The following is a 60,948-nucleotide window of genomic DNA, read 5'->3' as shown; positions in this document are numbered from 1 at the left end:
CTTTGAGGCTTTCACCACCGTTTTGATGAGCCTGCTCCACCTCATGGCATTCTTCAATGACATTTAGCACATGCATTGCGGATGTGCCGTTGTCATCTAGCCTCCCTCACAGCCTCATCTGCTCTCACTTTCTCCTCCTATGGCTACCTAAAGAACTGAAGGATGGTCAAATGGAGGATGTAGGAGGGGCTAGATGACGAGGATGCAAGCATGGTACTTGAGCTTAGTGCCGTCTATGAGTGACGAGAGGTGGAAAAAGAGACAAGATGTCACGTGCTGCTCGCTGAGCGGTGGGTTAGCCTAAAAAAGACTAGGGAGGTGGAGCAGCAAATGGGTCTACGTGCAACCATGAGTACTTAGACCATTATGACGGGAAATGTTGTCCAAACGTCCTATAATATCACATTTTATAGTTTATGGTTTACTAGTCAACCGTTGATATGTTAAGGGGTTACCTAGATTTTTAAATATATCACTTTAGTGAATCCACCTTCACAGCCGCATCAAGAGGTTATTTAGACGGTTTTGAATATTTTAAGGTGCAAAATACTTGCATGTTCGTTTGAACTTATCAGCTCGGCTTATCAGCCATAGTACAATATTTTTCTTTTACAATAAAACAACATCAGCCGACTTATCAGCCACAAAAACTATCAAGTACACAGTTGAGCGGGTTAAGTAGACTCTTTTCATTCTTTTGATTTGAGAAATATTCCCTCCCTCCAGCTTATTTCACGAGAAGTCAAGCATTTATAGCTTCGACTAAACATATATATAAAAATATTAGTATTTATGATGCATATTTAGTATTATTAGATGAATCATAAAAAATATTTTGATAATAAATTTATTTAAAGATATAAATATTCCTAATATATTTTACCGATCTAGTTAAACTAAAAAAACAACACTCTAGACGGAGGAGCAGTAACTCGTCGTGCACGTGAGAAGGGAGCAGCAAAGGCCAAGGTGAACAGAGCAGTGAACGCGTTGGAATGGACGCCCTGAAAGGCCGAAGCTCACAACAAAGCTGCAGTCCCTGACCTGCGGGTCCACTCAGCGAAAAGATGTGGGCCTACATGTCTGTGTCCCGGTAGTGTCATGGAAACGGCCGGTTTCTTTGTTCGCCTTGGGTCCAGTTTAGTTTGCAAAAAATTTTGTAAAATTTTTCATATTCTCCGTCACATCGAATCTTTGGACGCATGCATGAAGCATTAAATATAAATAAAAAATAAAACTAATTACACAGTTTAGACGAAATCCACGAGACGAATCTTTTAAGCCTAATTAGATTATGATTGGACACTATTTGCCAAATAACAACGAAATCGCTACAGTAGCCATTTTGCAAATTTTTTTGCATCTAAACAAGGCCTTGATCGTCTTCCGGCCACTTTCCCCACCCCTGCTTCGGAGCCCTCCCCCGGCTCACCGCCACGGCGCCACTCCACTCCACAAGCTCTCCTCGCTGCTGATTCCTCAAAGATCAACGCCCAAGGTTGGCGCTGGTCGGGAGTCAGCCGCTGCGGCGCTGCGGCAGCTGCCGAGGTGAGGCCCTATCTTTGATTAACAAGCGTGCGTTGGCAACAGTGCACGGCGTCGTCTTCGCGAGGCCCCTCGCTTAGGGGAGGGCGGCGGGCGGAGCGGCGCGCCGGTGTGCTTGCCGCCGGCTGCGGGCGGCGGCGGGGGCGGACGGGCATAGGGTTAGGTTTTGAGTTTTGGGGAAATCTTCAGTGTCCTCGGGCCCTAGGGGGGTAGCCGGGGGACGGTGGCCGGCCTAGCGGCGGTGGCTGTGAGGCGAGGTGGCCACGCATCATAGCCTCCTCTTCCTCCTGTTGGTTTGCACCCCCTCGCAGCTGCTAATCGATTCTTGTTCCAGCATATTCGACGCCGTTCACCTGCTCGACAGAATGCATCCTGGGGAAAGCAGCAAGAGAGCGGCGCCTCCAGCTCTCAGCAGCGGAGGCAGCATTGACGCTCTGCCTGACGGCGTCCTGGAGCACATCGTCGGCTTCGTGCCTGCGCCGGAGGCCGTGCAGACGTGCGTGCTCGCCCGCCGCTGGCGCTACCTCTGGAGGTCCGCCCCAGGCCTGCGCGTTGGGTGGCTGGGTGATGGCCCAGGCCTGCACCTTGGTTGGCCGGGTGATGAAGAGCAGGCCTCGCCGCCGGTGAAGGAGCACCGGGAGTTGGTGGACCGCCTGCTCCTCCTCCGCGGAGGTTCACCGCTTGACACGTGCGACATCAGGTTGGGCGAGTTCCAGGACGATGACGTGCCACGCGTCAACTTCTGGGTCTGGCACGCTATATCGTGCAAAGTCAGGCAGTTCACGCTCAGTATCCATTGGCATAGCTATCTTAAGCTAGACGATCTGCCTCTCGTCTCCCAGCACCTCACCAGGCTAGAGCTGCGTGGAGTATGGGTCGACAGTAGTTTTCTTGACTTCTCCAGCTGCCCGGCCTTGGAATATCTGGATTTGCTTCACTGTGATCTCTCGACGGTCAAGAACATCTCATCTTACTCCCTGAAGCATCTAAGCATCACACAGTCCCGTTTCCCTGATGACTTTGATCAATTCATGTTCACTGGTGTTCTAGAGACTCGCAATCGCACTTGCATTTATGCGCCAAATCTGGTCTCACTGCGCCTAGATGGCCTTGAGAACTTGACTCCCAGGCTTGTCAGCATGCCATCACTGGTGGAGGCATCTGTCCGAATAACAGATGACTGTGGGGACTACTGCGTTATGCTATCTGAACCAGACATCACAGATTGTCTTTGTGAGTTGTGTGACAGTTCTCGTGGTGGCACGGGCTATAGTTGTGTGCTTTTTCAGAGTTTATCAAAAGCTAAGAGTTTGCTGTTGACTTGTAATACATCCGACACGGTATGCTTACACTCCTCCTTAATTATATTGATTTGAGAGCTTCACGAGTCGAGTATAACCTTATTTCCAAAGCATTATCTACAACATTAATTGCTGGGAGTTGATAGATGCCAGTTAGACGGGATTTGGCTTTTGCATGCGGTGCCACCAACTATGCTTATTAAACTCAAACCATAAGCTCAGAATGAAGATCATTCTATCGTCTTTGCATGCAGTTGCCCCAGATTCTTTTCAAATGGGATTTAAGATGGTGCCCTGTGTTCAGCATGTTAAAGACCTTGGTGCTCAATGAATATTGGTGTGTTCCTGATGATGCCAATCTATTACTTCGTATTCTTGAGCACACACCGGTTCTTGAGGAGCTCACTCTTGAACTTTTTTCTGAGGTACATACCATATAAACATGAAATTGTTTTATATTATAGACTTCATATTGATCTTGGAAATTTGTTTTTGTCCACTACAGGGGCCTAACTATGAAGTGGAGATGAAAGGAAGCATCAATCAGATGGACCGATCAGCTAAGATTTCAGAATACCTTAACATAGTCAAAATCAAGTGTCAGATTCTTGATGAAAGTGTTCTCAATGTTTTGGAGCTCCTACGCACCTTTGGCATATGTAAGTTAACTTGCAACTTTCCGCTTCTTAAATGTTCACTTAGAATTATTGACAAAGGAGCACCCTGCCCTGCATAGAAATTTAGTTGGCTGATAAAATCAGAAATTTATACATGGAGTTATCGAAGTTGAACTCTATTGCATAGACATTGGGATATATTAAGTAGACTTCTATAATAGTTCGGACTGTATGAGCTGTTAATTAGTTTTGACAAAAGATGACCTAACTGGTTTGTTGGGACCATATATTTGGCTTGCTTTTTAGTACTGAATAATAACACAGATATCAACATTTAATTTTTCTAAGCAATCACAAACTGTATTGACATATTATCCTGCAGCCTCCCCATTTTCTTGAATGCTCCCTAGGTATGATCGGTTATACACCTTTGTGATTGAGCAGCTCTAACTCAATTCTTTACACAATCTCATTCATGCATTTGATTATCCATGAAACTATTGCTTCTCCATACTTTTGTAGTTTTGTTGATTAAGCATACATTTACTCACCTCCTACATGTATCAACTTATTCATATGTGTCTCAATCATTGCTTATATATCTTTATGTTGGTGCCTCATTATTCAATCTCTGTTTATTTGTGGAAGTATGCTCATAGTGTATATATCACTAATAGTGTTCTCTGATAATATAGTAATGTGTCAGATCTATTTTTCCTATTTAAGTTTTATTTCAGTTTCCTTCGGCACTTGATTTACCATCCTTCAAGAGGGTAGAAACATGTATCCCCACATGTTTTCTGTTTTGATTTGTCTTTGTACTTTCCAAGGATTGCAGTTTACACAGATATTAGAATAACACATGTCCTCTTTTTTTATTCTCTTTAGCCGTCATATTTCTTGGACCTAAAAAACAAGCATAAAAATATTCTCTCTTTTGAACTTCAATCTTTCAGTGTTTAGAAAACACGTGTGCTCTGCATTTCTTCATAAAGGGTAGTTTACCTAGGTGTATTATAGTTCAAAGTTGAAATTGTTGTAGTTCATCATGGTTAGAAAACTATGTTTTAAACAATTAGTCATTGTTTTGATCCATTGTAAGTTAATTGAGCATGTCAATCAGATTGGGCAGAATGTTGGTCAAGTGAATTTCCTATTCAGGGAAATGTGTTCCTGTAGTTTGATGATTCTGTCTAGTAACTGAATTTCTGTTTTTATAGACAACAATCTAACAGTGGGGGCCTCCCCTGTTGTATTTCCGGTAAAAAAAAGAACTCTGAATTCAATTTGCCTTCCATTTTTGTACAGGTTTTGGTTTCTGAAATGAGCCTCTAGGAACATTTGAGGTATCAAGAAATCTACTATCTTACATTGTTAGGAAGTGCAATGCTAAAGTTCTCAGCAAAAAAGTTGCCACCTCTGGTACAGAGGCAATTGGGCGTGTTATGTTCAGTCATAGACTTCTAGTTACATGAATGTGCAAAAAATGGCAGCACAAATTGTTTGGAACTTTAAATATCTAGTTGTATCCAGCATATCATGCCACTGTTATTTCGTCACTGAGATCATGAGGGTTTGTTTGACAGTCTGGACCAATTAATGTCCCATTAGCATATGTACTTTGGTTTAGTGTTGTGCTACTAAGGTGACCTCTCTTAGCATAATCTGTTCATCTCTCTATGTTGTTGCATGCAATTATTCGATGGGACATCTGGTAGCAAGATTGGAAAAGAAAAGGTGACACGTCTAATTTGTCATTTGCCAAATTTATTTCCTGAAAGCTTTGCACATTATGCAACGAGTAATTCTTTTCTATCGCATGTTAATTGCATCAAAATTTAAAGAAACCAGAGCGGTAAATAGTGGTGGTCTATGGACTACTATGGTAGGCTGGTAGCAGCCTCCTGGCAGAGTTGAAAACACAATGGCTATAGAAGATCTTGGGCTGGCTCAGGTTTGTGAAAATCGAAGCCAACGATGGCGCACACACTGCATTAGAGGACAGCATTATGAAAACAGAGCAGAAGAATTTTCCAGGAATGCTTCAAAAAAAAAAGATTTGGAATATGTAGAAAAAGATGTATTTCTAGCTCCAGCCCCTGAGGCACGGTTTGGTAGCATGATTTTTATCAAATTACTTGGCAGGCGATACAACACATCTTGTAGTGGCATGTATTGGCAGGAATTCCAAAACAATTCCGATCCCAACTCGCACCTGGAAGTGCATATATTTTAGACATACAGAAAAAGTTGAAAGAATGGGGAAGAAAAATCTGTACATAGATCAAGAACCAGCGCAAGAAATGTTCCAGCAAACTGGAAATAGATCAAAAGGTAGGTGAAACAACTATAGTGCCTGAAGCAATCCTGTATGTATGGCTGGCTGTATCTGTAATTCTGTATCTGCCGCCGTTCGTTCTGTTCTCCAAGCCGTGGAATGCCGATCGAGAGGAGCTGAGCTACCTGAATCCTTTTTCTTCTCGAAACTCTAAAAAATCAGAAAGGAGGAGAGCTCGGATCCACCTAATGTTGCACGATTGATCCGTCGATTCATGCCCTGAACGAATTGTTGGAGCTGTCCATGGAGTTGAGATCCTTGTACATCCCCGCTCGTCTCCGCTTCCTCCTCTTCCGAATCTGGTACCCGATGCAAGCTCCGGCCATGGCCAGGCCGACCAGGACCAGCGACAGCGCCGCCGTCGCTGCGGCGACGCCCGGCGACATGCCCGTCGACGATGCCGGCGTCGGCTTCCTGACCTTGAAGTAGCCCACCTTCCGGTCGTCGGCCTCGTACACCAGCGTCTCCACGGGGAAGTCGATGAGGTAGCAGTACCCGCTCGCGCCGCTGTGCACCGCGCCCCAGCAGCTGCAGTTGCCCGCGCACGCCGCCTCGCACTCCTCCGCCGTCCTGTTCGTCTCGAACGGCAGCTCCTCCTTGTACGCCACGGACACCCGCTTCCGCCCCACCACGTCGAATCCCAGCTGCTGCCCGCTGCCGGCGCACAGGTCGGCGGTCTCCTCGGCGTGGCACGACTGGGCGTCGGCGGCGGCGGGGGCGCTCGTGCTGTTGTCGTCGAGGCACTGGCACTGGGCCTTCCCGGGGACGCACAGGCCGTACGCGCCGCACGGCGTCGGCAGCTCGCACCGCTCCGAGATGGCCCTGTAGTCCGACGTCCACGCCTTGGAGCCGCTGGCCCAGTAGTACGCGCGGAGGTTGCCGTCGTCGTCCAGCGTCATCCGCCGGAAGGCTCCGGTGAGGTTCTGCACGAACGTGTCGAACGACAGCACGTCCACCCTCTGGTCGCCGCCGCCGCCCTCGAGGTACAGGCCGAAGAACCCGCGGGCGTCGAGGCGGCCGTAGACCGGCGGCTCCGTGCCGTCCACCGGCTGCGCCTCGAGCGCCGTGTGCCGCCAGTACGTCGGCGTCGTCCGGCCGCCGTAGAACTCCATGTGCAGCGCCATGTACGTCTTCCCGAGCCGCAGCGAGAAGCGGCGGTTGGCGGAGACGAGCGGCGGCGAGGAACGCGTGAAGTTCTGGCCCAGGACGAGCGTGTCGGACGGGTGGCGCAAGCTCTCCCACTCCGGCACCGTCTTCTCGTGCCGCCACACGACGAGGTTGGAGGAGTCGAGCAGCACGACGACGTCGCCGACGGTGTCGACCGTCTGCCACAGCACGCCGTCGTCGTGGCCGGTGAGGACCAGGCTGCCGTCGTCGAACGTGAGCGTGGCCGGGCGCGACCAGTCCCCGAGGTGGGCCGGCGTGGCGCGCCAGACGGGGAAGGAGGATGGGAGGTGGACCACGGCGAGGTCGAGCGACGCCGCGCCCACGCGGAGGAAGCCCAACGCGAAGGCGCTGCTGGGCGCGTACAGCACCGGCTCGAACGGCACCGCCGCGCCCGCTGCGTGCGCCGCGGTGAAGCCGTTCGACAGCTGCGTTGTCAGCTCTTCTCTCTCGGCGGCACCGTTGGCCAGGAGCACTGCCGATGCGACGCAGAGCACGGCGATGGCAACGGCGGCGGCGATCGCCGGATCGTCGCCCTTGCCTCGCCTCATTGAAGTGCAGACAAAGGACGCGATGGAGGTCAAATGTTTGGGATCGGAGAGAGAGAGTATTGCGCATTGCATATTTGCATACTAGGAGTAGTACAAGTCTCGACACCGCGTCGTCGTCGCCGTGCTTCTGCCGCTTGAGTCCGGCGACCGCGTCGCCGGAGGCGGGGACGCCTCCGAACCCACCACCCGCGTTACGGTACGCTTCGCCGGAGTCGTGAGGCACATTATTAGCTTCGACTGCGGCTACGGTGTAGCCGCGGCGGCCGTTGGGCAAAAATGTGGTTACGGTGCGGGTGTGGCTGCCGCCGTTGGGCAAAAATGATGAGAGCCAATATTCTTCACCTGGACCTTGGCCAATCGAACGACATATCGAAGTCGACGGGGGTAGCACAATAACGTGTGCCTTCCACGTACGTCTGATTTGATGTTCGGATCGATTTTGCATACATGTATGCAGCAGTCTGATTTGATGTTCGGATAGATTTTGCAGACATGTATGCAGCAATTTATAGGCCTGGCCTGGCCTCTTATTAATTAATTAATTTGGGTGGAAGTTCGGGTTAGATTCGGCTTCGGGGCGGACTCCGTTTCAGAAGGCTTTGTCGCCCCGTTCGCCCAGTATCCGAATGTCAATCACTTCTTACGTATTCACTCGGAGACCGAGTCCATACCAAACGCCCAGAATTTTGTAGATTTCTATTAGGAGTAGTCGGGGATGAGAATGAGAGAACAGAGTTGAGAAGGATAAAATCGCCCTCGGCTAGGAGCCTCTCAACGGCTAAGTCTTGCTACTCTCTTGTTGCTTATTTCTCATTTCATTCTCTCTAGTATACATATCTATGGCCTCTCTGTGGGAGAAAGTCCTCCACATAAAAATTTCAATAAGTGTGGTCATCCTCAAGGATGGTGCACACAAAAGAAACTAGAAAAATGTTTATGAAGATAGGGCAACGCCGAAGCTAGGGGACGCCACGAGATTGACAGAGTCATCCTATGCGGTGTGCTCTGGCCTGTCTGTTTGAAGCGACATGGGTTCATCGGTGCTCGGCAGTCGTCCGATGTGCTCTGGATTGTCTGTTCGGAGAGGCATGGGTTCAACAGCGCCTGGCAACCTTTCCGTTCATCTCCCAAAGGCATAGCTCATCAGCTATCTTCGGCATTCTCTGGCGGCTATTCGACCCTACTTGGGTGCTAGAAGAATGCTTCTGATATGATTATCTTATAATGTGTTTGTACACTTCGAATATAACATTAAGCTAGACGAAAATAGGTTTTTGTTATCATATATTTAAGTTTAGTGTCTTTATTATCGTATATGTAATTTTATTTCAAGGTTTCTGTTATTTTACGTTGTATTTCGGTAACCGACACACACACACACACACACACACATATATATATATATATATATATATATATATATATATATATATATATATATATATATATATATATATGTGTGTGTGTGTGTGTGTGTGTGCATATATATATATATATATTTGTCACTTCAAATCGCAATGCATGTATGGACATTTTACATATATATGGTGCCCTAATAATTAATTATCTAGCATTTTTTGGGTGGATGACGGTGTTTTTATACCCATATGAAATTATGCAATTGATACAAAATTTTTGACATTATTTTGAGCATTAAATAAAGATCATATGATTAATATTTTTTTGTAAGTAATGACCTTTATTATAGAATGCATGTTATTGCTGCATGCATGCATGCATGGAAGTATGTGGTGTCAGCCACATCACTGTCGGTTTTCATACAAAACCGACAGTGCAGTCACATCACTGTCGGTTTTATTACAAAACTGGTAGTGATGTACACCATTAGTGTCGGTTTTATTTTAAAACCGGTAGTGATGTGTCTGCCCCCTATAAAAAGGAATCAACAGGAATATACATACGCACGCACCCTCACTTCACTCTCATTTCTCAGTTTCACGTGCTCTCACTTCTCACTCTTTTCACTCTACGTGATTTGGTCATGGCTCCTGGATATTTCATTGCAGGTATATGTATGTTCTCCTGTCTCACATTGTAGCTATGCATATATGCATCATCGATCTATATTTATTTAGTTTGCGACATTTTACTTGGCATATTTTATATAATGCAATATATATTTCTATTCATATTTCTTGAATTTTATTAGGTACAATGCAGTATATATATTCTCCTCTTCCATATTCTAGTTATGCATATATATGCATCGATCTATATTTATTTAGTTTGCTACATTTTGCTTGGCACATGCCCCGGGTGAAGGAACCACTAAGTTTGAGATTTTTCTGAGATGGTTTGGTACTTTCTGCTGTTTAATTGAATTTCCGCGCGACGTCACCGATTAATTAGAGATTGAACTGCGCCTACCCCGAAATGATCCGGAATGATGTCAAACTTTTCCACAGGGTATCATGTGCCCTAGGGACCAATTTTTGGTCAAGGTAGATGCAAAATGCTAGTGTGTACAACATGTAATTGGGCCTCTTGTGTCCCGTTTAGCACAAAGAAAAATATAATAATAAAGAAAATGATCAGAAAAACCTAAGATCTTATGTGAAGCCATAATTTTGGTGTACATGCTTGCAAAAAAATTTTCAAGCTATTTGGACATAGGCGGTATATACCAGCCTCACAAACCTACAAAAGTTGTCTCATGTTACAATGACTAAACACCAAGGTTCTCAAGGTTTCTGTGGTTCATATGCATTCTGGTGTCATATTGGTCTCAAGCTTTTTCTCAGGATTGCACGTGCTATAGGTGAATGAACCACCAAGTTTGGGATTTTTCTGAGATGGTTTGGTACTTTATGCTGTTTAATTGAATTTCTACGCAACGTCACCGATTAATTAGAGGTTGAACTAAGCCTACCTCCGAAATGATCTGGAATGATGACAAACTTTTCCACAGGGTATCATTTGCCCTAGGGACCATTTTTTGGTCGAGGTGGATGCAAAATTCTAGTGTGTCCAACATGTAATTGGGCCTGTTTTGTCCCGTCTAGCATAAAGAAAAATATAATAATAAAGAAAATGATAAAAAAACCTAAGATCTTGTGTGGGGCCATAATTTGGATGTACATGCCTGCAAAAAAAATTTCAAGCCATTTGGATATAGGTGCAATAGAATATAAATGCGTGAATTTATTCAATTTAAAAAAGAAAAAATATAATCATCATTGTCGGTTTAAAAAACCCGGCAATGATGGGCAGAAACCGATAGTGATGACAACCATTGCCGGTTTTATTTTGAAAACCGATAGTGATAGATATATTTAAAAAAAATTGGCCTGCCCGGGGTTAAAACACAGGTCTCGGGCTCCAAAGTGTATAGACTTAACCGCTACGCTAGGATAGTTATTGCGTTAGGGTTAGTTTTTTATTTTCTTTTATTTATTTATAGTGCAGTTAGGTGATTGAAAACTAAATCAAAAAGTTTGGCCCGCCTTCGCTACACAGGGTTTGAACCCGAGCCTCAGGGTGCAGAGTGGGGTGCCTTAACCGCTGCGCTAGAAGTACGAGTTAGTAAGGAACTCGAAACTAACTCTACACAAAGGCTAACCGGAACCGACAGTGCTGCAGCTCATCATTGCCGGTTCTAGGCTACCACCGGCAGTGATGTGGCTCATCACTGTCGGTTTGGCTTGGCCACCGGCAGTGATGCACCTTCAGTATATAACCAAAGCGCGCGCTGGCGAAATATTTCGCCCACTTTCTAATGCCCGCACCTCTCTCTTCCTCCACACCAGTGAAGCACCACCTCCACTTGCCCCGCTGCCCGTTGCGCTCACGCCCTCTTCTTCCTCCATGCTGGCGGCCGTCCTTCACAGTGCGCCCGACGGTCCCCAGCGAGGAAGCCGCCCGACGCCGTGCCCCGCCCCATGGTCCTCCACACCGCGTTGCTCCATGCCGCCATGCCGCCACCAGCGCCACCGTGCCGTCCCCTGCACCACCGTCCGACGGCCGATGCCCGCCTCTTCCTCGACACTACCTGATGCCGCCTGTGCTACGCCGGCACCCTCATCTTCCTCAACACTGCCGAAACACCGTCGTCGCCCGTGCCCTCGTTTGGTCGTCCACGCCTACATCTGCCAAAGCCGGCCTTGAACCGAGGCCCTTAGGAGCACGTGGAGAGCTGCTACCGCCCCCACGGTGAGTGCCTTCGGCCATGCCCCTTAGGTGTTCGCTGAAATGCCCGGGAGGATGACAACAACATGTTTATCCCTTTTTCTCTAGATTTCGTGTAGAATCACTTCAAATTTCCCTAGTAGCAAATATTCTTTGATCTATGGCGAACAAATTAACTTAAAACACAATGGTCATTTGAAGCATGGTTGAATACATTCTAGTGCTCAAACATATATTGATATGAGTTAGATGTTGAAATTCATGATTTAGTTGTGTTGGAAATTGAATTTTGAATATTTGAATATAGTCTACAACTTTGCTCACACACTAAACTTAGTTTGCTTGGTCTACAACATGTTTGAATGACATAGCACTATCAACCTAATTTGGTTAAATGTGTAGGCAACCATGGCATGGTATGTATGCATGTTGGTTGAGTGCCTGGGATCTACCTGACCTGGGAAGATTGCTATGCACAAGTCAATCAATATCCAGGTAATTGTTACAAAAAAATACAACACATAAGCTAAAGTTTTGAGGGCCTACTACGGTCCAATGAGTGCAAACCATGCCCATCCGCCGACACTAGAGATTGAAGAGGAGCCACCCGCCGGAGATATGAAGATTAGGATAATTGCTCCTTGGTCTTGGAAAGATGCCATGCTTTTATTTATGGCTATGGGTCATTGCTTTTCTTATTTGGAAATTGATGTAGGCTTTATTTCATAGAATAGTAGGTGGACTTTGTTTTATGAATCCAATCAAATGCATTTGTTGTACGTGAACTGTATGTGGACTTATTATTAGACTTTGCATTAAATCTTTATTAGTTGGGTAATATATATATGCACAAATGCTACTAGTAGTTGTATGCAGCCAAAACTGACCACGATCATGTCACAGCCATGACTCGTCGTCGCTCGTTAACAAGTCACCCAAGAACTGATAGGAGATAAGTAGCAGCTGATATTGGTGGGACGGGTGAGCCGCATGATCCGACAAAAGGTGGCAGTAACAATCAGGACGGTGAGAACGAGGTACCATGGACCCCTACCACTCTTCTCGAGCAGGATCAAGATGACCAAGATGACTAGGTAACTTAGGTATCATGTGACTAGGTAGCCACACACGCTAATCAATTAAGAGTCTATTAGCTTACTTGGTGTCTCCAGCAGGAGGTTCAGCCGATCGAGCAGCTAGATGGTTTGGGTAGCAGCAAGGCCAGAACTAAGCGAGGCGTGTCACAGCTTCCTACTGGTAGGAATGCACACTGGCACATCATCGAGTTTGACCGAGTTGGGGAGCCGCTCGCACCTAAAAAAGCTGCAACCAAATACAATACTGTCATTGGGGCACTTGTAAGGGACTACATCCCGATGAAGTACATGAAGTGGATTGGGAAAGATGATGACCCGTGGAGGGTTCCCGAAAGTGAGAAGGATGACATATGGGAGAAATGGATCCCACGGTATTTTACTTTCCCATAAGACTATGATAAGGAGCAAGTTAAGAAAAAAGTAAAAGAAATCATGGGGACATGCTTTAAGACTTTCAAGGGGATATTGTACAAGAAATTTATCCTCGAGTATAAAGAGCCAAATTGGGATGGTGGACAATACGCCAAGCAGAAGGACTTCTAGCAGGAATTCAAGCAATGCAGGCAATCCGAGGAGTACTTGAAACTGAGTAGGAAGAATAAGGAGAATTCGCTTAAAGCGACAAATCCTCATAAACTTGGCTCTCGTGGCTACACCAGTAAGATGGATGCATTTGAAAGGGAACTTGAGGAGGTGGAACGCCTTGGGGTTGAGCCTGAGACTGCCAATTGAGAGCCTAGATCGATATATTTCTGTATGGTGAGGGGGTACACCATGGCCCGGACGGGAGCTTTAGCTCCACAAATCAAGCCACAAGCAGCTTCGTCCAGAGGATCTCTGATGTAAATGATGAGGTCAGGAAAGGGACCCAAAGTACTAATAGGGAGAATGATGTGCTCACCCAAGCACTCAAAAATAAGGAGCACCCTGGTTTGGGCCAATTGGTGCCCTATGTCCAGCAGCTGATGATCCTTATACTCAAAAGCACCCAAAATCGGGGGTTACAACAGGGTTGTAGAGAGATTTGGTAGGGAATTAGCTCGGTCCTAATCCTAAGGTTGCCTCACCACCGGTGGAGCCTTTCCCTCATCGGAGAGGAGGAAGACGATGGGTTGCGGTGGAGGGGCTCTCGTAGGCCAAGGAATGGAATGATCTGTCTTCTCATCGTCCTCCTCTCCCCCTAGGTCCGACTTTATCCCTTATATAATGAGATAGGTCTGGTACATGGTGGTTTGAGGAACTAGTCTACAAACTACATGCCCCGGAGTCTAGGAGGGCCTTGCAGTGACGTGTTGTGGATCATGATGGTGCCATGTTGCAGAAGAAGCCTTGGGCATCGCCCGGCTATTCTATTTGGACACTCTGCGTGTCAGGCTGTGTCGGCTTGGACTGGCCTCCCCCAGGTGGACCTTTTGGAGTCTTCTTAGCGGTGAAGGAGGTCAGTTTTAGGGGCTGACATGCGAGCTCGGAGGGCTCTAGGCCCCTGGAGGCCGTAGGAAAGCTTTGTCTTCTTGTGTCACACCCCATGCATGACCTTGTCGGAAAAGTGGCCAGCAATGCCATGCCCAAGGGGCAGCGCCTGGGAGCCCCTGAGCCTCGGTAGCTTAGGGCGTGTCTTCTTGTGCCCGGGCCTTGGCTGGCGTTGCTTGCCAGGTAGGAGCCAGGGGTCGGGGCGGAGTGTTGGTGTAGATTGGGAGTATGGGGGCTCAGGCAAGCCCCTGAGCCCCAAGCGGAGGTCATGTTAGAGTCAGGCTCAAATGGGTTTCTTCTCAGAGGGTGCTCATGAGCGTACCTGGTGGGTATAGCCCCTAGGTGATCTTGGAGGGGTCGGTCGGGGAGTCTTCTTCATTTGAGAACCACTGGACCCAAGGCTTAACATACCCATATGTTAAGATCTTGTTAGGAGCTCTCGAGCCCTTCGTGGCTTCACTTGTCGTGATGGCGATGAAGGGCTAAATTCGATCTTCTGGTGACCGAACCCTCCTTGGTGGGGTTGGCTTCCGCCGATGTGGATGCTATGCCCTGCTTAGGGCCCTCTTCTCCAATGTGATGGGTGTTGCTCAGCTATCGAGGCGGGGTGATGATGGTGCTGATCCCTTCATGAGTCTATGTCGCATAGGTCTTTGACTCAAGCAAGGGCTCAGCGAACTCGTCTGGGAGTTGTCGACCTTAGGCCTAGGGGCGCCCTCATTTTTGATCGGAGCCTGCAATAGGCTGGGTGATTGAGAGCGTATGAGCTTTGGCTCGGGGCCAATTGATCATCCGGAGTGCCACACCCTTTTGAAAGCTGCGGTAGCAGGTCTCGATCCTCTCGAGCTGGCCTTATGGGGTCGACCTTCTGCGGCCATAGATCAGGTGCAGGGAGCACGCCGAGCCTTGGATGGGGGCCCTCATTTGTCCCACTGCTCAGCTGCTCCCACCCCAACTCTGGGGAGTTGGTTGTTTTTTGGGGGATGCATCACCCGAGCGCCCGTCAATCGAGGGGTTGGTTTGCTCCATATGGGGAGCTAGCGTAGCCCCCGAGGCCGTTGTGGGGCCTCCCTGTTAACAGGACTAGTAGCTTCTAGGCACGCCCCTTTCGCTGATGCCTTACGCAAGTAGATGATGGCGTCTAGGCCATCGTGCCTGGTGGAGGAGTTAAGGCGTGCACCCCCGCGCTGTCCCACTTCGTCTGGGAGATGGGATGTCGGGTCCACATGGAGCATATCTGGCAGACTGGGAGCCACCGTACTTGGTGCGCGTAGATCTAGGCTATCGATGGTAGCCGGTGGGCCCGAGGGGACTCGGATCCCCTTAAGTTCCGTGAGGAGGCATGCATGGAGTGGGCGGCACGCGTGGTGGAAATTGGAGCATGGACTTGAGTCATCATCAGCGATTCCCTGACTCTACGTTTACTGCTTGACCATCATCACACAACCGCCCGGAGGCATGCTGCGGGGATTGAGGAGATGCTCGACAGGTTCCCCAGGGCCCCTTTAGGCCGTTGATGGCTGATCGGAGGGCACGGAGCCGCTCACAGAGCAACATATATGCTATAAAGGGGAGCCCCGGGGTACGCGGCGCTTCAATCCTCTCCTTCGGCCCCTTCTCTTCTTCCACACAAATCCATCTTGTTCGGTGGCAATGGCGATGATGAAGTGCAACGCTTCCCTATGGACGATTGCTTCTTTGAGGGTGGAAGGTCTCCAGCAAGCCGAGGGCCGCGGGCCGGGGCTGCCGGCCCCATGGTCCGTTGGCTCCTCGCCGGTGCAGCACTATGCCCACGCTAGTGAAGGATGGCAGGTCGCCTGACCTACCATCTTGTGGCGTCTCCGTGTCCTCGTCATCAGAGGCGGTGTTGGCGGGGGCGAGGAAACGCCTCATCATTGCCCGTAGGCTTCTAGTCGCCTGTGGGGTTTGGGAATGCCTAAGCCACTAGGCATCATCCGTGGGCTATGCTGTGTCACCTCTAGCCTTTGGTCAGGTCGGATGTGGTGCTCTCCAGAGGGCTCGGGCTACCAGGGGTGAGGCCAATCTCCAAGCTATAGTGGGGCAATCTCTGCCTCTTCTCAGTGCGCTCCGCCCCTCCTACGGGCGGTTGATCGAGCTTCTTGGCTCAAAGACCCCAACCTCCCCCTTAGTCTCAATGAAGACTGTCCCTCTAGGGGAGGTAGGGTCACTTGCATGGCCGATCGCCGGAGGGCCTTCTCCGGCGCCTTGCCGTGGTGTCGGCACCTTGCATCTTCTAGCGGGTTTTGTCATAGTATATTGTAATCGGGTCATTCCCAAATGATGAAAATGAAATTACTTTCGTTTGTAATCCCATTGCTCTTGAGTCATGCTTAGAGACTTTGTCCCTCATTGGGATGGGCTGTTACAACGATGGCCTTGGTGACCAAGATTGCCGAGCTCGTGCTACTAGCAGATAAGTCCACGAGAACCTCGGGTTTACAGTCGTTCTGTGCCCCGGTCATGTCCCCCATAGGGGATATCCATGGCTTCCTAATTGAGCCACTCATATAGTTCCCGAGCTTGTCTTTCGGCACTCGGGAGCTCGCTGCCTCCCTAGTTGGGTCACCACGAGTATCTCGGGTTCAGTACTCAGACATCGATCATACAGACGATCGGGACGCTTCTTGGTGTCCTAGCTACAGCCTCGTTGGCTCATCTGTCGAGCATCCCTTACACTTTAGGTGCTTTGGGTGGCCTTGAAGCCCGGTGGGCTAGCCTTAGAACCCTCGGTGATGCCCTTTCTAGGCCCCCCAGACCATCATGTGGTGGGATGGCTCGATCCAATGAAGGATTGGGAGATAGGCAGGTACCTACAAAATAAATGGAAAGGGCACAAGAGAAGGGAGACATGACATAGCTAGTAACATGGCTATCGTTGTCATTCCGTTAGCGCCTTGCCAATCCCTTGCCCGGTCCTCTCACTCTGTTAGTCCTGTCCTCGCCTTTCTCGAGGGCCTTCTACAGTGGTCGTCCTTCAGAAAGGTCAGCAAGTGGTTAGCTCAATCAATCCTCTGGCGTAGCTGAGCTACCGCTTAGGTGGCTCAGGTTAAAGGAGACAATCATGGAGACAAGTGAAATAAGACGGTTGAGAGGATGGGACTTATCTTGGTTTTTGTTGTTGGAGAAGTAGGCCAGCGATGGAGGTCAGCAAGCGGGTCATGGCTCGGGAGACGGTGCTTCTAGGCGGATGGCTCAACATTGTCCTTCCCTCATAGGGAAAGGTCAGAACTCACCTCGATGGGGCCAACCCCTTCTGGGGGCCAAGCGTCTGGATGGAGGGGCCAGCCGAGCCACCACTGCCGCTAGGAACCTTGTCAGCCTCATCGATGCTCGGTCAATCGAGCACCGCTGTAGCCTTGGCTGCTTCCTCTGCCAACACCCCTCCTGTGTCGCGGCTAGGGTCGTCGGGAGTGCAGGGGGTGACGAGTGTGGCCGCTTGGGCAACACAGTCTTGCTTGTAGTAGTAGGCTTGCTCGAAGCTGCCCTCGCTAGTGATGACCCCCTTCGGGCCAGGCATCTTGAGCTTCAGGTAGGTGTAGTTGGGGATGACCATGAACTTGGTGAAACACGGTCAACTGATGAGGGTGTGGTAGACTTTAGGGAAGTCAACCACCTCGAAGGTGAGTGGCTCCTTGTGGAAGTTGTCCGGCTAGCCAAAGGTGACGTTGAGCCGGATGCGCCCAAGGGGTACAGCTTCCTTCCCCTACATGATCCCATAGAACGGCGCTTGGCTGGGGAGCATGTTGCTGTGGGGGATTCCCAACTTGTCGAGGGTGCTGGTGTAGAGTATGTTGAGGTCGCTGCTCCCCTCCATCAACACCTTGGTGAATCACGTGGTGCCCATGATCGGGCTGACCATGAGCGGATAGCGCCCCGGATGAGGGACACTATCAGGGTGGTCTTCCTGGTTGAAGGCGATGGCCATCTAGGATCATCGGAGCCACATCGGAGCGGCAATGGTGTGAACAGCGTTCACCTCCTATTCGGTGATGCGGCGCTATCGGCAGGATTCGTAGGCGTGGGAGCCCAAGAAGATCATGAGGCAGTGCTCGGCTTCCGGGAATTCGGTGTCTTCCTCCTGGGCGGCTCCTGCTGGGTCGCTGGCCTTCAGGGCGGGCTTCTAGGCCTTGCGCTATTGGCTGAGGGTGCAGTGGATGTAGCCCTTCATGGTAGCGTAGTCTTTGAGGAGGTGCTTTGCCTGCCCCGCACCTTGTGGAATGGGCAGATGGCCTCGAGCACCTTCTCGAAGTTTTCTGGGCACGCACCTCACCCACGTGGCTGTGGTCCAATGGCACGGTCAGCCACGCCCACCATCTCCTTCCCGCAGCGCTTCTGGTCCTTGTTCCTCCTATCACAGCGTCGCTGAGATGAGTCGGAGTCATCGCCGCCGTCGCCTTCGCTGAGGTCCAGGAGCTCCCACGTCGTGCAAGGGGTCTCGCGACCGAGTGCGTGGATGAGCGCCTCGTAGGTCATGCGCAGATGAAGATGTTGATGATGTCGGCATCGGAGATGCTGGGGAGCTCGTTGCGCTTCTTGGAGAAACATTAGATGAACTCTCAGAGGGTCTCGTAGGGCCTCTGCCTATAGTTGCGGAGGTCCCACGAGTTACCGGGCCGAGTGTACGTACCTTGGAAGTGGCCGATGAAGACGGTGAGGAGATCGCCCCAGCGGCGGATGCCGCCAGGCTCAAGCTGCTCGAGCCAAGCTCTGGTCGAGCTTGGCAGAAGCAGAGGATGGTACTGGATGGCAAAGTCATCGTCTGACCCCTCGGCCTTGATGGGGAGGCGGTAATCCTCTAGCTAGTGATCTAGGTTTGTCTCGCCATCGTACATGGAGATGTTCGTCAGTGGCTGGAAACGCCTAGGGTGCTGATGTGATTTAGGGCGGCACCTCTGCCTCGTCGCTCAGGGGTACGGGACTGTGCCTCGATGGTGTCGTGGACATCGCGGTCATCCCCCATCAGGTGGGGTGTGGGGGGGGGACGTCGAGGAGAAAGGCCATGCCTTCGCTCCTACTAAGGCTTAGCACCCCGAGTCCATGGCCGACCGGAGCTATTGTCACAGGTGTTGTCGCTGCTCTCCCTGCCTATGGGGCATGAGCATCGGAGCAGTCCCTGTTGGTGGTGGCTGTCATTTGGGATGACTGGGAGAGCGTGGTGCGGTGCCAGGACACCGAGCTCTCGGCCTGCTGCTCGAGGGCGACGCGAAGGAGCCGCTTCGCCTCGTTTAGCCGCTTGTTGGTATGTGGTTCTAACATGTCAGAGATGTCTTCCATGCGGCAAGCGGCGACTGCCATGTTGTATGCTACATGGGGAAAGTAGAGGCCACTGGGAGCCCCCATGCGGGCATCATCATCATTGCCGAGAGGATGCATGGCTCGCTGCCGTGCAAGGTCCTGCTTTTGGTGCTTGAGCTCTGCCTCGGTGGCCTCTAGGTCCACCTACCGAGCCCACAGGTGATCCTCCTTCTCCTGGAGGTAGGCCGCATGGCTGTGGGGACTCTAGTCTGGCAACGTGAGCCCGGGTGCCTCCTTAGCAAGAACCTCGCTATCGATGTCATAGCACTTGCCCAGGGTGGTGCGGTAGTCGACGTCGTTAGAGTTGTACTCCAAGTCGCTCCCCGAAAGGATCTTGAGGAAGGTACATAGTGAGGGGACATCAGTCCCTGCTGCATTGAAGAGGATGGTGCTTCGCGGTGCCTCACGACTGATGAAGTGCTCTAGCTCCATCTAGAAGGATGCCGCCACATTCTAGATCCCAAAAGGCAGGTCTAGGAGGTAGTACCAGAAGTGGTCAGGTGGTGGGAGCACCTCACGGGTGGTGATCTGGTGGTGGATGTTGGCCATCATGTAAAACATCTGGCGACGGTCTAACACGATGGGTTCAGGCCCAAACCGCGCTGGATCTGTTGGGCCAGGACCTCGAGATCTGCTCCCAGAAGTTCTGGTGGAGTGGGCGACGCTGGGGGCTCATTGCCCACCAGTGCAACCCCGTGGAGTGGATGAACTCTTGGAGGGTCTCGTAGGGCCTCTGCCTGTAGTTGCGGAGGTCCCACGAGTTATCGGGACGAGTGTACATACCTTGGAAGTGGCCAATGAAGACGGTGAGGAGATCGCCTCAACAGTGGATGCCGCCAGGCTCAAGCTGCTCGAGCCAAGCTCTGGTCGAGCTTGATAGAAGCAGAGGATGGTACTGGATGGCAAAGTCATCGCCTGACCCCTCGGCCTTCATGGGAAGGCGGTAATCCTCTAGCCAGTGATCCGGGTTGGTCTCACCGTCGTACATGGAGATGTGCATCGGTGGCTCTAGCCAGTGATCCTCTAGCTCTTGGTGACCCTTGGTGGGTTGCCTTGCTCTCGATGTCGAGCGGAGGACAAGGAATGGAATGATCTGTCTTCTCATCACTCTTCTCTCCCCCCTAGGTCTGACCTTATCCCTTATATAATGAGATAGGTCGGGTCCATGGTGGTTTGGGGGAACTAGTCTATGGTCTACATGCGCTGGAGTCCAAGAGGGCGTTGCAGCGACGCGTTGTGGATTGTGGCGGTGTCGTGGAGCCAAAGAAGCCTTAGGTGTCATCTGGCTGCTCTGTTCTGACACTCAACGTGTCAGGCTATGTCGGCTTGGACCGACCTCCCCTAGGTGGACCTTCTAGAGTCTTCTTGGTGGTAAAGGAGGTTGGCTTCATGGGCTGATGGTTGGGCCCAAAGGCCTCCGATCCCCTAGAGGCCATGGGGAAGTTTTGTCTTCCTATGTCATGACCCATGCATGACCTTGTCGGAAAAGTGGCCCTCCTGCAGCGTCGGGGTGCCCCCTCGAGCCTCGGTAGCTCGGGGCATGTCTTTTTGTGCCTGGGCCTTGGCTGGCGCTGCTTGCTGAGCAGAAGCTAGGGGTCAGGCCGGAGTGTTGGCGTAGATCGGGCCCGAGCCCCAAGCAGAAGTCATGGCGGAGTCGGGCCTGGCCAGGTTTCTCCTTAGAGGGTGCGCACAAGCGTACCCGATGGGTATAGCCCCCGAGCCCCCCGGGTGATTCTAGAGGGGTTGGTCGGGGGGGTCTTCTTCGTTCGGGAACCTCTGGACCCGAGGCTTAACATACCCATATGTTAGGATCTCGTCAGCATCATCCAAAGTTTTGATATCTATGTGTTGTTTTGTCTTGAAAGCTATAGTTTTTAACTCAGTATATTTTCTTCTACTTAAGTAATCACTTGCATCTACGCCATAGCGTAGGTGAACATGAAGGCCCAGGGGCACACGTTTTCACTTCCACTTCCAATTATATCATCAAAGAATCAACAAATATAATGGAGCATACCGCATACCAGTGAATTTATATAGTGTATAAACACTTCATCGTGCAAATTTTGTTAAAGTTGAGACCAATAACACAGAAATAATCAATAGGGAAACATAATACCCTATCCTTTCTTTTCTTTCTTTTTTTATTTTTTTCTCTTCTTTCTTTTTTTCTTTCTTTTTCTCTTCTTTCTCATCCTTATCTGCTAGCTCGAAGTCAAAGTCACGTGGCCTCATCCACTCGCATCCCGAGACCTCCAACTTCGTCCGCCTCAAGCCTTGCCAAGGCGGCCATGGAGCCCTGACGGGCTGACGATCACAGCATGCCGGCGGCCATGGAGCCCCGACACGACCACGCCTCAATATCTCCACGCGATGGCGTCCCCACAGCATGGCAGGTACATGCGACGGAGCCACAGTGGCTGCATGCCCCCAACGACTTGGTAGCCTCGCCCGCGTCGCTGTCTCCTCTCTCCTCGACCTCGCCCCTCAATAGGGTGACATAATACCCAATCTTTTCTTTTCTTTCTTTTTATTCTTTTTGTCTTCTTTCTCATCCTTATATGGTAGCTCGGAGTCGGAGTCACGTGGCCTCATCCACTCGCACCCCGAGGCCTCCAACTTCGTCCGCCTGAAGCCTTGTCAAGGCGGCCAAGGAGCCCTGATGGGCTGACGGTCACAACATGCCGGCGGCCACGGAGCCCCAACGCGACCACGCCCCGGTAGCTCCACGCGACGGTGTCCCCACAGCTAACAGGTACATGCAACGGAGCCCCAGTGGCCGCACGCCCCAATGACTAGGCAGCCTCGCCCGCGTCGCCGTCTCCTCTCTCCTCGACCTCGCCCCATGTCGTCGCTGTCACCCATCCTCGCCTCGGTCTTGCTCACATCGCTGTCTTGTCAGGTTGCCCCTCCGTTGCTCGAGCCATCGTCTTCACGTGTCGCGCCATTGTCGTTCCGATCTCAGCATCTTTTCGCGTCGCAGTCACCCAATTTGTATTCAAATTATTTATTGAGTTGTTGTATTGTATTCGATTTCTCCTATTGCATCTGTATTTATTTATTGAGTCGTTGCATTGTATTAGATTTCACCTATTAGATTCGTACGGGGAGTCCATCACGTTGGAGGTAGGGAAACAAAGGAAACGAAAATTATGGAAAAAAATTATTAATGATTAGATCCAAACTGAACGGCACTTTAAAAAAAGGATTACCGGACAAGAAATTAGAATCCGAGTTGAGATCGAAGTTGGACGAAAAAAATTGTGACAGAAATTTTTTCTATTTATTATTAGGTATAAATATAGATATAGATATGTCAATACGGGGCTTCAAAACTAAAAATTTTCTATGGTTTATTAAGAGAGGGATAGTTTTAACTAAAGATAATTTATCAAAAAGAAATCGGAGTGGCGACAAATCTTGCGTGTTTTGTAGTAGGGACGAAACTATTCAACACCCCTTCTTAGAGTGTTTGTATGCTAAGTTCTTGTGGTGGGCCATACATCTTGTTTTGGGTCTCGAAACCACTTTGAATGTAATGGATATCTTTCATGATTGGCACAAACAAAAGGGTAGATCAAATAAAACGTTGCTATCGAGTATCGACAGGTGGAGCAGCCATTTGTTGGACCTTGTGGCTAGTATAAATTGACATGGTTTTTGAGAAATACCAATCCAAATCTCTTTTGTAGGTTTTATTCAAAGGAACATTGGTCATGGTTGCAAAGGTGTGATGAAATCAAGGATCACTTCCCCCAAGTTTGTCGGGCGCTACAAACGGCGGCCATGCTGTTCTTTGCTTCTTTTAGATGGCGAGATAATGCTAGGATTGGTTTTTGAGTCAGTTTGTTTTTATGTGTTTTCAACTTATGTAAAAATTAGTCCCATTCTCTTGGCTTCGAGAGATGAAGCCGCATCCTTTCCATTATTTAGAAAGAACACGGGAGAAATTGCAAAGGTGAAGAAAACTCAAATAAACTTCGGCTTATTCTCTATAGACCGAAATAGCAACTTGGGCCAAAACTAATAGACAAACTACTACTCAATTTCCGGGACTCCTCTCCAGGCTGGCAGGGTCACATATAAACCAATACCGTCCAGTCTTTCGCCCGCCGCCTCTGTCCACGGATTTCACGGTGGCCGCCGATCAAGCGCTGATCGACTTGCATACTCGGCCATCTCGACTCGTAAAATCCTATAGCTCTAATCTTCATCTCCCTCGCAACTCATTCCATACACATGGCGAGATCTGTTTCTGGCGGCGGCGGCGTGGCGCAGAGCGACAGCGTCAGCGCGTCCGCCATCGTCGCCCAGACCGTGAAGGGGTCGCACGTCCTCAAGATCGATGGGTACTCCCGGGTCAAGGCATCGGCCGGCAGCGGCAAATTCATCAGCTCTGGTGAGTTCGACGTCGGCGGGATTACTTGGGACATCAGGTACTACCCTAATGGTTGCACCCCAAAGACCTCTGGCGCGGCTGGATAGGCATCGTCCTGCACCTCAAGCACAACCATGCCACGGGCGTCGAGGCAAGCTACGCGTTCAGCTTGCTCGACGGCGCCAGCGCACCAGTCCCGTCGTATTCCTATGGCAAGGGCACGGCACGCACTTTCAAGTGCACAGACACCGGATTTGGGCATCGAAGGTTCATCATGCGGAAGGCCCTGGAGGGATCACCCTATCTCAAGGACGACTGTTTCAGTGTTAGATGCGACGTCACCGTCTCCACGACAGCGGTCCGCATCCCGCGGTTCATCATCGTGCCGCCGCTAGACATGCACCAGCACATAGGCCGCCTCCTCGAGTCCCAGGTGGGAACGGACGTCACGTTCCAGGTCGGCGAGGAGACCTGCGGCGCGCACCGGCTCGTGCTCGCTGCTCGGTCGCCGGTGTTCATGGCGCAGCTGTTTGGCACGATGAAGGAGAGGAGCACGAGCCACGTACGGATCGATGACATGGACCCAAGAGTGTTCAGGGCCATGCTGCACTTCGTCTACACAGACTCGCTGCCTGACATGGACAGCGGCACAACACGCCGGCAGTGGCTCAGCATCTGCTTGTGGCAGCGGATAGATATGGCTTGGAGAGGCTTAACCTCATCTGCGAGGACAGCCTTTGCAACCACATTAACACTGGAACGGCCGCGACTACGTTGGTGCTTGCGGAGCAGCATGGCTCCAGAGGGCTCAAGGAGGCGTGCTTCGAGTTTCTCAAGTCTCCGGGCAATCTAAAGGCGACCATGGATAGTGATGAGTTTCAGCATCTGACGAGCAGTTGCCCCTCCCTTCTCAGCGAGCTGCTCTCCAACGTTGCACCCCGATGCTTCAATCTGAGACAGAAAGTTTAATAAGCAATAAGTACTCTGTATGCGTGTAACCTTTTTCTTAGATAATGGAAACAAAGCTTAGGGAGGTTAAGACCAATAATTACAACCTTGTAAAATACTAATACAAGTACAGAAAATATTTTTACAGGCGGTAAAACTTAGGAAATCAGTGTGCGAGTGAAAAACATCGAACTCCACAGGGCGTTACTTAATAACCGAGTCACACGATTTTTTGCATGTGTAATTGCCAGGAATCAAACCAACGACCTCAGGCCTCGTGTGTGCACCTCATAGTCTCTTGTGACTAAACGGTATAAACATTTCCCTCATATTCACTGTGCCATAAACTTTCAACTGGAAAGTTTTAGATCTCGAGTGTTGGGGGGAGGCCTTCGATGTGCCACCCCGTCCTAGTCTCATCCCATAGCTGAACCCTCGATCATTCTTTTGCTCACACCCTAGGTTGCAGCCAGCATGCCTCTTTCCGCCGTGGCTCAAACGCTATCCACGGCGGGACCCTCGCCATCTTGAACAGCAGCATCCCGGCAAAGGGCGCCTCATCTTCTCGCCACTGAACGGTGTCCCCCAACAATAGATAGTGGAGGTAACTATGATATTGTGTCTTTGCAGATCAAGCAGTTCTCGCAAGGCCGCTCGGACAAGAAGGAGCCCTCGTGTGGCCAGCTCTACCGCCATGAGAATGAGGACGGAAGATAGTGGTCCTCAGAGACAGAGCTCCCCTAGTTGGATTGAGCGCATAGAATGTTTGAAGAGCCCTCGTACTCCTGTAAAGTGAAGCCCCGCCCATTCTGGGCAGGTTGTAATTTTACTGCGTCCCCCGGGATGCCCTATAAATACCAGGTGGGTGGCACAGTAATGGATGATGATGAACAAATGGCCATTTACTCCTGAATTTAGTGAAATTCTGTTATGTCCCCTCTTGTACAACCTTCGCTCGCAGGTTCATAACCGCGGCGAGCATCATGGTTGTTCGTCAGAAGCCGATGTGTGGGTCTCTGGTGGCTCGAACAAAACACCAAAGGGACACAATGATTTACCCTGGTTCAGGCTTCTCAGTCCTACGTTGAGTAGTATACTGATCTTGGTGTCTAGGAATGACCGACCAATCGGGGGATATAATGGCGGGAATCGAGAGAGTTTAGTAGGGGATCGCTTGATGCTGTCCTAGAGTTCGTTGGTGTTCTTCCTCAACGAGTATGAAACCGGCCTTCTCTAGCTGAGGTTCTCTAGTTCTCTTGGGTAACACCCCCGCTTCTACAGGAGTTGTCCCTCCCCTTATACTCCGAGGAGGTCTGCTGTACAAGTTGGTTTGGGTTCTAGTCTATGGTCTATGCACCGGGGTGCATGAGTCTTTGCATGGCGTTGATGGACCTCGCCTTGTTGTGTAGGGAGGACTCAACAGAGCCGCAACCGTCTCTTAATGCTACTGCCATCGTTCTAGCACTTGACCGTGAGAGGCTGTCCATTGTGGATTGGGCTCCCCTGGGTGAAACTTCTCGAAGCTTCCTCGGTTGGCAAGGATCCCCCACCCGGAGGGTTTGACGAGTGGGCCTTGTACCCCTTTGCCCCTGGAGTAGTTGAAGTCACATGTCCTGTTGTGTCATGCCGGATGCGTGACCTTGACGAAGGAGTGGCAGATAGGGCCTCGTGCCCTTTGAACGGGCAGATAGTGTGGCATCTCCATACCTGTTAGGCGCCAGATGCCTGGTGGGTTTACCTGTGGCTCGGGACGTCGGTTTGTCCCCCGAGTGCTGGTCTGTGTGTGCACCGGGTTGAAGTTAGGCTCAGGCTGCCATCGCTCGGTAGTCTGGGGCCTTGTTGAGCCCCAAGCAGTAGCCACAGGCGTGCTCAGGCTCTCTTGGACTCCTTCCAAAGTGTGCGCGCAAGCGTACCCAACGGGTATAGCCCCCGAGCCCCCAGACGATCCGTGGGATCGGTCGAGGGGGGGGGGGGGGGGGGTCCATCGATTAAGTTTTTCTTTCCCGGAGACTTAACATACCCCTATGTTTGTTTGACTCTTGTCAGGACCCCAAGCCCTTCTGGCCATCCGGGTCAAGCCCGTGATGACGACAACGGGCTGAGCCCGATCTTTGATGACCGGGTCGATCGGGGTGCACAGAGCTCAGGTGGTCTTGGGTTAGACGCCCTTCTGGGGCGCCCGAGCCTTTAGGCGTGCATGCAGCTTCTGAGCCGAACAATAATGGGATCGAGTGTCATGTGAGGAGGCCCGAGCAAGGGCCTGGCTGACCCATCGAGGAGTCACCAGCTTTTGGCCCGCGTGGGGTGCCCTACTTACCTTGGCTTGCTGTGGGTCAAGCGACAGGGTTTCGAGGCCCTGGCTCAGTGCCAATCCCTCGCTTGGCGTCCCACGCCCATGAGAGGGCTTGGTGACAGGCCTCCTTGGCCCGGGCTGCACTTTGGGATGGTCGGGTGCATTCTGCACATTAGGCTCAGGTTACCCTCGTTGTGCCCTCTACTCCTATCTTTGTTGCTCTCAGGGAGCGATCACGGGGCGCCCATCGGTCAGGCTCCGGAATTACCAGCGGAGAGGCTGGTGTAGCTCGTGTGGCCACCATGGGTCCTGCTTGTCAGCGGGCATGGTGGCATGCGCCCTTGCCGCTGACTCCTGGTGGAGTCTTTTTACAATCCTTGGTCGCCACGCCGGCGGGTGAAGTTAACAAGCATGACGCCTCGTGCTCTGTGAGGGGCGAACCACCATACCACACGGTGACGATCCGAAGGTCAAGGGGCCGTGGTGATTCGGATGCACGGATCTGGGCCATGAGTCCTGCGCGGAGTGTTTGAGGGGAGGCACGGCATATTGTAATATACACATGTGAATAATAAAGTTTTAAGGTAGCTAGAAGAACCATTGTTATAAGTGCAACAATAAATTAAAAATATAAAAATTCAGATAATATTTTCTAGCGAGGATACCGAGTTCGATTCCTATATGTATTGGGTTCCGTTACAACACATAGTCACGTTTGCTAGTAGTTGTATCTAATTTACACAAAAAAAAGGGGGTCGGGGTGGTGAGAGCAAGGGTTTCCTCGGCGTAGCGGAGCGGACGATTTCCGGACTGACATTTAAACCAAGCAAATACCTTCCCGTGGCCGTCTCGAGTCGTAATATAAAAGCCTATCAATTGATCTCATATTCTCATCTCCGTCGATTTCCCAGGTTGGCCAGGCCGGCAACCTACAACGCGTTGCATACACAATATGCCGAGCTCTGTTCTTGGCGGCGGCGTGGCGCACAGCGTCACCGCGTCCGCCATCGTCGCGCAGCCCGCCAAAGGGTCGCACGTGCTCAAGATCGATGGGTACTCCCGGATCAAGGGACACGGCGTCGGCTACGACAGATTCATCACATCTGACCCGTTCGACGTCGGCGGTAATTCTTGGGTCATCTGGTACTACCCTGATGGAGAGGGAGCGAAAAACTCTGGCTGGATAAGCATCTTCCTGAACCTCAACCACGACCCTGGCACGGGCGTCGAGGCCAGCTGCCAGTTCAGTTTGCTCAATGGAGTCGGAGTCCCGTCGCATCGTTCTGGGGACGACACGGTTTGCACTTTCAGGTACCCAAACGGCGCATGGGGATGTAAAAAATTCATCAGGAGGAAGTACCTGGAGGAATCAGACTATCTCAAGGACGACTGCTTCAGAGTCAGATGCGACGTCACTGTCTGGACGGCGGTCCGCACCGGCAGCATCCCGCGGGTTGTCACCGTGCCACCATCAGACATGCACCAGCACATGGGCCGCCTCCTCGAGTCCCAGGTCGGCACGGACGTCACGTTCCAGGTCGGCGAGGAGACCTTCACCGCGCACCGGCCCGTGCTCGCCGCTCGGTCGCCGGTGTTCATGGCGCAGCTCTTCGGCCAGATGAAGGAGACGACCACGAGCCACGTACGGATCGATGACATGGAGCCGAGAGTGTTCGGGGCCATGCTTCACTTCGTCTACACGGACACGCTGCCGGAGATGGACAGCGGCGGTGACGCGCCGGCCATGTCTCAGCATCTGCTTGTGGCGGCGGATAGGTACGGCATGGAGAGGCTGAAGCTCATCTGCGAGGACCGTCTTTGCGACTACATTAACACTGGCACGGCAGCGACTACACTGGAGCTTGCGGAGCAGTATGGCTTCAGAGGGTTGAAAGAGGCGTGCTTCAAGTTTCTCAAGTCTCCCGGCAATCTAAAGGCGATCATGGATAGTGACGAGTTTCAGCGTCTGACAACCAGGAGCCCCTCCTTTCTCAGCGAGCTGCTCGCCAACGTTGCACCCTGACGCTCGAATCTGAGACACAAAAATTAAGAAGCTATATAAGTATACTCTCTATGCATGTAAACTTTTTCTTAGATAATGGAAACAAAGTTTAGAGAGAATGAGACCAATTATTACAATCTTGTAAAATACTTCCACTAGTACAGAAAATGTTTTGACTGGCGATTTTTATTAACCATAAGTGTAAAAGGCCAGTGAAAATTAGAGGGCACCACTTAAAAACCGACTCACGCGGTTTTCCACACGTGTGGTTGCCAGAAATCAAACGTGCGACCTTATGCCTCCACTGTTACTGCCCAGGCACCGCACCTTATAGCCTCTTGTGACAAAAAGGCATAAACGTTCCCCACGTATTCACTCTATCACAAAGTTTCAACTAGAAAGTTTTAGATCTCATCAAGATCTACTACTTTGTTTTTGGTCGCTTTTCGATCATCCGAAGTGATTTGAATTTTTTAAAAATATGAATGTCAAAATAATTAATCTTATAAAACGTAATTTCTGGGTGCTACATGATTTTAAATAAAAAAGTAGTCAACTAAAAAGTTTTAGATCTTTTCAAGTAGCACAACTTTTATTCTGATCACTTATCGGTCTGAGATTTATCCATCCATGGCGAGGATATTCTTTTAGAGATTTAGATGCGTTTTGGACTGGTTTCGAAGTGCTGGATCTCGCGGCATGTCCGATGTTTGGGAGTTGGTTGTTGGATTTGGCATACGGACTGTATTTTGGCTCTAGCTTTCGAGGGAAGCCATTGGGGAAGAAGACGATAGAATAATCTAGATAGAATATTATGTATTTTTATTTTAGAATTTTTCATGTGTAATTTGGGAAATATACTGTGCTAAGATTTAATATAAGTTCTCCTTCCATTCGCAAAAAAAGAAAAAGAAAAATGTGGATGCTTTTAGGACTTCCCTCGGTTGGGCTAAGCATGTCTAGTGTCAACTGGTTCAAAGATATGCATAATCAGGGTTAAACTAGGCTGTTCTACCACAAGTAGTTTCGGAGACTATGCTTGAGATTTGAGGTCATTGTTTCCATCCTTTGAAGCACATATTTTATTTTTTTGCTCACCATATCATTGTCAGTTAATGGCAAGAATTGATGGTGATGGCTTATTTGGAACTAGCAGTGAGTGTTACACTGGTAGAGAACAGAGCTTTACTCCTGGTGGGGAACCCCCTCTAGTCTCGGTTCCCCATCCGGGAGCAAGCATCCGGGACTAAAGGGGGTCCTTTAGTCCCGGATCAGGAACCAGGACTAAAGGAGGACCTTTAGTCCTGGTGGGTAACACCAACCGGGACTAAAGGTGCCTCCTGACATGCCACGATGGCCGGCACATTTAGTCCCGGTTGGTAATACGAACCGGGACTAAATGTTTTTTTTCCTTTTTTCTTTTCTTTTCATTTTTTTGTTTTCTTTTCAAAATAGGTTTTCGAAGTCGTATTGTACGCTGCTAATTATACATTTATACGTGCGTATAATATGTTTCGGTTCAAGCACAATGAACGTATTAAATCACACAATTCAAGCATAGAAATATATATATATATATATATATATATATATATATATATATATATATATATGCATGCATCATATATATATTTACATGCATGCATGCATATGTGTATTTTACATTATATTATTTCATGTGCATATATTACAAAAGATTGCATTACAGTTGTTGTGATATAACAATTTCCTCTCATCCTCTAGCTTGGCTTCAATGGCAGTGTTGGGTCAAAGTAGAATTTGCCCTTGGAATCGATGACTGCTCATTAAAAAATCCGGCTATAGACTCTTGAATTGCTTTGATTTGGTCTTGCCGTATGACCTTTTCCTCTAACCATCGAGCCTACAGGTTTGAATTAAAGGAAAATAAATTAATATATGTACATATATATATATATATATATATATATATATATATATATATATATATATATATATAGTAACACAATCAATAATAATAATTAAATGAATATATAGTGTATTTTTAACGTACTTTGAGTCTCTCTGTAGGAGTTCTTTGGGAGACCACCTTGATAAACTTGCAAACATAGTAACCACAGTAGTTGTTCCCCTGTTCCTGTGTCAGACACCACTTTACGAGAAAAAGATTTGTCATCAAATCTGGTGATCCGGTGAAAGCTATATGTTTAATTAATAAAGATGATGCGATTTAGGGGACTTACTTTTAAAGGGATTACATTCAGTGGCGCTTTGTATTTTCCCATGTGTTGCTTCTCAATAAAGGTTTTTCAAACACTGTCCAATAAAAAAATTACCACGTCATCAGATATAGTTAATCATCATGTTTGTGTGTATATATAGTTGCTAGAGATACCGAAATTACCTCTGGATAATATCTATCATATCTTGGTAGTCTTGTTGTGGTTTTCTCATCGAGTCATAGATTATCAAGTGACTTTTCACCAGATCGATGTCCATCAATATCCAGTGATTGCTGCATGTGTTTATAGGATATAACGCATAACACTCATTAATTAACTAGAATCAACATATGAGCCATTAAGGATGATCGACATTATTAACACTCACTTGAAGTTGTAGGGAAAGAGTATATCCTTCTTGTGGCGTTGGTTCACTAAGAAGTTCATAAGGTTACTCTCTGACTCAGACTTCTAATTAGTCTTTGGAGTAACTGGGTCTTTGAATACTATATGGGGATCAACAAAACCAATTTCATTGCAGGCTTCCTTTCTGAGCTCTGTCATTGTAAATCTGCATATATATAGTACTTGTTAGGATAATTTATATGCATATACACACATATGATGAGTTTAATAATAGATCGAAAGAATTATTACTTACAGGCAATAGCAGCTAATGATAACTTTGTCCAGAGAGGTCAGGTGGCATAGTTGATGAAATTCTGCAAAGTCAACATACATAACATCATCGCCACGGAACCAATGTTCGTCTCTAATTCTGACACCAATGTAGAAGTCTCCACCGGTAGACACCTGCATGTACCACTTGTTTAGCAGGTACATTTACGTCCCCAGATCACATAAGGCTTGAGGGTTGTATAGACTCTGGCCTAGTACAAATTTTTTCTTCCAAATATCAACCTCCGCCGCACTCTCAATGTTTCCATCACCAAACATCTGGTAAAGGTCGAGACCAGTCTCTTGAATAAATTCACCAAGGTGATCCAAATCGACATCCGGAGGTATGTTTGCCTGATGCATTAATCCTAAATTCGAACCATATTCATTACCAACAACTAGCGGGGGGACTGATTGGTGCAATTGTTGTCCGAGTTGTGCAACTCCTTTCCCTGCCCGCTTCTTTTTCTGTGCCACCTCAATTGACTTAGTGAGAGTGCGGTCATAGTCCGTTAACGTTGATTTGGACGGCTTACGAGATTCCCGTTGTTGTTGCTGGTAAGAAGCCACCTTTTTTCTTAGAATATCTGGAGCTACAAAGAAGTACGGTTTCTCCGGGTTTCTCCTTGCTTCTTGACCCTTTTTAAGTTTGTCATAGAATCTGGACATATCTTTTTTATATGCATCAGTTACTTCTTATACCTTGGTTTCACGGTGGCTTTCTTTGCCGGCGGGGACTGGTTCTTCGTTTGCGGGGCTGGCCTCTTGCTAGTACTTGGCTTCTTGGTAGGCGGGGGCGGGGGAGGCGTTGGAGACCTCCTTGGAGGTGGTGGCAGCGGCATTGGAGACCTCCTTGGAGGTGGCGGCTGCGGCGTTGGAGACCTCCTTGGAGATGGTGTGGATGCAGCCTTGCCTTCCAACACATTGTCATCGTACAGAGCACTATGATGATCTGGCGATTGAACAATTGGATTTAGGTTGGGGGAGGATCTGCTACAAAAAAAGGAATGACATATTATTATGAGCAGATTGTTAATTATTTAAGCCAATATAAATTAATGATGTAGTGTTTTCATCCGCGCCTATGGTGAGGTAGTTCAGGAGGAGGTGGGGCTGACATCCTGGGAATGATGATGTAGCGCTTGCGCCATAGAATGAATGTCTTCTCTGCTTCTCCGAGAGTCTTCTCGCCATCACCTCCAGGAATGTTAAGAGGCAAATCACTAAAACCTTTTTCAGCTTTATCTACAGAGATGGTAGCATATCCTTCTTGGATTATATTCCCATGAATCCTTGGTGTCTTGGTTCGGTCGATAGGATTAACAAGACCGATAGCCACCTTGATTGTGGAATTTCCCTTCGGAATGTGTAGCTCACACGATGTACAAGGTTCAGTGACATCATCCACAGGGAAGCGCAGTCCTGTGTCCCCTTGATTTGGTATCTCCGTGGAAGCGCAGCTGCTTTTCAACTGAACAGATTGGCTAATGTTGATTCCTGGCTCTGATGCCTGCTTGCTTGCACTCACTGCTATTTGCACTTGCCTTCTGATTTCCTCCTGCATTCTCGCTTCAAGGTTTTTTTCTCGCTCCTGTGCTTCACGCACCGCTTCCTCCAACCTTTGGAGCCGCTGTGCCTCTTCTTCCTTCTTTCTCTGGCGGCTTCTGTAGGAAGGTCTGTCCTGAGGGAATCCATGCTCCCACGAGACACTTCCTTTGCCTCTAGTTCGGCCACCATGTTCAATAGTCCCAATGGCGTATGTCAGTTCATCCTTCTCTCTGTTGGGCCTGAATGCACCACTAGCAGTAGCACTCTGAGCATAAAACAATCTTTCTACTGCTTCTTGCAGTCTTGCGCCATAAACACACTTCCCTGTCTCCTGGTCCAGTGTTCCCCCATGAGCGAAAAACCAATTCTTTGCACGCTCTCCCCACTCGAGTGATTCTGGTGTGATACCCTTGGCAAGAAGGTATGCTTCCATTTTGTTCCACTTCTTAATGGTAGTCAGGTAGCCACCTGATCCCAAGTTATGGTGGTATGTCTTCTGTTGGGCATTACGTTGGTTCTTTATCACCCGACTCACACCCTCTTTCGACGTCTTGTACTGTACAAACTCATCCCAATAGGGCCTCTGCTTTGAGATTGGGCTTGGGACAGTGAAATCTGGTGCTATGTTCTTCTTGACATACGTCGTGTATAGGTGTTTCTTCCAAGTCTGAAACTGGGTGGCCATCTTCTTCATTGCCCAATCCCTAACTCGCTCCTTCAATTCATCACCATCTATTATATCATCATAACCATCTGTTTGGAGCATGAAATGTACCAAGACATCTTTCCAAATTAACGTCTTATCATGATCGGAGACAAAACTGATATGAGGAGCATTGGTCTTCTTCTTCCATTCGCTGGTACTGATCGGGAGCCGGTCCCGTACAAGGTAACAACAGTGGTGCACGGATTTCATTTTATTTGGCCCCCCCGGTTCGCCTGTATCCACATTGAACTCCGAGATGATGAAGCGGCCCTCCAATGGCTTTTTGGGACCTCAAACATTTTTACTCTTCGTTGTAGTTGTTGATGTCGATCCAGAGGGCTACAAAACATAAACATTATTTTTAATGTCATGAGCACACATAAGACATATGATAATATATATAGCTAATAATAAAAAATATATACTTGGCCAATATGTTGTTGCTCATTTTGTTCAAGAGCTAAGTACTGACTCCCGTCATCTGCATCCTCTTGCACGTTATTTTTAGCACCATCATCGCCGGCAACTTGAGTGCCAGTGTTGATCAAATTCATCATCAACTCCTCCTCATCCATGTTTCTCGGGTCGGCCATCTAGCTTCAAAAAACAAAACCAATATATAGTACGTCAAATCTTTGCTTACATGCATAAAATCTACGAACAATATGCATTATTAAATCTTGCCCCTCGGTCACGGACGCAATTCGCCACACTAGGGCGAACTGCGTCGGTACTAGGGCGAATTAGGGCTATACATAAACGGCCGAGGGTGAATTGCGTCGGTGACTAGGGTGAACCACGTCGGTGACATCAACAACGCGGTTCGCCCTAGTCATCGACGCAATTCGCCCTGGTGTGATTGTTTAGCGTTAACGATAACGATAATACGAATGTTGATCGACTAGGCCGCGAGAGAGGGCAGTGTGACAAGAGTGGCGGTGCTCCACTCCGCCGTATATATGTTTGTACACATGGGTGAACGAGGGCGGCGGTGCTCCACCGTATACATAGAAACGCATGGGCAAACGAGGGCGGCGGTGCTCCGCGACGTATATATACATGCATATGAATACAAATGACGTATATATACGTGTCGGCGCGGTGGCCGGTGTGCTGACGACGACGACGTGAGGCGGGCCGGCGTGCTGACGACGACGACGTGAGGCAGGCCGGGGCGGTGTCGGTGCGTGATGTTGTTATCCTATGTACCATGTGAACCATGTAGTCATTCATCATATATCTTAAACTAAACATAGTCACTTTATTAACTACAATATATCTTATGCCGACACGTAATACGAAAGTTGATCGACTAGGCCGCGAGAGAGGGCGGTGTGACGAGAGTGGCGGTGCTCCACTCCGCCGTATATATGTTTGTACACATGGGTGAACGAGGGCGGTGGTGCTCCGCCGTATACATAGAAACGCATAGGCGAACGAGGGCGGCGGTGCTCCGCGACGTATATATACATGCATATGAATACAAATGACGTATATATACGTGTCAGCGTGGTGGCCGGTGTGCTGACGACAACGACGTGAGGCGGGCCGGGGCGGTGTCGTCGGTGCGTGATGTCGTGATGTTTCAAGTTTCAGCTAGCTAAGTTACGTCTACCACTGCTTCGAACAAGACCTCGACATCCACCAGGGCTACGCCACACTGCCAGAACTCATTGTCCACGACGGCCGAGCCTTAGAGCTATGTCGGAAGGCATCGCGAGATTCGCCACCGTGTGACATCTGGAGACAACAAGGGCCGCCGGAGTAGGTTCTGGGCGTACAGGTACCACATCGACTTGGACGACAAGGCTGTTGACTTGCACGTGGCGTGCTTCAAGGAAATGATTCGCCACAGCCATGGCATGCCATTGCCCCAAGACGCCATTGTTGAAACTGACAACCATGGCATGCCCCCCCAAGACAACGGCAGCAGCCGATGGCTCCTCCGCTATGGACGACAAGCAGCAAAAGACCCCAACCATGCACGGGCCCTCACTGACGCCGTTTCACCAAGCACGACGAAAGCCGAGAGAACTCTCACCTCGGACGGGCGCGGTGGAGGGCCACAGGCGCGCGCGGTGGAGGTCGGGCCACACGAGGTCGTCGGCGCGAGGTCGTCGGCGGTGGAGGGCCGCACGAGGCGAGGCGCAGGCTCCGGTGTCACGGGGGCGGGCTGATGCGTAGGGGAAGACGAATCGGCGGCGGCGCGAGGAAGAAGAGAAAGGGCGGCGGTGTTCGACGAGGAAGAAGAGGAGGGGATCGATCTGCGCCTAGCACTGGCGGTTATATACCTGGGAGATTTACTCCCGGTGCCAGCCACCAGCCAGGAGTAAAGGTCCTTTACTCCCGGTGCGTATTACCAACCGGGTGTAAAGGACCCTTTACTCCCGGTGCGTGTTACCAACCGGGAGTAAAGGTATATCTTTCCTCCCGGTTGGTAACACGCACCGGGAGTAAATGGTTTTTTTTGGCGGGCCACGAAACTGCAGCCCACCTTTACTCCCGGGTGGGCTTCCCACCCGGGAGTAAAGGTGGGCTGCAATTTCATTTCCCGCCTGTTTTGAGCAAAATTTTTTAATAGAAATATGGATTTTCTTGTTAAATACATAGTAAATTAAATAAAAGGCATAAAATTATTTTGTTAAAAATATGGATTTTCTTTTTCTTTATTGCACATAGGAAAAATCTATAACCTAACTTTTTTTTATTTTTTGTTATAATTATAAAACATAATGTAACTAATATTTATTATTTTGTTAATGCAAAAATGTAGTGTTTAATTAAAATTATTAAAACTATTGGTTTTAGACAGGAAATTTGTTTTCACATCATTTTAACGTTAATATTTTAATTTTTCATCACTCAATATCCTAATTTAACTTTTCGAGAGAGAAATCCCACCAAATCAAACATTGATTTAATTTGAAACACGGCATAATAAACATCTGAATTCACAATTATTGCATAATATCTCAAACACACACTACATTAAATCACTATATCATCAAGTGGGCACAGCAGTGAACTTCTTCTTTATGTATGTCCCTTGGTTATGATCGCGTCGTAACCATGGAGTGTCCTCATCATTTACCAAGATGCTAAGGTCTTTGTTCACTTTGAAGGGCGGAATTCGGTCATACTTTTCATAATCTTCTGACATGTCCGACTTGTCCTCAATTCCCACGATGACTCTTTTCCCTGAAAGAACTATGTGGCGCTTTGGCTCTTTGGTTGAGTCATTATCGTTTTTCCCTCTTTTTGGTTTGGTAGACATATCATTGACATAGAACACCTGATTCACATCCTTGGCAAGGACGAATGGTTCGTCTTTATACCCAATATTACTAAGGTCTACTGTTGTCATTCCATACTCATTGTCTACTATTACCCCGCCTCCGATCACCTTGACCCATTGGCACTTGAACAATGGGATCTTCAAAGTAGGTGCATATTCTAGTTCCCATATTTCATCTATGCGGCCATAATATGTCTGCTTATTCCCATTCGGGTCTGTGGCATCTATGCGGACACCATTGTTTTGGTTGGTACTCCTTTTATCTTGGGCTACTGTGTAGAATATGTTCCCATTTATCTCGTACCCTTTGTATGTTATGATTTGCCATGATGGTTGCATAGCCAATAAATACAGTTGCTCATGGATGCTCTCATCACCTTGACATTTTTTTCGCAACCAACCGCCGAAAGTTTCCATGTGCTTACGCGTAATCCAAGCTTCAGTCTTCCCTAGAAACTCATATCATAAGAGATCCTTGTGTGTCTCAATATACGGATCTACCAAAGCGGAGTTCTGTAGAACTGTGTAGTGCGCTTTATTGAAATAATCATCCTCCGTACCAATATATGTTTTCCTCCCTAGTGTCCCCTTTCCGCTTAGTCTCCCCTCATGTCTCGATTTAGGAACACCAATCGAGTCAATGTTGGGAATAAAGTCAATACAGAACTCAATGACCTCTTCTGTTCCATAGCCCTTGGCGATGCTTCCTTCTGGGCGAGCACGGTTGTGAACATATTTCTTCAGGACTCCCATGAATCTCTCTAAGGGGATCATGTTGTGTAGGAACACAGGACCGAGAATGAAAATCTCCTTGACTAGGTGAACTAGGAGGTGTGTCATGATATCAAAGAAGGAAGGAGGGAACACCAACTCAAAGCTGATGAGACATTGAACCACATCATTTTGTAGTTTAGCTAGATCAGTTGGATCAGTTGCCTTCTGAGAAATTGCATTGAGGAATGCACATAGCTTCACGGTGGCTAGACATACATTTGGAGGTAGAATTCCTCTTAATGCAACTGGAAGTAATTGCGTCATGAGAACGTGACAGTCATGGGACTTTAAGTTACAGAATTTCTTCTCTAGCACATTTATAATACCCTTTATATTCGAGGAGAATCCAGATGGTACCTTGATGTTGTTTAAGCATTCAAACATGATTTCCTTCTCCTCTTTGCTTAGAGTGTAGCTGGCAGGACGTAAGTAATGGCGTCCATCATCTGTCTTCTCTGGATGTAGGTTGTCTCTTTCTCTCAAACAACGCAGGTCCTGTCGTGCTTCAAATGTGTCCTTAGGCTTTCCATACACACCCATGAAGCCTAGCAGGTTCACACAAAGATTCTTCGTTAGGTGCATCATGTCGATCGAGCTGCGGACCTCTAGGACTTGCCAATAGGGTAGGTCCCAAAATATGGACTTCTTCTTCCACATGGGTGCGTGACCGTTAGCGTCATTCGGAACAGGTTGGCTGCCATGTCCTTTTCCAAAGACGACATTCACGTCATTGACCATATCGAGTACATCCTCACCGATTCGGTTGCGAGGCTTGGTCAGGTGGTCTGCCTTCCCTTTAAAATGCTTGCCTTTCTTTCTTACGGGGTGATTTGCAGGAAGAAATCGACGATGGACAAGGTACACGACCTTTCGATATTTTTTCAAGAATACACCTCTAATATCACCGAAGCAGTGTGTGCATGCATTATATCCCTTGTTTGACTGTCCTGAAAGATTACTTAGAGCAGGCCAATCATTGATTGTTACGAACAACAATGCTCGCAGATCAAAGTGTTCCTGTTTGTACTCATCCCACACACGTACACCTTCTTTATTCCCCAAAATGAGAAGTTCATCAATAAGTGGTCTCAGGTACACATCGATGTTATTGCCAGGTTGCTTCGGGCCTTGGATGAGCACAGGCATCATAATGAACTTTCACTTCATGCATAACCAAGGAGGAAGGTTGTAGATACTTAGAGTAACAGGCCAAGTGCTATGACTACTGTTCTGCTCTCCAAAAGGATTGATACCATCTGTACTTAAAGCAAACCTTAAGTTTCTTGCGTCATTTGCAAAATCTGGGAATTCTCTGTCGATTGCTCTCCACTGGGACCCATCAGCAGGGTATCTCAACATATTGTCTACCTTATGGTCTTCTTTGTGCCATCACAACAATTTTGCATGTTCTTTGTTTCTGAACAGACGTTTCAAGCGTGGTATTATAGGAGCATACCACATAACCTTGGCAGGGATTTTCTTCCATGGACGTTCGCCCTCAACATCACCAGGGTCATCTCGCCTGATCTTATACCGCGATGCATGGCATACCGGGCATGCATCCAATTTCTCGTACTCTTTGCCACGGTACAGGATGCAATCATTAGGACATGCATGTATCTTCTCAATTTCTAGCCCCATAGGACAGACAACTTGTTTTGCTTCATAGGTAGTGGCGGGCAATTCATTGTCCTTCGGAAGCATCTTCTTTTGGATTTTTAGTAACTCTCCAAATCTCTTGTCAGATACACTATTCTTTGCCTTCCATTGCAGCAATTCTAGTGTGGTTCCCAACTTTTTCTGCCCTGCATCACAAGTTGGGTACAATAATTTGTTGTGATCTTCTAGCATCCGCTCGAACTTGATCTTCTCCTTTTCACTTTCACATTCTCTTTGTGCGTCACGAATGACCTGACAAAGATCATCAGCAGGCTCATCTTCTGTGGCTACCTCTTCTTCAGCTTCTCCCATTGCAGTATCATTGAAGCACGCACCATCGGGAATAATATCATTGTTCTTCTTCACCTTCTTCCCTTACAACACCGGTTTCTCTGTGCTTCGTCCAACAAATATAGTTTGGCATGAAATCCGACTTGAACAAGTGTGAATGAAGAGTCCTTGAGCAAGGATATTCCACCGTATTCTTACATATGGCACATGGGCAGCACATGAAACCGTCGCGTTTGTTTGCCTCGGCCGCACGTAACAAAGAATGCACGCCGTCAATGAACTCTTGGGAGCGGCAATCAGCATTGTACATCCAATGCCGGCTCATCTGCATTACATGACATAAATACCATATTAAAACCTAGATCATAATTAATTATTTATACAACATGTGTGCCACCACAAAAGGTACAAATTTATGAAAGCATCGCTACAATGTAGACAATCCCAACTACCACTAAAAGAACTAAAGCTAAAATACATTTCAGGAGCACAAGGATTTCGCGACCAATCTCAACTAAAACAGACAGATCCCCCGATTGTGCAACATCTTTGGGCTTCTTCGGCTGGATCACTGCCTCATTAGCCGCCGTATCTGCCTGTTGTGCAAGTTATTTTTGCACGAGTTCAACATACTCTTCCTCCCAGTAGAAGCCTGAACATCATCCACTGCCATCCCACTGAAATTAAAACAAAAAATTAGAACTTTAATCACAACCATCATGAAAATAGGTATAAACTAACCATAATCATTAAATACGATAAAATAACTCACATTGCGATCCGGACACTTGTAGAAGATACGATCCTTGTTGGGACCCTCCTTCTTCACTCGGTACTCCATCACAATCTTCGTCTCATCATGACACTTGCCGCATGGAATGAGAGGGAGGCCCGGCCTAAGTCGCTTTGGAAACCCATGAGAGGCCGAGGACCCGGAAGCAGTTGACATCTACTCTCTATACTCATTTTTTAATACACTATAAATTCCTCATTTTATAAACAAATAAAATTAAGAAACTATAAAATTATCTATATCTCTAAACAATGATATTTTTAATGGTCATTGTGTTCTCGTCTTTTACTGCGGCAGGTAAGTAATTCACATGATATTTCCGCAAATTAACAGAAGAATGGGAGTGTACACACATAACAATCAATTATCGTTTATATTTATATATATACTACGTTTGGGTACGGTGATTGACAGACTACTGCGACGATATCGGGACGTGTGAATAAATAAGCATCAGTACTAGTTGACCTTGCTTACGTGATCATCTCGGCGAGCATTTCTCCACCGGATGGCACCGTACTTGGCCACGGAAGAGCTCCGATTCTACGAGGAAGGGAACACGGTCTTCCACGACCGTTGCCGCTCTCCCTCGTAGAATCAAAGCTCCTCCTTGACGTCCGTTACCGCTCGGCAAAGAACATGCTCGCCGAAATGAACACGGTCCGCTAGTTCAACTAGCTACTTTAACCTTCCTTCATGTAAATATGCAAGCTTGAAGTGATTTTGAGCTCAAATTGCTTACAAATGAAAAAACCATAATAAAGAACCATATATATATAGTGAACAAAATGGGATAAGACAATGATGAAACATGAGAGTATGAAGTTGGTAACCTTTAGAACCGAAGAATCGACGGAGGAATCGAAGAAATCGATGGAGGAATCGAAGAATGGATGGAGAAAGAGCAAGAACACTGCTTAAATTTGAACTTAAGCTCTCGGGCGGGCTCGGGGAGGAAGAAGACGGCCAGCAGGATTTATAGCTCAAAAACATGTTTTAATAAATAACCATCCATACTAGTTCACCTTGCTTACGTGATCATCTCGGCGAGTATTTCCCCACCGGACGGCACCGTACTTGGTCAAGGAAGAGCTCCGATTCTACGAGGAAGGGAACACGGTCTTCCACGACCGTTGCCGCTCTCCCTCGTAGAATCAAAGCTCCTCCTTGATGTCTGTTACCGCTCGGCAGAGAACATGCTCGCCGAGCTGAACACGGTCCGCAAGTTCAACTAGTACGGATTTTCTATAATTTTCTAACTATTTTCTAAGTTTTTCATTTCATAAAAAGTTAAAATAAAATGTTTAGTCGCGGAGTCCAAAGAAATGACCATATTTTGAACTAGCAACGCATTGTCAATTGTCATTGCGTTGCATTGCACCCCAGACCAGACTCCGGACAATAAAATACTATGGTCGATCGATGCCGTTCTTTGTCGTACAGTCGCACGGCGACGGCCGACGGACCCGTTCAACCACCAAATCTGTCAGGCCCGGCTGTTCGGGCGTATTGTCAAAAGAGAACGGATTTGCTTTCTATTGCACGGCCTTGCATTGCATCTGTCATACCAGTCGGAGGCACTAGTCCCTATACTCATTTTTAATACACTATAAATTTCTCATTTTATAAACAAATAAAATTAAAAAAACTCTAAAATTCTCTATATCTCTAAACAATGAAGTGTGCTATGCATGCTACAAATGAACGGTGAATACTAGTTTTTAATAGCTACTTTAACCTTCCTTCATGTAAATATGCAAGCTTGAAGTGATTTTGAGCTCAAATTGCTTACAAATGAAAAAAACCACAATAAAGAACCATATATATATATAGTGAACAAAATGAGATAAGACAATGGTGAAAAATGAGAGTATGAGATTGGTAACCTTTACAACTGAAGAATCGACGGAGGAATCGACGGAGGAATCGAAGAATGGATGGAGGAACAATAGAGGGAGGAAGAACACTAGTGCAGTGAGCTTCAAAATGTGCTGAGCTCGGGCTCGGGGAGGAAGAAGGAGACGGCCGATATATAAAGGGGGACCTTTAGTCCCGGTTGGTGGCTCCAACCGGGACTAAAGGTCCCTCCCAACGGCTCCTGTGGTGGCAGAGACCTTTAGTCCCGGTTGGAGCTACCAACCGGGAGTAAAAGTCTACCTTTAGTCCCGGTTGGTGGTTCCAACCGGGACTAAAGGTCCCTGCCACCTCTGTCTGGCGCAGTAGTCGTTGGGAGGGACCTTTAGTCCCGGTTGGAGTCACCAACCGGGACTAAAGGTATCTCTAGTCCCGGGCGCAAAAAATGCCAGGACTAGAGCCCATTTTGGTCGAGGATCAAAGGTCTGTTCTCTACTAGTGTTTCTACTGCTTGTTAGATTAAAGCAGGTACTAATGTTGCCGCTGCTCCATTGCTGGTTCCAAAAAACGGTCCAAACTGACAGTGATGTGTGTAATTTTTAGTAGTGTTTAAATCTGTTTAATAAATACCAAGCCCCTCATCTTAGTCACTCGGTCATTTGGTAAGACTGTATGCCATCTGTGACCACAATCACCCCGAGCACGTGACAACAAGAAATATTGAATTTATCAGAAATCAGAATAAATGTAATACACATATATAAAAGAAAGACCAGGAGTCCATATTTGATTACTCCATAGAGAAATAACAAGTCAGGTTTCAATTACTGTTATTTCCTGATAAGTTCTAGGCTCACATCAGTGCCAGCACTAAAGGCACTAGAAGTAACATAGCAGGACCATCAAGCTATAAATTAAAATCCTCCTTGTTCCGCTGCTCTTACATTAGTTGTAATAACTCCTTGTAACTGTCAGTACAAATAAATCTTCTTTTAAATCAAAAGTTTTAATAATAGTACACCCCGCGTTTCACATGCCATGATCCTATATAAATATATGCATCGTCGGCCTACCATCCAAGCTAGCTATAGCTCTCCCACTTCAACTGATTGAATATCAGGGAAAAAAAAATCAACTGATCGAGAGCTACAGACTGTTAGGACCGGCGGATCGCCGATGCTATGAACTCACCGACATCCCGGCGTTGCCCGGAGCACGATCACCGTGCACGCGATGGCAAGAGCACGACGAACACACGCTAGAGAGAGAGAATTTTCAACTGCAAGTGGCGCAGTCTTTTTCGATGCATTGCTTGGTCTTTATCATGGCCTTGATCCGCTTCCCCCGCCACAACGTGCAGCTGCACGGTGCGCCTCTTTTCCTGGACGCCCGTGCGACATGCACGGCGTACACGCCATGGCGGGAGCTGGCCTGAAGAAGCGGTCTCGGCGTGCCCACGTCCAGTCTTCGTGGCACCCAAGATTTTACGCTTATACAAACATGTTTGTGACAAACTAACACAACCAACTAATGCAACTACATGCAGATACAACGTTTGACAGGATTACAGAATGAGAACATGCAACATTTCACCCCCTTAATCTTGTCAAACTCTGATGACGCCCAGCTGCCTTCTCATCTCGATGAATCTGACCCTCCCAAGAGGCTTTGTCAAGATGTCTGCCAACTGCTCATCAGTACTCACATGCTGAACATCCACCACATCATTTGCAACACATTCCCTGATGTAATGGTAACATTGTCAATATGCTTGGTCCTCTCATGATATACAGAGTTTTTGCTGAGCTCTTGAGCAGATCTGCTGTCAATGTAAAGTCTGAACTTTTTCACTTCAGTGCAGTTCAGATCAGCTAATAACCTGCTTAACCACACTCCCTGACAGGCCCCTGTTGCAGCAGCAATGTACTCAGATTCATAGGATGACAGTGACACCACCCTTTGCTTTTGTGAACTCCAAGTAACAATATTTTCACCCAAAAAGATAACAACATCAGTGGTGCTTTTCCTTTTCTCTATGTCTCCTGCATGATCACTGTCAGTGAAGCCAAACAGCTCTGAATGTTTCCCTTTAACATACTTGCAGAGTGGTTCCTGCAACATATCTTATAATTGTTAGATAATCTACTGCTCCCTTGTGTGAACGCACGGCAGGTGAAGGCAGCGCCGAAAAGGCTCCCTGCTGTGGTACTATAGCCGCAGCAGGGGCAGGCGCCGAACGGCTCACCTGCCGTAGCCATAGCAGGAGCAGGCGCCAGAGTCAGCCTTGCTGTGTTATTTAGTCACTGTTACAACATGACAGCTGTATTAGGACTAAATGGATAGAGTTGTATAAATAGTTTGCCACTGTAACTTAGTAAAGAGAGTTCAGATTTGCCATCTCCTATACCAGGCTCCGGCCAACGCTGTTGTCCCTGCTGTGAGTGTATGCTTTGTTCTCCCTCACTTCTTTTACCTCTAGCCATAGTGTGTGGTCGGACAACACTTGTCGTGGTCGACAAGACTGTTGAGTGGTCGACTCACATGAGGCGGTGATACTGTGGGCCAATAAGTAGTATCAGAGCCGTACAACCACCGTCGCCGGACTAACCGCTGGCGATGACGCACGGTTCAGAGATGGGCGACAGCAGCGGTGCTGCTGTGGCTACCCAATCACGATAGGAGGTCATTTTTTGCACAGTGCGGGAGGTCAGCGAAACCAGTTGGCCGACGCTGACTCACACCAACTATGGAGAGTGGTCGGTAACCATGAAGGTCAAGCTTAGAGCTCGACAGCTCTGTAATGCTGTTGACAAGGGCACCGACAATGAAGAAGATGACATGTCAGCCTTGGAGGCTATCCTCGCTGCTGTACCGGTGGAGTACAGAGAGCCGTTGGGGGCGAAGAGCTCTGCTAAGAAGGCATGGGAGGCTATTGTGGCGATGCGCGTCGGTTCCAACCACGCAAAGAAGGCAACGGCCCATCTTCTGAAGCAAGAGTACGCCAACCTCAAGTTGAAGGATGGTGAATCAGCGGAGGATTTCTCCCTCCGCCTATAGACGCCCATCAGTAAGCGGAAGAGCCAAGGCATCACCATCGACGAAGAGGAGGCGGTCTCCAAGTACCTCCACTCCGCGCCGGCAAAGTACAACCAGATCGCTCTCTCCATAGAGACGATGATGGACTTGTCCACCCTCACCATTGAGGATGTGACAGGCCGTCTACGGGTGGTGGACGAGCGCTTAGAGAAGGAGACAACAACGAACAACAGCGACAAACTGCTGCTGATAGAGGAGTGGGCTGCTCGGAGGAACTTCATGGTAGCTTCCTCCAGCCGCAGCAAGGCTTCTTTGGAGAAGAAGAAGCAGGTCGACCCCAACGCCTGCCGACGCTATGGAAAGACGGGCCATTGGGCACGGGAGTGCCCAAATCGCAAGCAGGAGAAGAAGGCTAAGGCTCATCTGGCGTAAGACGATGATGATGATGAGTCCACTATCCTAATGGCGATGTTCTGTGCATTGCACGACATCATGGCTGAGGAGAAGGGAGAGGTGATGATGGTGGAAGGATGTGGGAAGGCCCTAAAAGCTGTAAACCTCGACGAACCGCACGCCCAAGTCCACCTCGGACGTGTGGGCGGCGATCAGGAGCAGCGGTGGTATCTGGACTCTGGCGTCAGCAACCACATGACGGGCTTCAAGGCAGCCTTCTCTGAGCTCGACGACAATGTTACCGGTACAGTGAAGTTTGGTGACGTCTCAAGGGTGGCAATCCGAGGGCACGGCACCATCATCTTTAGGTGCCAGAACGGCGAGCACCACGTGCTAACGGATGTATATTACATCCCGCAGCTGCGTTCAAGCATCATCAGCATTGGCCATCTGGATGAGCGCGGTAGCGAGGTACTGATCAAGGACGGAGTCCTTAGGATCAGGGACCAGGAGCAGCGACTTCTCCTCCAAGGTGAAGAGGTCCCAGAACCGGTTGTTCCTGCTCAACTTGAAGGTGGAGCAGCCGGTATGCCTGGCGGCAAGGCACACCAAGGAACCATGGCTGTGGCATGCCTGGTTCGGACATCTTAGCTTCGACGCGCTTGGTCGGCTGGACAAGATGGTCCGAGGGCTACCCCACATCAAGCATGGAGGCGAGCTATGTGACAGCTACTTGGCCAGGAAGCAGAGGAGGCGGCCAAGTTTCGCGCCAGCCACAAACGGTGGTCAATGGTACTTCCTCCTACTCATGGATGATTGCAGTCCCTACATGTGGCTGCAACTCCTGATGAGCAAGGATGAAGCGGCAACGGCGATCAAGAAGTTCAAGATGCGCGCGGAGGCCGAGAGCGGTAAGAAGCTGCGCATGCTGAGGACTGATCATGGCGACGAATTCACTTCGGTGGAGTTTGTTGTGTTCTGCACAGATCAGGGTGTGGTGAGACACCACACCACGCCGTACTCGCCATAGCAGAATGGCGTGGTGGAGCGATGGAACTAGACAGTGGTCGGCGTGGCTTGATCCATGATGAAGGCCAAAGGCATGCCGACAAGGTGCTAGGGTGAGACGGTGACCATGGCAGTGTTCATCCTCAACCACGCTCCCAGCAAGGCCCTAAAGGGCAAGACGTCGTTCGAGGCTTGGCATGGACACAAGCCGAGCGTGTCCTTCCTCTGGACATTTGGCCGCATCAGCCATGTCAGGAAGACAAAGCCGGTCCTGACCAAGCTAGAGGACAGGAGCACACTGATGGTGTTCCTATGCTACGTGGAGGGTATCAAGGTGTACCGGCTCTATGACCCACGCAGAGACAAGGTGCTTGTCTCGCGCGACGTCATGTTTGATGAGAAGGTGGCTTGGGACTGGAACAGTCCGAGCTCGGGGGAAGCTGGTGGCTTCACCAGCACCTTCGTCGTCGAGCACTTGGTCATCCACGGTGGTGGAGACGCTGGGGAAGAGGTGCCGAGCACTCCGAGAGGGGTGCCGAGCACTCTAGCGACAGAGCTGAGCACTCCTGGGGAGGTGCCGAGAACTCTAGGAGGGGTGCTAAGCACTCTAGGAGTGGAGCCAAGAGGTCCTATAGTGGTGGCGACCACACCAGGACGGGTGCCGAACACTCCCGTAGCGGAGCCGAGGGGTCTTGCAGTGGTGCCGACCACTGCAAGACGGGTGCTGAGCACTCGGGAGGGGTGCAGACCACTCTAGGAGTGGTGATGAGCGGTCCAGGAGTAGTGCCGAGAACTGCAGCTAAGGTGCCGAGCACTCCAGGTGCTGTGCTGAGCGCTCTGGCAGAACAGGGAACTCCATCGACGCCGATCGAGTTTGCCTCACCTCCAAGTGACATCACTGAGTTCGTGGATGCTTTCCACGAAGGTGAGGAGGTGTGGTTCCGTAGGCTAGAGGACATCATCGGTGGCATAGGGCCCTCTGGCCTGGCAGGTAGGCTGCTCAGTGACCCAGAGCTACTTCTCATCAGTGTAGAGGAACCACCCATGTTCGTGCTAGCCGAGTGCGATGGAAATTGGCGACAAGCGATGCTGGAAGAGATGAAGGCGATCGAGGAAACGAGACTTGGGAGCTCGTCGATCCACCTCTAGGATGCCATCCGATCAACCTGAAGTGGGTGTACAAAGTCAAGCGGGATAAGCACGGCGCCATTGTCAAGCACAAGGCACGCCTCATCGCCCGTGGCTTTGTCCAGCATGAGGGCATCGACTTTAAGGAAGTCTTTGCACCGGTAGCACGCATGGAGTCTGTCCGTTTGCTACTGGCTTTAGCAGAAACAAAGGATTGGCGCGTCCATCACCTGGATGTAAAATTGGCCTTCCTCAATGGCGAGCTTGCAGAGACAATCTTCGTCAGGCAACCTCCAGGATTCGCTGTCAAGGGAGCAGAGCATAGGGTGCTTCGACTGCGCCCACGAGCGTGGAACGCCAAGCTTGACGCCATACTCGGTGAGCTTGGGTTCACAAGGTGCGCAACCGAGCACACGCTCTACACGCGGCGACAGGGAAAGGAGGAGCTCATCGTCAGCGTGTATGTGGATGACTTGATCGTCACCGGAGCGCGTGCAGAGGACATCAACAGCTTCAAGCGTGACATGGCGGCTTGTTTTCGAATGAGTGATCTCGGCACGCTCTCCTACTACCTTGGCATCGAGGTGAGATAAGGGAAGGAGGCACTCACGCTCGGTCAGAGCGTGTATGCCTCAAAGTTGTTGGAGTGGAGCAGCATGGCTGAGTGCAAGCCGTGCGTGACTACGATGGATGAGCGACTAAAGCTGACAAAGGCTAGTACCACGGCGAAGGTAGATGCAACACTCTACCCAAGCATCGCCGGCGGTCTGCGCTACCTAGTCCACATGAGGCTGGACATTGCGTTCACCATGGGCTACATCAGTCGCTTCATGGAGGATCCTCGAGAGGATCACTATGCTGCAGTGAAGCGGCTACGGCACTATGTCAAGGGGACGGTGGATCAGGGGATCATCTTCCCCAAGACTGGCGGAAGTAGGCTGCAGCTCATTGTGTTCAGCGATGCAGACATGGCGGGGGATATCGACGGACGACGGAGCACCTCTGGCGTACTCGTCTTCCTCGGGTCAGCTCCAATTTCATGGCTGTCGCTGAAATAGAAGGTAGTGGCGCTATCTATGTGCGAGGCAGAGTACATAGCGGCAGCCACAGCGGCATGCCAAGTTGTGCGGATGTGCCGGCTACTGGGCGAGCTGACCGGTGTGGAAGCTCACCCACCAGCACTGATGGTGGACAACTAGCCCGCCATCGCCCTCACGAAGAATCTGGTTCTCCACGACCGGAGCAAGCATATTGACGTGAAGTTCCACTTGCTCAGGGACTGTGTCGATGGAGGGCAGATCGTCATCGAGTTCGTCGAAACTGGTTGGCAACTCACGGACGTCCTCATCAAGCCGCTCGGCCGTCTTCGACTCACGGAGCAGAAGAAGATGATCGGCATGGATGGGGTTCAACGGTTAGCAGTAGGATTAGGGAAAGAATTGTTAGATAATCTACTGCTACTTTGTGTGAACGCATGGTAGGAGAAGGTGGTGCCGAAAAGGCTCCCTGCTGTGTGTACTATAGCCACAGCAGGGGCAGGCGCCGAATGGCTCACATGCCGCACTATAGCCACAGCAAGAGCAGGTGCCAAAGTCAGCCCTGCTGTGTTATCTAGTCACTGTTACAGCATGGCAGCTGTACTAGGACTAGATAGATAAAGTTGTATAAATAATTTGCCACTGCAACTCAGTAAAGAGAGTTCAGATTTGCCATCTCCTATACAGGGCTCCGACCAAACGCTGTGTCTCTGCTGTGTGTGTATGGTTTGTTCTCCCTCACTTCTTCTACCTCTAGCCATAGTGTGTGATCGGACAACACTTGTCGTGGTCGACAAGACTAGTGAGTGGTCGACTCACCTAAGCCGGTGATCCTGTGGGCCAACAATAATCCTCTTGATGGCTCCCCAATGTTCAGAGTTTGGTGTCTCCATGAACCTACTAACCATCCCAACAGAGAAGGCAAGATCTGGCCTAGAATTCACCAAGGATCTTAGGCTGCCAACAATGCTCCTGTATTTTGTCGCATTTGCCACTAGCTCAGGCTTGCCAGGCAATAACTTGCACTAGTACAGAAAACTTTGTGGAGGCGGGCGTTTTGGATTTTTGGAGGCGGGTAAAGCAACCGCCTCCAATCAAAGGTCACGGTTCATGCACAGAGCATGGGGGTGGGCGCTTTGCCCGCCTCGGTTAATCAATACAAAAAAAACAAAAAATACAAAAAAATCCCGTGGACAGGCCCACCGAGCCCATCCATGGGCCCATCGAGCCCATCCATGGGCCACCGCCGCCGCTAGCTGGATCCGCAGCTCCGCCAGCACCTATCGCCGGATCCATGCCGCCAGCACACCCCGCACTAGCCCCCAACGTCGGATCTACGCCGCCACCACCCCGCGTCGGTCCCCATCGCTGGATCCGCGCTGGATCCGCCGCCGCCGCGGTCATGTTGGAGGAGATGGACGCCGTTGTTGTGGAGGAGGGGGGCCGTTCGCCGATGGAGGAGATGGGCATTGGGATCCACGCCCGTGCTCCTCCGACCGCCAGGATCCGGGCGTTGGAGCCGCGGCGCCGCCGGATCAGGCTCCTCCTCGCCGGATCTGGTGGTGGCCGCCAGGATCCACCTCCGTGGTCCTTCGACCGCCGGGATCCGCCATGCTCCGTGCAAGAGAGACAGAGAGGGCTGTCGCCAGGCACCGTGCTCCGCGCGAGAGATATAGAGAGGGCCGCCACCGGCCACCGCGCTCCACGCGTGAGAGACAGAGAGGGAGAGGGGGGCACGAGCGCTGCACAACGGAGAGTAGAGGGGGCGCGAGCGCTGAACGCGGGCGGGGGGGGGGGGGGTGGAGAGGAGATGGACGTGCGAGCGACACGGGGAGAGTGAGCGGAGAGGGAGCGCGGAGGGTGGCGGAGTCGCGCGAGAGGGAGCGGTGTTGCATGAATTTTGCCCCGACTTAGTTATGGACAGCATGACCCACCCATAGAGCTCTTGAAAGTACGTTGCTCCGTCTTGTATTTACCTCTATATATACCTAAATATATCCATGTGTTGCACGAAACCCATTATATCTTGGAACGGGAATTTGTCTAAAGTTATTAAATGTTAGTTATTCCTTGTATATCACGGATCATAAAACCGGTCCACATGTGAGAAAAGACGCGAGATTAGTATTGAAAGAAAAAAAAAGCAACATGAAAGAAGACTGTGCGGAGGGGTATTTTAGGAATAAAATAGCTGATTAGAATAAATGCTTCGCTCAACAATAATAATAATAATAATAATAATAATAATAATAATAATAATAATAATAATAATAATAATAATAATAATAATAATAATAATAATAATAATTATTATTATTATTATTATTATTATATTATATTATTATATATTATAGGTAGAGATAATATACTCTCGGTAGGTAAGGGTCGCGATTGATCCTAACCATATATAACAATATAGATTAATAGTTTCCTAATTTTCGTAATAATAATAAAAGATTGTACATTGGATGTATTTAGATCACATGCAGATAACAATTAGTTGTTAAAAATTACTAGCTGAGATGCTATTTGGATCTTCAGCTAATAAACATTCTAATATCTTACCTACCATCCAATTTTTTTTGAATGTCTCAATACTTCAAGTACAAGTCATAGTTATTAGCGATTCTTCTATCCCAGCTAACAGGGTTAATGGTTAGCAAGGTGGATCCCAATAGGTCCTTAATTAGCTTCCTAAAATAAGTAAATCAGTTTTCTAGAGTCGTATACTAAAAAGTTAAATTCACGTGTCCATATCGAAGGGGGCGCACCTACCGAAACGAAGGTAGCCTTCTAGACATGTATTTTTTTAAAAAAAATATAATTGCAAAATTAGATGAAATCTATAAGAAAACACAGTTGTCTAAGTTTTCTCATTCGTATTGCGTGTGCTGTGGTTCAGATTATATCTATAAGAAAAAAAGGCAACGTTTATAGTATGAAATTACAAGTTTCTCCAAACCCACGCGTATAGATATGAAATTTGTCAATTTATTTCCTATTGCAAATACTAATATATATTTTTTATATTTATGTAAACTTGGAAGAAATTTGAACTAGAAACACAACTAGAACGAGCTCTTGTGAACAAAGATTACAACGAATTAAATCATTCCCTCGCTGACAACGTGCCGAATTTTAGCTACCTTATTTCTTGATTGCTGTGCTGTAGTACTAGTATTTACTTACCTCTACAAAGGTAAGTGAAAATCCCAGCCACTGCCCACTTGTTGTGGTTACTACCAGAATACACCATTCACACTAGGAAGAGCTAGCGTCTGGACGTCCGGCCACAAGGCGCATTCGGACGTTGCTCCAGAGCCTCGTGCCTCTTTCCCTAAAAAATGCCTCGTGCCTTGCTAGCCATGTGGCCTATGCGCATGCGCAGGCCATCCCCAGCCGCAGGCCAACACTAGCCCTTGCTCCTCCACCGCTGCCCTAGCTATGTCCAACTTGAGCACCTGGAAGGGGAAGGACCCGGACGGCCGTGCCGGACCTCGCTAGCGGCCCTGGAGGCGGAGGAGACATCGAGACGAGGCAATAGAAGGCGAGGAGGAAGATGCACCACCCGATCTACTTTTGAAACATCTAGATACAACACTTGCAACACATGTCTTAAAACTTATGAACCACTTGAAAATTGCGTCTTAAACACTTGCAAAAACACCGAAAACACTTGAAACCATTGTAAATATATGCAAATATTGAGATAAAACACTTGCAACATATGCGTAAAATATATGCAACATCCAGATAAGCGCACTTGCAACATATGTCTAAAAAATAGATGAAACAATGGGAACAAAAGATTGCAACATATGCGTACAACCATTACAACATATGAAACATCCCGATATACTTTTGCAACATCCATATGAAACACTTGTAACATACCTATGACACATCTGAAACACATGAAACATGTGTTTTGCAACATCGAGTGGCCAGGGTCGGTCCAATCCAGCCGTTGGGGTTGGAGCCGCGACGAGTGGCAGCGCGTGAGCACCACCAGCACCTACAGCGGCGCGAGCACCACCACAACCAGCACCACCAGCACCGGGCTTGGTTCATCCAGGCGGGCAGTGCTCAGGCGACGGGAGGGAGTGGGCGGCGCGTGTGATGGGGCGGAGCGAGCACCACCATCAGCATCAGCGCCAGCTGCGGCCCGCGAGCACCACCGGTGGAGAGGAAGGATGGTGCTAGGCGAGTGGCCACCGCGGCGGAGCAGTCGTGGCACATGGTGACGGTGCTGGGAGTCTAGGACCTGGAGGGTGGGGTTTCCGTTCTAGAGAGTGGACAACATCTGAATGATTTTTCAATAAATAAATGCGAGCATAATGGAACACACTTGTTGGAACGTTTAAGCCAGCATCATCGCGGCCCATGGCAACATCAGCGTCCGGAAGATGGGACGCCCACGCCTAAGCATTTCCGTTCACGGAACATAGAAGATAGAGCATCCTAGCTGGAAGAAAAAAATACTTTATAATCCTAATAATGTTGGTAAAAGTGTAAAGCCACTGTATATACACTGCACTGGGTACACTAAGCTAGTACTAGTACGGATTCACATTCACCCGCACTACTAGCACTCTCCTTTGGACGCCGCCTCCTCCTTGCTCCGCGTCCGCCGTGGGCAGCGCATGGCGGCAGAGCGGGCACATGTTGCTCCGCGACAGCCACTCCCTGATGCACCTGCCGTGGAACCGATGCTTATACGTGCACGGCATCACGCGGAGCCTCCTGCCCTTCTTGTAGCTCCTCATGCAGATGACGCACATGCTGTCACCTCCGGACGACCCGTCGTACCTGTGCTCTTTGAGGCCCACGATGGCCGCGGCGGAGGCCGGGACGGCCCCAAAGCCGCGGTCGCCGTCTGCGTCTTCTTCACCGGGCACGAAGGGAGGAGGAGTGGCGGTGCCGGCCTGCTGGATGTGCGGGACGTGCAGCCCTAGAGCAAGTATGTCTCGAGATATCTCATCGCCGTCGTCGTCGTCGAGGAGGTCGTGGTTGTCGGAGTCCGCAAGGTGGCCGACGAGGTCGTCGTCGTCCTGCCGTAGGTGGCTGGAGCTGTTGTAATTGTAAACCATCTGGCGGCACACTTGGTCCTGCCACTGCATTGGGCGCTCTTCTTCCGGCTCGTCGTCGTCGGCGTCGTCCAGTGGATAGAAATCGTCGGCGCCAGCAGTCTCAGAGGACTCATCTGCTGCGGCGGCGCTACCGGCGCCCGGGACGAGCTCGCCGCCGGCGTCGTGTTGTACCTCTTCCAGCCGTCTACGTGCCTCTTCAAGGACCGCCAGATACGAGCGCAGCGCATAACGTTTGCGCTGGATTTCCGCGCTCCAGTCCACACACCAGGCTCCAGCAGGGTGCCCTGCGACGCCACGCATTGGACTGTTCGACATGAACGATATATATATTTATTTATTTATTATATATATAATAATTATTAAGTTTTTGCCTGCTTGTTGGTGTGGAGGAGATACGATTGGTGGGGCTGGTGCCACGTATTTATACACAGGCATAACCGACCGACCGACATACGGGCTGTCCGACTCCTGGTCATGTATATAGTAGGCCGCCGAATGCGTGCCGACTTAGGACTCTGACGGCGATCGGCTTTGGTGTCGGTAATTAAGTCGGTTGGACGGAGGCCGCGGCAGGTCGGTGGTTTCGCGTCGATCGGATAGGAGCCGGAGCTGGAGCCGGGCACGGTGCGGACTCCGGGCGTCCTGTGGCGGCGCGCGAGCTCCTTCCGGGGAACCTAGCTCCAGAGCTCTACTGTTGTATAGGGAACGTCATGCTTGAGGTGAACGCCGGCGGGCATGCATCTGATGGTGGTCGGCGGGCGGCGGCAGGCCTCCTGGGCTCCACACCGTACGTGAAAGTGGAATTTAGCTACGTTTTATTTGGTTCATTTTATATATACTGCAGTAGATTTTTGCGTGTCCTCAGAATTTTGACATTTCCCCATCATGTAGGCTCAGTTTGTTCAAATCAATGCAAACCTATATATATTAAAAAAAATAGGAAACGTTACTACGCTATGGTCGCTGCACCCGCGCCCACTACTAGAGAACAGACTTTAGAACGATGTCTCAATTTAGAATTAGCCTCGGCATTTTTTGCCCCCAAGACTAAAGGACTATTAGTCCCGGTTAATAATACCAACCGGGACTAAATGTTCCTTTATTCCCGGTTGGAGCCACCAACCGAGACTAAAAAGTCCTCCAATCTTTAGTCCCGGTTGGTAATACCAACCCAGACTAAAGGTAGACCCTTTAGTCCCGGTTGGTAACACCAACCCGGACTAAAGGACCCTTTAGTCCCGGTTGGTAACACCAACCGGGACTAAAGGTCCTCCGATGGGTTAGTTCAAAAGGAAAGCATCCCATCTATTGTAAGATGTGTTGTGTAGGTGGGGTGGTAAGCTCCGCGCGAGGCAGTGCATGAGGTCTTAGGTTCGAATCTCAGGGGGCGCAGCGGTGGGAGGCATTATTTTTTTTTAAAGCCGGGAGGATCTTTAGTCCCGATTGTGGCAAGCCGGGACTAAAGAACAACACTTTAGTCTCGGATCGCTAGTCCCGGTTGGGAAACCGGGACTAAAACCAGTTCCCAACCGGGACAAGATATCAAATCTGTAGTAGTGGCCGACGAAGAAGATAGCGGCGGCTAGGTTCCGGTGGCCCGCGCCTCACTCTTCTTCCCCAATTCCGACGGGCTTAGAAGGGGCTCGGGAGATTCTCCAATTCCGATGGGCTTAGGAGGAGCTCGGGAGAGGTAGGCCATCTAGGCGTTGGGGACAGTTGGAGGGCGGCGTTAGGATTCTGGCGGCAAAGGAGGTTGCCGGGCTAGGTCTGGGAGGGGGCGAGGATGGCCACAGCGACGGCGGGAGGGAGGGAGGGGAAGGAGGCTGCCGCGGACGCGGTAGGGTCTCGCTGGAGCTCCACGGGTGCGGCCATGGCCGCAGAGCTCCGACGAGACTACTACATCGCGGCAGGGCGATGGGTGGCGGACTGGCGGCGGGACTGACACCAGAGGGATGTTTTTTCAGGACCCATTGAGGCATGTCCTCTATCGTGTGTTCTGGTCATTCGCGCAAATGGAACATGCATTCAAATTTTGTTGGCCAGTCGTACTTGTTGATGGCACTTTCCTGATAGGAAAGTATAGGGGCACCTTGATGATGGTTGCTGCTGTTGACCCTAAGGACCAGATAGTACCCATGGCTTTTGCTTTGGTAGAGGGAGAAAACTATGAATCGTGGTCATGGTTCATGCGGCTTCTACGTGTGCAAGTGCTTGGCCCAACTCGCACTATATGTTTGATCTCGGACCATCATGCAGGGCTTCTTAATGCTGCAACTGAGCATTTAGATGGGTTCCTGCCTCTAGTACATAGATGGTGCATGAGACACTTTGCTGCTAATTTCTGGCGGCGTCAGCGGAAGCGGGAGGTATGTGACAAGGTAAAGGCTCTATGTTGTGTACGTACAGAGCACCAGTTCTAGGAGATAAAGAGAGAACTAGACAAGATGGTAAATGCAGCGGGAAAGGCCTGGTTAGAGGCGCAGATGGAACAGAAGGCTCAGTGGGCGTTAGCATATGACGAGGGGGGGTTCAGGTATGGCATCATGACCACTAACTCCTCGGAGTCCTTCAACCGTGTATTCACCGGAGTTCAATCGTTGCCTGTGTCTGGAATTGTTGAGTTCTCGTTTCATAAGTGCAACAAATATTTTATAAAGAGGTGGGAACTTGCGCAGAGGAATATAGCTGAGTAGGAGTGTTTTGAAAAGGCCGGAGCTGAACATTTGAAGGAGGCTAAGGAATTGGCCAAGCAGCACACCGCCGAGCTGTATGGACCCCGCCGCCATATCTTTAGTGTACGGGGCAAGGGTGGCACAAGCTTGGGCGGCGAACGTTATGGTGGACAAACTACCGAGTTGATCTTAAAAAGGTAGAGTGCAGTTGCAACGTCTCTTAGATCATGCATGCCCCTTGCTCTCATATGATCACGGCCTGCAGGGTTCGCGGGTACAACTTTGAGGATCTGCCATATATGTCACCCTTGTATCTCCGTTCGAACACCGTTAGTATTTGGGAGATGAGCTTCAAGCCATACCTTGACCCAACACAGTGGCCACCTTATAATGGTTATGACTACGTGCCGCATCCAGATCTAATGAAGGTAGGGAAGGGTAGGAGGAAGAAGAAGCGACTCAAGGGGGACATGGACACTATGAGAGGGTGCGACGAAGACATGTACGACGGGGGAGACTTCAACGAGACCCATGGCAGGAATCTTTGATCCGTTTGCAAACAATCTGGTCACAAGGCTAGCCGGCATAGAAGACGAGGGCAGCAGGTGATTTCATATTCTGTTCGTATTGCATAACAAGTAGTTCAAATTTTGCAATGCTACATAATGTTAATCTGAATATTGTTAATTTGAATACTCTAACCCTTTTTTATCAATTTGTAATAGGATGGCCCCTCCCACGCCGCACCAGCTGTACCCCCTTCTTGAGGTGGAGTACGACGACCCCCTTCTTCCACCGGACAACGAGGTTTCCAAGAGGCGTTTGAGGGATCCATACACTCCTGGGACTTAGTTCATTACGTCGAACTTATGTCGAACGAATATTATCGTCGAAAACTTGTAGACTCCTAAACCAATGAAAATGTTATGTGGCAACTTGTCATCCATTTATTTGCTTCATGTTCGTTTCAACTTACGCACGGTCGCGGCACCACTTGTAGTTTTCTACAGCACCAACAACAACTCAATTGAAGCTAGATGTTGTCTGTCCGTGTCACTGTCGTGCCGTCGTCAATGGTGCGGCACTGACGCGCCGTGTAGTATGGCATGGCACTGACACGCCGTGGACTATAGCGTGGCTGAACCTGGGCTATGGCGTGGCCGAACCAGTGGGCTACGGCACTGTATTCGAGATAATTTCACCCGATTACGTTCATTTTAGAAATTTTGAATGCATGATACAAACAGATGTGATCATTTAAGCTCGATCATGGGTAATCCGAGTACATGAGACATGGGTACAATACATCAATAGTTCAAATGGAATATAAGACAACACAATGGAATTTCTACTACATAGCTACATTGATCATTAATAAAGCATGGAACTAACAGTCGGCGTAATTAAAAACCCTCAGTCAGAAATGTACTGAGTAAGCAACTCGTCATCCAAGTACCAATCCTCAACCACAACCCTATTGCTGTGGCTAGGCTCACCTACATTGCCCTGGTCTACCTTTCACCTATAGTAAGCGGCCTCCGCTTCATCTGCGGCCTGAGTGAAGAACGCGTCGTCATCCTCCTCCGCCTGCAAGCCCGCCTCTGCTAGAGCGATGAGCTCACTCAGTCTATCAGTGTCGTCCTCAGCCTCCTCCGCCTGCAAGCCCACCTCTGCTAGAGCGATGAGCTCGCTCAGTCTACCAGTGTCATCTTTAGCCTCATCCGTCTGCAAGCCTACCTCTGCTAGAGCGATGAGCTCGCTGAGTCTGGCAGTGTCGTCCTCATCCTCGTCCCCCTCATCAGACAACACAATCGGTGATTCAACGGTGCGACCAGCTCGCTTTCTGTGCTCATCTAACTTCTTTTCCTCGTACCTTGCACGAGCCACCTCTGCAACATGGTCCTCGCTGCATCCAATCCCTTCATGTATAAAATGCAATCAGTTAGCAACGCGACTATATTACATTTAAAATTAGGCAACGAAAAAAGGCTTTGAAGTACTCACTGGCACATAATGAAACAACATGCTCGTTCAAGACCTACATCTATACTCCTGTCTCCTCCCTTGCCTCCTTCCTTGCCCTCTCCTCCTCTAATGTCATTCGTCTCTCCAATCCCCATTTGACAAGCCCAACGTCGATCGGGTTATAAATACCGCGCTGTCTAGCAAACTCACGCATCTTGTCTTTGTGATGTTTAATGAAAAGGTTGACGTAGTCCGTCCATATCCCCTCTTTCGTGCAATTACTTACTTCCCCTTCAGTTCATCCAAGAACTTAGCTTGACCATTATAATATTCCCACCTGTATTTCCTAGTGCTCTATTCAAACGATAAATTATATCATATATGTCTTAGCAAAAGAAACAAAATACGATTTCATGGTTACCACAAATAACCAACCTCATCATAGTCAATCATATGGCTGCAATAATGGCCTATTCCAAGCTCCGAAGGGACTAGACCGTAGTTGGATTTAACACCACATTCGCACTTGACTGGCGGTGCTTTGTAAATTAACCTTTCTTTCTTCTTTTACTTTGCTTTTGGAGGTTCTTTGGGCCATTTGTTCTTAGGACCATACAACCGCTCCTTGAAACGACACTTCACCATTGAATACACCTAAATAACGTGACATTAGTACATGACACATATAGCTCAATACTTCAACACATATACTTTGCACTTACTTCATGCTTATTTGGACACACAAAATCCAACGTATTGTCAGAGTTTATCATGGCTCGGTCTCTGCAATGGCACAGAGGAGGTTCCTCGAGTCGTCTAACTGTGGCTAAGTGCTTCTCTTTAGCCGTCATTGGAGGGGGTTAGGGGGAGGTAGAACCCACTGCTCGAAGTGCTCCCGTGGATGTCGCCCTCTCCACCTATCGTCGAAAAAGAGGTATCTGGGGTCGAACTTGTCTGCACCGTCGATCCACTGAAAGAAAAAGCACCTCTCATGGTCCTACACAACAAAAATTCAATAAAATATTAGTAACCTAGTAATACAAATGAAGAAAAAAAATATACGGAAACAATTACTTACATTAAAACGACTGCACGTGTAGAAGCAAGAGCCGCTATGTCCGGATGTCTCGATTGAAACACGTCGGCCGGATGACCACATTCATAGTTAGGGACAGGGAGTTCAGGAGGGACGGGGGCATCTTTGCTAGACTCGTCGGGGTACAATTCTCTTGGACGACCCCGTTTTTGCCATAACTGCTCCCGAAATATGTCTTCCATCTAATAAAACGGTTAAAATTAAACATCAATCAAAACAACGCAAATTAATGTAAAATATAATCATTTGCAATGCAACTAAAATAATATAACCGACAATTATAGCAACAAAAATATACATGGTAAACATACTTCTAACTAAATAATTAACCTTAACATTGATAAAATCAAACTAATATCTTCTTTCAAACCGTAGACCATAGTTCCCAAACATAATTTTCCTTCTAAACTTAGCTCACATTCATAATATACTATCCACCATTCAAACGAAAATAAAATGTGCGTCATTACCTTGCACGAGGACGAGGAGGAAGGGAGGCGGCAATGGAGGGCCGGGCGGGGGCTGGGTTGCCGGCGTTCGTGGCGTGGCGGCCGCCGT

The 60,948-nt window shown here is 49.0% G+C and overlaps 3 protein-coding genes and 1 pseudogene across 4 annotated transcripts; 3 read left to right on the top strand and 1 right to left on the bottom strand.

The window, feature by feature from the left end:
* Positions 1–1,379: 1,379 nt before the first annotated feature.
* On the top strand, positions 1,380–5,207 carry LOC136487708 (F-box protein At5g03100-like). 2 transcript variants are annotated; one of them, XM_066484809.1, is made up of 5 exons: positions 1,380–1,548; positions 1,880–2,885; positions 3,101–3,271; positions 3,352–3,505; positions 4,772–5,207. In XM_066484809.1, exons 2-5 carry the CDS (start codon positions 1,911–1,913, stop codon positions 4,783–4,785), a joined length of 1,314 nt encoding a protein of 437 aa, XP_066340906.1. In that variant the 5' UTR covers positions 1,380–1,548; positions 1,880–1,910; the 3' UTR covers positions 4,786–5,207. The 2 variants fall into 2 exon arrangements, with proteins under 2 accessions (XP_066340906.1, XP_066340907.1); XM_066484810.1 differs by lacking the exon at positions 1,380–1,548 and adding an exon at positions 1,577–1,802.
* Positions 5,208–6,013: 806 nt separating this feature from the next.
* LOC136485539 (PAN domain-containing protein At5g03700-like) lies at positions 6,014–7,516 on the bottom strand. The gene has a single exon (XM_066482396.1). It carries the CDS (start codon positions 7,514–7,516, stop codon positions 6,014–6,016), a length of 1,503 nt encoding a protein of 500 aa, XP_066338493.1.
* Positions 7,517–23,784: 16,268 nt separating this feature from the next.
* LOC136488051 (BTB/POZ and MATH domain-containing protein 1-like) lies at positions 23,785–24,892 on the top strand (annotated as a pseudogene).
* A 3,224-nt stretch (positions 24,893–28,116) lies between these two features.
* LOC136488050 (BTB/POZ and MATH domain-containing protein 1-like) lies at positions 28,117–29,187 on the top strand. Its single transcript, XM_066485101.1, has one exon. The coding sequence runs from the start codon at positions 28,117–28,119 to the stop codon at positions 29,185–29,187; it is 1,071 nt and encodes a 356-aa protein (XP_066341198.1).
* The last annotated feature ends 31,761 nt before the right edge of the window (positions 29,188–60,948 follow it).

The sequence above is a fragment of the Miscanthus floridulus genome, chromosome 10 (genome assembly GCF_019320115.1).
Source record: "Miscanthus floridulus cultivar M001 chromosome 10, ASM1932011v1, whole genome shotgun sequence".
Classification (NCBI taxonomy): domain Eukaryota; kingdom Viridiplantae; phylum Streptophyta; class Magnoliopsida; order Poales; family Poaceae; genus Miscanthus; species Miscanthus floridulus.
This window is presented reverse-complemented; position numbering and strand designations above follow the sequence as displayed.

What these genes read in the sequence shown, in the direction of transcription:
- LOC136485539 (XM_066482396.1), bottom strand. Translation starts at nt 7,516, where the DNA reads ATGAGGCGAGGCAAGGGCGACGATCCGGCGATCGCCGCCGCCGTTGCC.
- LOC136487708 (XM_066484809.1), top strand. Translation starts at nt 1,911, where the DNA reads ATGCATCCTGGGGAAAGCAGCAAGAGAGCGGCGCCTCCAGCTCTCAGC. An exon ending in CTTGTAATACATCCGACACG is followed by an intron (nt 2,886 to 3,100) that starts GTATGCTTACAC and finishes CTTTGCATGCAG; the next exon opens with TTGCCCCAGATTCTTTTCAA. An exon ending in CTCTTGAACTTTTTTCTGAG is followed by an intron (nt 3,272 to 3,351) that starts GTACATACCATA and finishes TGTCCACTACAG; the next exon opens with GGGCCTAACTATGAAGTGGA.
- LOC136488050 (XM_066485101.1), top strand. Translation starts at nt 28,117, where the DNA reads ATGCCGAGCTCTGTTCTTGGCGGCGGCGTGGCGCACAGCGTCACCGCG.